The sequence below is a fragment of the Rutilus rutilus genome (genome assembly GCF_951802725.1).
Source record: "Rutilus rutilus genome assembly, chromosome: 13".
NCBI classification, from domain to species: Eukaryota; Metazoa; Chordata; class Actinopteri; order Cypriniformes; family Leuciscidae; genus Rutilus; species Rutilus rutilus.
The window spans coordinates 30,208,011-30,264,718 of NC_140218.1; the positions used below are offsets into that span (position 1 = coordinate 30,208,011).

Below are 56,708 nucleotides of genomic sequence, written 5' to 3' on the forward strand. Positions count from 1 at the left end.
TATTGTAATACAACTGGTCTTAATAGATTCCTTGGGTCAAGCCGAGAACATAGATACCAAGGTTTCCTTATTTGGCCTAGCTTCCTGTCCGCCATCTTGATTTTCAGACAAAACCTACTTTTTCGAACTCCTCCTAGACCGTTTGTCCGATTTTCACCAAAATCGAATCGTATCATCTCCAGACTGTGCTGACTAAAAGTTATGGATTTCGTGTCTATAGACGAAACCGTTTTCGTATAGCGTAGCAGCAAATATGAGGCATGATGCTAAAAGCACTATTCAGGCTTTATCTCTGCAATGCCTTGACATATTGACACCAAACTTTGTATGTGTCATTGTCACTTCACTCTGACCACATCACATCAGTTTTGTAACTGCGCCACCTATTGGTGAAAGTGATAATCCATTAAATCATATTTTGAATGACTGTTTATATGATTTTTCAGCCATTTCGCCTAAAATCCTCTTTGAATGTCTTTAATTGCTCATTGTTGCAGTTGGTCTGACACCTTCAGCCATGTTGGCATATCCTGTCATCTGCTTGCGCTTGGCCCCGATAATTGCTGCTTGCAGCTATATTTATTATTATTATTATTATTATCATTATAATTTCCATAAGTGTTTGTTGTCTCATGTTTTCAGTAATGACATGCTAGAAGAAATATGTTTAATTAAATGCTGAATAATAAAGCTCAAATGATGCAGGCTTGACTTGGTGAAAAAAAAAATATATATATATATATACATTATTAATAATTATTATTATTATCACTCTAAAAAATGCTGGGTTGTTTCAACCCAATTTTGGGTCATATATGGACAAACCCAAACGTTCGGTTAAAAATTTACTTTAAAAAATGTAACCCAACGGCTGGGTTTGTCTTACTATAAATAATAACAATACTACTAATAATAATAATACTTTACAAACAAGTGGGGAAAATAATAATTACGATTATCATTATTATTATTAATGACAAAATAGTATTAATAATAATGTTCTTGTAATAATAATGATTTACAATCAATTGGACAATGATGATTGTCAGCTCTGTGAGCTAAATATACAAGCATCTCTCTCTCTCTCTCTCTCTCTCTCTCTCTCTCTCTCTACCACCTTGAAAACAGTCAGAACGTCTGACAAGGCCTACATCATTTAAAACACAAAATAAATACATCTCTCTTCAAAACACTCTACAAACAGCATAAGGCCTGTTAACCTTCACACTTCGCCTTCCAACTGTGTTAAACCTTCCATCGAGGCTTGATCATGAATATAAAACTACTTGATCATGGATACAAAACTAAAAATCAACTGTAGATCTGAACACAGCTCAGTCTCAGTCTCAGGCTGTTGGCACGAGTAGAGATGTGGAATGGTGTGACCGGTCGGAGACTAAGCAGTGCCACATGTTATCACAGGACACCTCAAGAGAGTTGCGTCGATATGGACATTAGCTGTCTCTCACTTCTCTTCACCATAACAATGGCAGCGGCCTTTTAGGGAGCGCTTTCAAGACCGTTCTCCACTTATCTCTGAGGGTAAAAATAAACACAGTGAGCGAGACGTATGACCCCAACAAAGACCTCCGGCTCCAATCATATAAGAATCAAGAGGAGAGCCACAGCTTGCCTCTCGGACATTAAGACCACCATTCTTTCTACATCTCAGCTGGATATCAGGTAAGAGGATTATATCTTGCATATTATGTACAGAAAAGAATAACAGTATGATGTACAAAATTTGTGTTTAAATAAGAATAAGATTTTTTTTTTGATGCTTTAGAAAAACAATGTGTTTTCTGGTTCACTTCTGAATTTATGTTATTAACATTCATTAAGAAATAATAAAGCATTAATAATTACAATATATATTTTTTAATACAGAGTAAAAATGTCTGACAACGAAGAAGTGGAAGAGTACGAGTAAGTGTACCAATTTATCACTCAATTATCATCCATCCATCAGTGACAAATATGTCTCTTAAAATATTTATTTTAGTGATATCAGTGTCCGAATAAGAATACTGTGCATTAACTGTCTACTACAGTCACAAATGCAATAGGGTATTTTAACACCATCTACTTGTGACTCATCTGATAAGTATACTTAATCTGAGAATTCATGCAGCTGTTGGGAAAGTACTTGAGCTATGAGAACAATGGAAATAACAACACTATTTTGTCTTGTTCTCTAGGGAGCAGGAGGGTAAGTCTTGTGTTTCATAAAATAACTTTCATACACTGTAAACATACTGTTTTTGCTTACGGAAAGGTCAGACATATCAGCCTTGCAGCTACGGAGTTTTGGAAAAGTGAAGTAACCACCTACTGTAGGCTATATATGGTGGTTTATGTAAAATAAACAACATAACATAAATAACCTTGTTATAATTATGTAAAATGGTAGACAATAGTAAAACCTTCTAACCATACCAGCTGATCCGGTTTTGCATGCGTTACCCTGCCATTTTAAAACAAAAATCATAAATATTCTGACAAAGTTCGGACATGTAAGCGAGGTGACAAGATATGGAGAACCGTCATGTTAGATTCATGACTGTGAAATCTGAGATTTTCTTGTCAGTTGGAGAAGTTTTTCTCAACAAAACACAGCCAAAAGTGACAATGATATGGAAAAAGTGGAGCGGAAATATCTGAATGATCCTGCATACCATCACTAATCCATGATTGTCTTTCAGTGCCACTTGTGGACAGATCTCTTAGCTTCCATCTTAGTGATAGTTTTTTTGTTTGTTTGCTTATAACCTGCATTGCATGGCTTAGAGGTGCAAGAAGAGGAGCAGGAGGAGGTGCAAGAGGAGACGCAGCATGAGGAAGGTAGTGAACGCTTATCTGCCAAAGCCCATTCACTAACACTAAAAAAGTACTATAGTAACATGGTAATACCATATACCTGCCTTAAACACCTCGTTTATAGTCCTGCCATTATAGCCGTGTCACCATGTAACGTATTTGCATAATGCTGGCTAATTTGATTTGCCCTCAAACAAATGTAGTTGTGAGGCCAGGAAGTTTACGTAGTTTCTGTTTGTGCAAATAGGCCGCCTTGTTGGCCGAGGCTTCGCCCGCCAATGTCTGGTCGGGCCAAGACAAAATTACACAAAACTCTTGTAATCTGCTGGAAGCAGTGGTGTAGGGAGTAAGGTGCGTTGCAGATACTTTTGGCTCGATCGACCCGAGTACTTTTCCTGAACTCGTTCTTCTCCCTTTTCCCATCACATATGTACGGAAGCTTGTTTCCGCAACAGAATTAAAAATAAAAACGTTATTGCGACTTTCTTTCCTCACAATTGCGAGTTTACATCTTTTCTCGCAATTGCGAGTTATAAAGTCAGAATTACGTGATATAAAGTCGTAATTGTGTGTTATAAAGTCGCAATAGTGTTATGAAGTCAGAATTGTGAGATATAAACTCGCAATTCTGAGAAAAATCTTTTTTTCCTTAGAATTGGACTTTTTAACTCGCAATTGCGAATTTATATCTCACAATTCTCAGAATTGCGAGATATAAAGTCGCAATTGCAAGAAATAAAGTCAGAATTGTAAGAGAGTTGTAAGAAAGTTGTAAGAAAGTTTATTTCTCGCAATTCTGACTTTATGACACGCAATTGCAAAGAAAACACTGAGAATTTTTCAACCTGATCTCACGGGAAAACGTACAAATTCTACGAGGTGGCTAATTCGTACGAATTCATACGACCTCACTCGTTTGATCGCCCCACAATTTTTGCAAAATCGTACATATTTTACGAATTGCCCAATTCGTATGAATTCATACGAATGACCTACCCCTGACCCCGCCCCTAAACCTACCCATCACGTGGGTTTAGACAAATCGTACAAATTCGTACGAGTGAGGTCGTACGAATTCGTACGAATTAGCCAACTTTTTATCATTCGTACGAATTCGTACGAATTGGTCGTGAGATAGTGTTGGATTTTTACATAGTGTAAATAGAATCTATTGCTATTTGCACTTAATGTAAATAGCCGCTGCTGGAAGTTTATTGCTGTCAAAAATAAAATGGAATGACGGAACGGCAGTTTCTTTCAGTGTTTTTCCCCTCCGTTTGGCCTAAAACACTGTGTTTGTAGCCATCCAGTTGGAAATGTTGACTACAAATACAGAGTTTTTTTCAGATTGACCGTCAGTGTGTTCTCTCCATATTGGCCACTGCGTACAACATGCTTGATCCTTCACTGGAAACCGATAAATGTTTACGCTTTAACAATAAAAATCAACACCGTTATAACTAAAAGTTTGCTAGGTATTTCCTACTAAAGCAAGGCGGTATTTGACTCTGGTTGAGCAAATCCATGGTGGCCTTGGATGGCAACATGCCCTGTGCATTATGAGTGTTGAAATGTTCCTACCTAATGTATCTGGCAAAAGGGAAGAATCTAATCAGATAGCACTGATTTGAAAATGCATTTCTACTGCATAGGCATCCAAGTTTTTTTGAAAGCCTTTTTTGCCAGCAGTGAATATTAATAGAATTTTTTTTTTTTTTTTTTTTAGAATAGGTTTAAACCATCCCTTACAATGCGAAATGACATTTTTATTCCGATTGACGTGGTTACTTGTGACTTTTTAATTCCAACTGTGCTATAGTTCGATTACAATTGGTTTATTAGGGTCCAGGTAAACGCAGCCAGAGACTCTCGCATAAATGTAAACTGAACAATGTAACCTACAGAAAGAGTCACTACCGCTAATTTCAGAGTCTTACAGTCTGTCTGGAAAAAGACAAGTGAATTGATACAAACAGAGATCCGCGATCAGTGAAGAGTTTTAACGGCTCGGTCAATCAGATTTGAGGACCAGAACTAACTGTTGTGTAAATCAAAGTATGGTATTATCATCTGTACTACAATACTTTTTAGGTGTCGTCTGACTTCAATCACGCAGGCACATTTATATGATAGACAACAGTTGCGTGGCTGGTAGAGATTGCTGTGAGCGTGAAACCATCTGAGAGATTTGAGGTATGCTTTAATCTAACTGGCCTGCCACTTCCCATCATGCCCATGCCCTCAGGAACTAACTCTCTCAATCTTCCACAAAAGAGTTCACCGCAAGACTTTTTGCTTGTTTTTTTACACTCTCAAATGACTAATCTCAAAAGAATCTTTATGCAGATTGACACTTTGGCACAAATTAATAGTTGACAGTAATGCGAGCTAAATAGACCCGTCCTGCAACTTTCTCCACATTCAGAGGCTCAAGAAGAGGATGTGGAAGCAGGAGAGGTAGAGACCCAGGAACACGGTGAGTCCTGTGATGAACCCCTCAGTTTGACCTCAAACCCCTCCATCAAACAATCAGACAATTAGTGAATATTGGAAACTTTGCTATAGTGTAAAAAGGTAGATAGGTAGTAAATGTTTTAATGCCATGTCAGCAGCTGAGGCTGATTTATTGCAATAGCTGTGTTCTACATGTCCTACAAGTTAAACAAGAGTTGCATAAATACAGTCAATAATATGTTTTACATGCTGTACAAGATGTTTCACATGTACATATGATACAAATTCTAAAGCTTTTTCTGGTAAGATTTTATTAAGTCCTTAAGAGAAGTTACAAAATAAAACCGTAATACAAACATGATTGAAATAATTGGCATAAAAAAGTCCAAGTTGCTAAACATCTTTCCCAATAGTTATACAGTATTATTCCAATAACTTATGATAGGGAGACAAATCTAAGCTCTGTTGAGAAGAGATGTGGTCAATAAACAAATAATATAAACAATGGGAGGAGATTATGAAGATAATGTTATGTTGGAAGTTATTTAAATGTTGAGTAGCCAATTTTTTTATAAATATTTTTTTCTGTTATACTTTTTGAAACTCTCTTCATATTCTGATAGCAATCAATAATAGAAGTGGTCTAAATATTGAAACATGTACATGTATCTTCTGTAGAAGTCTCAGGACCAAAAAAAAAAAAACGTTGTCCAATCATTGCATTCGGACCAATTTCCTACCTGGCTTTCAACGTATGTATTTCCATACCATACTCCATTAGACAGACGCCAGTCACTGAGCGCTGCAAACAAACAGCAGTCGCCTTTTACAGTTCCTCCTGAACCAAAAAAATTAGCTTATGCTGCGTTCACGCCATGTCGTAACCGTTATAACGAGATGGCAACCCGTGATGTTCACATCCTCAGACTTGGATTTATGTGTTTCCATTTCAACTCTATCAACGCTATCTGCAGCAGTCAGGTGGTACAACTAGAGCTCTGCAATGTTGTTTGCATTCATCATTATTGTAATATTATGTGCTTTGAGACATGAGGTAGTTTAACACCGTCTCTCGTGATGCTTTGCAGAATCTGCTGTGTGTTCATGTGTTTTGAAGGAGGCGTGGCTTTAGAGTCGCTCTGAAGGGAGGGTGGGATCTCATGCTTTCAAAGCTAACCTTTAAGGACATTTAACGTCATCAGGAATTGCTCTATACATTATGGCATATTCTCTTGGATGAACTGGAAAAGAAATACGCTTAGAATTAAGAATTGAAAAAAAAAAAATCCACTTATCCAAAATTGTTCTCACCAAAATAATATTTTTGTTTAAATACCCAATATTTGTATTATTCCAAATAAAATAGTTTTGAGGTGAGAAGTTATGATTATGCATGATGGTCATAGTAAAGGTTGGCTTGGCTAAAGTCAGGAACAAATCTAATAATCATAAACCAAAAAAAAAAGAAAAAAAAAGAAGCAGAGTTATAAATATTTTGTATAAAGTTAAACAATGCATATTTATAATACAAATAAAATCCAACTTTCTGCAAATCTTCCATGTAACACTAAGGGTTAAACCAGAAGCAGATGAAAAAAGAATATAAGCAACATCAATCTTTTGGAATTTGCACTTTGCTTTCATATTTAATTGTACCATCTGCCAAATGACTTATCAAAACATGTCACATAGCCACAGAAATGCCTTCTAGATTGCATAGGCAGAAAGAGAAAGTTTGGGCAGAGTTTTGATATATTGTCATATCTATATTAAATCTGTGGGCAGAACCATGTTGAAGTTTCATCCAAGCGTTGCTGTTTTTGTAAAAGGGTTATTGTTTGCACTGATAAAGACCTAAACCAATAAATAGAATCAAATAGCAACAAAAAAAAAGACAAAAAAAAAGACAAAAAAAAAAAACCGTTGGTGTAGTAATTGGTTAACAGGCTCATCTGTTGTCTAATTCAGAAAACACTTTCTTAGGAAATTAAGTGAGAAAATGAAATTTCTAAATATCTCATTTTGTTCAACAGAATAAAATTGTATAGATAAATCATATGTATTTTAGTTTTAAAAGTTTAAATCAACTTTAAAATCAATTTTAAGGTAAGTCGATAAACTGTAAGGCTACTCCCCCCCCCCAATAGATTAAAAAAACATAGCCTGGCCATGGCCTGGTCTCTCATTGAGACGTGGTCTGGGAACCACATGTTCATTTTCTCGTATTTGAGGCGTGGTTTACGAATGCCCAGAGCCGTTTATTGGGCGCTACGAATGTCTATCGAATGCGCCTGTACGTAGCTCATAGCCAATCGTTTCAATTATACCAGATGACGTATGTAGAGCGACAGAAATTCGACGAGGAAGAAGACGAAATAAACTTGCGTTCTAAACTACTTAGAACACTATCTAAGGCCGCGTCTGATGCCATGTTGGATCCATAGATATAAACAAACTGCTTCGGTGTGTCGCATAGACGTCGTCATCGTCTTGCTGCTCCCTCCCCGTTCTGTGATTGGTTCCCTTTTTGAGGGGAAAATCTGGTCCATGGTGTCCAGGCTGCCTAGATAAAATCACGCTGCGCTCAAGGCAGCATGGGGAAACCCAGGCTAAAAAAAACATGCATTATCGTTCAGAATATAATTTTCACTTTTATATAGTTGTTAACCTTTTAAATGACTAATATCTTATGAACTGATCCATCAAATGATATTTAACTGAACTCATAACACACCCAACAAATCTCAAAATATTTTGCTCCATGTAGTTGAAGTGAAGCATGGTAATTTCCCCGTCGTTCTTCTGTCATCAGTTTCTCCTTCTGTCCCTCTGTTCTCTATGTCACTGTCAGTGATGCTGAATACCTTTCCATCTTTCTTTCAGATGGGGAAGATGCGACAGAAGATGGAGGAGGTATTGCATTGGTTAAAGTCAGGAAACCTGAGATTTACCGCTCTCCACTAATTGTTTGCGACGTGTTGAAACCTGTATTACGGCACACACACCCTTCTGAATGTATCTTCAAACTAAGCATTAGATCATCCCAAATCCTTTTATGATAACATTCATTAGAGAGAGAGAGAAAAAAAAGACAGCTGTTTTGGTTGTAACCTAGTTTGCAGATTTAATGACAGCATCTATAAACTGTAAAGTAAAAAGAAGTAAAAAGTATTTTAAAGATCCCTCATATCACTTTGAATGACTTCTGATTGATTGATTGTATGTTTCATTTTTCAGAAGAGTCCAAACCCAAATTCCTAAAGTAAGTTGATTTGTTACATTTCTAAAGATCAAGATCAAAAGTACACGATTTCATGTCATGCAGAATTTTGAAAGCCCATCGTTATATTTTTCAGACCTTTCATGTTGCCGAACCTCGTGCCCCCAAAGATTCCAGATGGAGAAAGAGTTGATTTTGATGTAAGTAAAATCCCCAGGAGGTTTACTGAGACTAAACTACTTTGGTTATGATGGCACCATACCCTCACTTCAGTTCTGCTATCCAAAGTTTTTTATCATCATTAGGGGTTCAAGCGCGCAGTGCTGAAACCCTATTGTAATTAAGTTTCTCAAGGATCAGCATTCCCCCCTAAAAGTGATCAGGCAGACCAAACTGTAAGTCGTAGAGACTTGAAACGTTGATGGCTGGTAGTACACCGCCTACAACGTCACCAAGGCCCGCCCTGATTGGCCTGACGGGGGCGCTACAGCGGTCAAAAGTACAAAATAGCTCATAATTCCTAAACCATTAGGCGTAGGCTCAAGTGTTAGTCAAATCCTTGAATCAAGGCGGACAAATTGTCATTTGGAGTAATGTTCAGGTATTTTGTTTTTTTTGAAAAACCTACTTTTGCGAACTTGTGCTAGGTTTTTGGTTCACGGTCCCTAAGGGCGGCCACAACGTTCGAAGTGGGAGGAGACACTTTTACTAAAATGGTTATAACTCAAGAATGGAATGAGATATTTTCACCAAACTCAGCGCACCTATTTAAGAGCTCATTCTGTGGTCGCGTTGAAAAGGACGTGGCGGAAAAACAACAACATGAAAACGGCTATAACTACTTCACCACTAGTCCGATTGACTTGAAAATTGGCATGCCGTGTCTTTGTTCGAGCTGCCATGATTGTCTATGCGTTCATTGATGTATCTCAAAAAACATGTCCGCCATCGGCCAATGAATTACTGTTCTGTTAAAAAGCTTTAAAAAACCACATATTTCTTTAGTAAATTGCCTGTAATGGCTGTAAATTGTCTTTTTCTTCTATGATTTAAGTGGTTTCATGCTTGCTAAATAAAACTGAATATCTTTTATGTGCTTTAAGGCCTTAAATTGCTTGAACCGCGATAATTGCTGCTGGCGGCTATATTTATTATTATTACTTTGCAAGTGAATTGGATTCGTTTTTTTTTTTTTTTTTTTTTATGTCAAATCACACACACATATATATATATATATATATATTAAAAAGTGCTGAAATATCTTGCTAAACAAAAACATTCATTCGTAGACACCAGCCAATCTGAACCTGCACATATTGTCAGGCAACCTGTCACAGATACAATCTCAAAGGTTAATTTTTCCCCCCACAGGATATCCATCGTAAGCGTATGGAGAAGGACCTGAATGAGCTCCAGACGTTGATTGAAGCTCACTTTGTAAGCCGTAAGAAGGAGGAGGAGGAACTCATCAGCCTAACAGACAGGATTGTGAGTGAACAATGCTGTCCCATCACATGGCCTCTGTTCATTATTATGTAAAGCTTCTATTCACAAATGAATTACTTACAAAATACAAAAACAGAGAAAGGACAGGAATGCGCCCATTGAGACAAATGTGACCCAGACTGAAAACATTCCAGTAGGTCCATTAATAATCAGTTCAAGCCTGAATGTGACTCAACAGACAAGTGTCGAATCAATCAGATCTGTCATTCAATCAGCTGCTCTGTCATTTTGAAGAATAACCGCCACCATTAGCTCTTGTTGAGTGATCGCTCCCTGCAGATAAAGCTGTCAAAGTTGTAACATGACTGATCCCGCAGGAGAAACGGCGTTCCGAGCGAGCAGAGCAGCATAGGATCCGCAGCGAACGCGAGAAGGAACGACAGAAGCGTGTGGAGGTCAGTAGAAACCAAACGCACTGGGACGTTGAGCAATCAAGCAAACTAGTATTAGCTTTGCAAATCCTTTCCTGTTTTCAAATGTTCAGGAAGAAAGAGCTCGCAAGGAGGAAGAGGAAGCCAAAAAGAGAGCAGATGACGATGCCAAGAAGAAGAAGACGCTCACCAATCTGCACTTCGGTGGTTACATGCAGAAGGTCAGAGTTGAGACAGTATGAATCTCGCTCAGAAAAAGGCCTTTTTTTGTCTCCCAACATGTTAAGTAACAGACATGTTGTCAACATTTATATATGTATAAAAAAATGTTTGCAGATAGAGAGACGGAGTGGGAAGAAACAGACTGAGAGAGAGAAGAAGAAGAAGATTCTTGGCGATCGGCGCAAACCTTTGGACATCGATAATGCCAACGACTCCATTCTCAGGTTTGAAAAGTCATTCTACAAGTAGGAGCAGATGTAGTGCTACAACAGGTCAGGCATTTCAATTTGTCCACAGTTAAAAGGATACTCCACCCAGAAATGAAAATTTGTCATAATTTACAAAAACGCAAACAGTTTTGCTTCCCAATGACTTCCATTGAATAGACAGAAAAGAAAGTCATGCAGTTTTTGAACGACATGAGATCATGAGAGAATTAAAAAATTTGGGTGAACTTAAGCACACAAAGCAGAAAAACAACATCAATATGATAAAAAAGCACATTTATTATTAATAATAAATAGTGTTGTCAAACGTACCAGTAGTATACAGTCAGTACTAAAAAAAAGTTGACGACACCAGCATTTCTGCAGTACCGGATATATTGTTTGAGCGCTCCTTGAGCATCAAAGGTTTCTATTTACAGCATGTTTACAAGTGTTGGGCGTTGTAGCCAATCACAATCATATCTGTTGAGCATGTGAACGCAATGGCCTATCAGAGATGCCAATCAGTAAGTTAGTCAGAATCCGTGGTTTCACTTTATTTTGATGGTTCCTTTAATACATTCTGTTGACCATAAGTAACGCTGCACCTACATGTCTACTAACTCTCATTAGTGTATTAGTAGAGTTTTAGTAGACTGGTAGGGTTAGGGTTAGAATAAGTTGACATGTAGTTGCAAAGTTAGTTATATTCAGAAGAATTTCTGTTGAAGGAGCATCACAATAAAGAGTTAGCAGATATTCACAGTGCACAATACTCTAATGAGAGTTAGTTGACATGTAGTTGCTAAGTTACTTATAGTCAACAGAATGTTCAAAAGGGACCATTGAATTGGAAACTGCAATGACTGACAGTAATAATCAACAGAATTCAACAGTGTTTTTTTTCTCTGGTACTGAAATTGGCACAGAGAAGCACAACATTTTACTGCCATTGGTAGCAAGTCTGACTACTGAAATTTTGTTACTGTGACAACCATAATAATAATCTCAATAAACAAATTCCCCCACCTAGTAATGTAGTTCAATAGCACAACTCTGTCTCATCCAGTCAGATTTTTTTACTACTCCTTAACTTTTAGATTACTATTCTATACAAATAGCAATCAAGCAGATTTAACTATAAGAGAACGACACTTTCTCTCTATTTCTCATCAGGGAGAAAGCAAACGAACTGTGGAGCTGGATGCGTCAACTAGAAGCAGAGAAGTTTGAGTTACAGTACCAGTTTACCAGACAGAAATATGAGGTAAGGCTTTATCACCTGGAGTTTTACTAGACCCACAGTCTCAACGTGAAATCAGAAACAACCCTATTTACTTTCTTTAAACTTTTTTCTAGTCTCTATGTGTACGAGTCATCAGTGCATGTTATTCAAAGGATAACTCATTCATCACGATCTCATTATCCTGTTCAGTGAGATATTTGGTGTTTTTCATTGTGCATCTCTCTACAGGTCAATGTCCTGAGGAACAGAGTCAGTGACCACCAGAAAACGTGAGTTTATCTATGATTGTCCAACCTGATCTCATGAAAAAACGACTATTGTACGAGGTAGCGATTTCAGGGATTAAAGTTCTCCGTCGCTACGACGGATTTCCGTTAATTGCAGAAAGTCTATGACGGATTTCCGTCATTGCGGGTTCCAGTCTGTCCTTAAAGTCTTAAATTCACTTTTCATAATTTTAAGGCCGTAAATAGGAAATATAATTTCAGTGACACGTACACTTATAATGCAGGTAGGGCTGGGCGATATCGATATAAAAAATATATCGATATATTTTTTAAATGCGATATGGAATTAGACCATATCACATCGATATAGTTCAAATTTGCGCTGTGATCCTTGCTCCCCGCGCCTCCGCTCCTCCTTTTCCACACTGCGTGCGTGTTTAGAGCATGTTATGTTATGAGAGGCGAATCATGACTACTTCAGAAAACCCAGCACAATAGGAACTACCAGGCAGGCAGTGACATAAGTGTACGCTGAAATAAAGTTTTTCACCTCAGAAAAACGGACTTTCTTGTCCTGTCAGCCGTTATCCTGTTCTCGTAGCGCACACTCAATTGCACGCGCAAATTCAGCGGCGCGCGCTGTATTGCTTCACTGATCAAGTGCAAAAGAAACTACGAGCATGCAACGCCGTTACGTTGTAAATTACACGAAATAAAAGTAATGCAGGTATGATTCTCATTCTATTCACCAGTTTCCATGTTTCATTAACAGTTATTGTTAATATTGTGTATTCACCATGGTAACTGTCGTTTCCATATAACCCCAAAATGCCACTATTTTTCTTTGTGTTATTTTTTATATTTATAAATGACTGTAGTGGCTCATACCAACATTGTATTAACAAAAACTAGTTTGGGACTGCTATTTAATAGCTTTAGCCTAGGCCTAATGTTTACAGTGCTATGCATAAGTTTAGACACCCATAGTAAAGTTGTCTAAAAAGAGGAATAAAAAATCATCTTTTGGAAACTGAACTTAATGCCTTAATTTGAAAAATTAGGAAAAATCCAACCTTAAAGGACACCAATTTTCTTTGTGAATAAATAATGTATCGTAAATAAATAAATGTTCTTCCTTAAAATACAGGGTGCATAAGTTTGGACACCCCTATGTTAAATTCCCATAGAGGCAGGCAGATTTTTATTTTTAAAGGCCAGTTACTTCATGGATCCAGGATACTATGCATCCTGATAAAGTTCCCTTGGCCTTTGGAATTAAAATAGCCCCACATCATCACATAGCCTTCACCATACCTAGAGATTGGCATGGTTTTATTTCAGTTAGCCTAATAGCTAGTTTGATTTGCATTGAGAGATGATCTTATGGAAAGTATCTCTAGGTATGGTGAATGCTATGTGATGATGTGGGGCTATTTTAATTCCAAAAGCCAAGGGAACTTTATCAGGATTCATAGTATCCTAAAAAATAAATAAAATAAATACTTAAAAATAAAAATCTGCCTGCCTCTATGGGAATTTAACATAGGGCTGTCCAAACTTATGCACCCTGTATTTTAAGGAAGAACATTTATTTATTTACGATACATTATTCATTCACAAAGAAAATTGGTGGCCTTAAAGGTTGGATTTTTCCTAATTTTTTAAATTAAGGCATTAAAGGTATAGCGGAGGATCTTTTTACTTCCGGGTGGATACCCTATACTATTGGTCCTCCTAATTGTCAATCATTCTGGTGAATCAATCAAACTTTTCAAAAAGTGGAGAGGGCGGGACTTATCTAAAATTCGGAAAGATCCTCCGCTATACCTTTAAGTTCAATTTCCAAAAGATGATTTTTTATTCCTCTTTTTAGTCAACTTTAGCATGGGTGTCTAAACTTATGCATAGCACTGTATTTATTAGTACTAGTCTTTACTATTAGTCATATTCTTACAATTTATGTTAAGTAAAGGGGAAAAGTAACTTACTTGTGTGTTAACAAATTTTGTGTAAACGTGTTATAATTTGCATATATATATATATATATATATAATATGCAAATTATTAATTATATTAGTATGTTCCATGCCTGGTTTTCATAGATTAAAATATAGCTTTTAAAATACGCCTACTGGCAATATTAAAGCGGTTTAAAACGTCTCCCCTTAAAACGCTACTGGTCTCGACTATTTAAAAAGTTAAAGGAATATGACTTGGCCTAAAAAAAAAATTTCAGTCAGAAGAATTTTTTTCACTTTAATCCCTGCGATTTTGAATGAATGCATTCGATGCGATTTGTATGAAAGGAAGCGTGAGGGTCCACCCCTAAACCTACAGTCATTATGTATGTTCATATGCACTAACTTCCATCAGTCTGAATGAATCCAGTCCGATTTCAGACTCTGACAATTCTGTTTATGTGATATTATATTGTACTTTTGCAGGGCGCACTTTCCTGTCAATAACAAAATAAACACACATCAAAAGTGACAGCGGTGAGAAAACAGCAGTTAGAGGATTAGTTCACCTCAAAATGATAATTTACTCACCTTAATGTCATCCAAGATGTCCATGTCTTTCTTTCTTCAGTGGAAAAGAAAATAAGTTTTTTGAGGAAAACATCTCAGGATTTTTCTCCACACAATGGACTTCAATGGCAAACAGAATGTTGAAGTTCAAATCAATGCCGTTTCAAAGGGCTCTGAAGTGCTTCCAAGGGCTCTGCACGATCCCAGCTGAGGAACAGGGTCTTATCTGGCGAAACGATTGGTCATTAAAATTTTTTTTTTTTAAATGTATATACTTTTTAACCACAATTGTTTGTCTTGTGCTGGTCTGCGACGCGTCACGTATTACGTCATCACGTTGGAAAGGTCATGAAAAAAAGAAGAAGAAAATAATAATAATAAATGAAAACAAAGATGTCGGACGATTTTGAAGTTGGAAGGGAAAATGAGATGGAATTTTTCACCCTTCCCTACCTTTTTGAACCGGAGTACACAGACAAATAACTAAGAAAGATGACGTGACTTGTTTCCAACGTGATGACGCAATGCGTGGCGCGTCGCAGACCAGCACAAGACGAACAATTGTGGTTAAAAAGTATATCAATAACTCAGGTACAGCAGCCAAACAAAATCTAAAGTAAATGATTTAAGGGTCAAGAGCCCAACTAAAACAAACACTGATCACCATAATGGTGACTTAAAATTATGTTTTTCTCCTTTAGAGATTCTGCTTGTTAACATCAGGTGTCTTCAATGTTGGCAATCATTTTTTTTTTTTTTTTACTCATTTTAAATGGTTAACTCATAAGGAATTAATTTGATGAATTATTACTCAATTCTAATTTGTTAAATTTAATTACTAATATTGTTTGTAATCTATTGCCACAATTTTATTGATTAGATATAGCGTATTCATTTTTACAGTGTGCTTTTAAAAGAGAATTACACTTTAATTTGTACTATAAAGCAGCTCTCCACTCTGTTCATGTTTTATCTAGACGGACTAAACAGAAGAAATTAACTAGAAAAGATTTCCAAGTGAAAGCCAAACCTACTTATTACATAATCACCACGGGCCAATGGTAGTACGAAGTTGTTTACTAGCTGAAAAGTTTCCGGAAAAGTTTGCTTTGGCAAGCTGTTTCCAAGTCCCGAATTGAACTCCAAACGAACTTCGTTTTGGCCTGGTTTTGTTCTAAATGATGTCACACCAGTTAATTCTTACCCCAGTATATTGGGGCCTCAATGGTTATTTTTTCTTCTTTTTTTTTCTTTCTTATAACCATAAAATAAGCTTCCCAAACTAAACCTGAGAACTGGAGAAAGCCACTGTGATAATGTCACCGGAGTAACCGCGAGTATAATTATCATTTTTGTCTTGTTGACATTTCTAAACAGAAAGCTGACATACAGTAGTACTGTGCAAAAGTCTTAGGCACATTATTATTTTCACCCCAAAATAAGTTTTTAAGCTAGTTATTTATATCTTTTGCTGTAGTGTGTCAGTAGGAAATATTGTTTTAAATGTCCAAACATTCATTTTGCCATTAATTGTAATAATCCAGTGAGATTTTTGTATGCACAAGGAGTCAATCTACTCATCATCAAATCATAAACTTAGCACTCAGAAGGTTGGCAAGTTTGTGATAGTTGCCCACCCAACTGGTTCTGGCATTACTTTGGTTAACACATACCTGTGCCATTCTCTCAGGGTTTGGTATAGCTTCTTTTTTTGAACCCTGCTGGAGGACTTTCTCATGCAAATCAAACTGTGACTCATCCACTCCTGCCTCAGGCATGGGGCACAGACACAGAGTGTTCGTGAATGCATTGTCAGACAGAGTGACAGACCTGTCAGCTGGCAGAGCTGCTTCTGAGGCAGAAAATGATCGTGGGAGACCGAACTAAAGCGCTCGAGGGCATGAAGGCTTTGAGTTGCAATCTACTGCACTGCAAACTCAGCATTTACTGTACCTGTGCATGTCCAGCACTAACCTCTCACACACGATTAGTCAGCAGAGGGAGAAGCTCTGCTCCAAAACCTAGTGATCTGCCTATATTGACAGTAGTTTAAGACATTGTTGCACTCTTATATCTTAAACAAGATCATTCTTTGTGTAGTTTAAAGGGTTAGTTCACCCAGAAATGAAAATTATCCCATGATTTACTCACCCTCAAGCCATCCTAAGTGTAAATGACTTTCTTCTTTCAGACAAACACAATCAGTTATATTAAAAAATAGGCTGGCTCTTCCCAGCTTTACAATGGGAATGAATAGTAACTTCCAGTAAGTGCCGCACGCAGGTCTAGTTCCGGCGGAAGAATGACCTCTGACCCAACGCAAGTCAAGTCAAGTCACATTTATTTATATAGCGCTTTTTACAATACAGATTGTTTCAAAGCAGCTTTACAGAGATAACAGGAAAATAATGCAAAAAAGTTTGTTTCCAGAAGAAAGAAGCGTCACAGTCCAGTGACGTTTCATTTTTGTTTTAAAAAAGAATATAATTAAATATATATAGCCGCTCTGGAGTAAACCGTGATGTCATCGTCCAGCTCAGTTCAGTTCTTATATAATAGTGTCAATGCAGGCAGATCAATATTATTGTTGAATATTCAATTAAACGTTAAATTTAATGTCCCCAACTAAGCAAGCCAAGCCAATGGCAACAAAGGTGGAAAAGGCGACAGTGGCAAGGAACCAAATCTCCATCAGGTGGCAGAATGGAGAAAAAAACCTTGGGAGAACCCAGGCTCAGTCGGGGGGCCAGTTCTCCTCTAGCCAATGAACGAACAGTGTATGATTATGATTCAGGCAGCATTATAGGTCAGAAGTCAGATTGGATTGGAACAATCAGAATATTATCCAGTTCAATCTGGTTAAAGATCAGAGTCATCACACCAGGATGGAGACGGGTTTGTCGTATCGATGAAGCCTTCAATGAGAGTCTAGTTGACACAATCTCTGCTGACACTTCAGGGATGCGTTGTGGTCGTGTCCAGGCGCATGTCCTCCATCTGGTCTGGATACGGCCCGTATCCGGCTGACTACATCATGCGTTGTGGTCGTGTCCAGGCGCACGTCCTCCATCTGGTCTGGATACGGCCTGGATCCAGCTGATTACAGTAAACCTCAGAATAAGCAGAAAGACTAACATTAGCGTAGACGCCATTCTTCTTATGATGTAACGAGTACATCGGGTGTAATAGGAAGTGTTCCCGGTTCCGGCTGACTTAATTTATGCAGCCTAATAATCATTTAACTGATTTGAATAATAGGAATGTATACTTTTCTATGTGTATGCCAGGTTAAAGAGATGTGTCTTTAGTCTGGATTTAAACTGACAGATTGTGTCTGCTTCCCGGACAATGTTAGGAAGACTGTTCCAGAGTTTAGATGCTAAATAGGAGAAGAATCTACCGCCTGCAGTCGATTTTGATATTCTAGGTATTATCAACTGGCCAGAGTTTTGAGATCGCAATAGACGTGAAGGACTATAATGCGTTAAGAGTTCGCTCAAGTATTGGGGAGCTAAACCATTTAGTGCTTTGTAAGTAATCAGCAATATTTAAAAATGTATATGATGTTTAATAGGGAGTCAATGCAGTGTTGACAGAGCGGGGCAAATATGGTCATACTTCCTGGTTCTAGTAAGAACTCAAGCTGCTTAATTTTGGACCAGCTGTAGTTTGTTTATTATGCATGCAGGGCAACCACCCATAAGAGCATTACAATAATCTAGCCTTGAGGTCATGAACGCATGAACTAACTGTTCCGCATTTTTCATTGAAAGCATATGTTGTAATTTATATATATTTTTAAGATAGAAGAATGCGGTTTTACAGATGCTAGAAACGTGGCTTTCAATTGAAAGCTTGGACTAGTGGAGCATGTAGGAGTAGTGTAAGCTCAGGTGAGAGTCGACCTCTCGCGGTTCAAACTAATAGAGCTGGGCAACAAACTCAAGCTCCTCCCACATTTCTCTGTAAAAATTCTCGTTTTAGACTTCTAATTCGTGGCCGGTGTTTTGTTCATCAATACGTCATGCGTCGGGTCAGAGGTCACTCTTCCGCCGGAACTATACTCACATACGGCCGTTACCGGAAGCAGTGAATATAGTTTATAAAACTATAAATATCGACAATCAACACAATAATTAATGATCTTACCTGACTAAATAAGTAACTTGAGCATCTACTCAGGATTTTCTCCATCATCAAATATTTCTTGGATGCCGTACCGATGATTACGCACATTTTTCTGCGTTCTAGCTTCAGATCTTTTCTGTTTTTCAGCAGTACAGGTACTAATTCTCCCGTTGTTTCCGCTGATAAAGCATGATAAATGTCCACTCATTTTCACGCCACTTTGCGCCCATAGTGACAGGCCAGCCAATGATTCTCTCAGACTCATGACATACTGTACATAATTATATACATACTATTACTTACTTCTAAATATTGACTTCAGTTAACAAAACATGGTTCATGGCGGTGATGTAAACTAAAGGCTGTTGTTTTCTTGGCTATTTTTTGTTCTATAGGACAAAGAGAACTAAGAGAGGCCTCAGGAAGTGAACGCTGTGCTGAAAGACACACTCGGATCCTCACAAACACACAGACATCATGAAGAGGACGTCCAGGAGAGCTGTGTATACGACTTCACTGATTCATTTGCTTTTAATTAGTCCACTGAATAAACACTGTAGATTTTGTCTGTGTACAACTGAACACACAGAAGAAGAAACAATAAATAATAATAAAAACACTCAGAAAATGAAGCTCCAATGGTATTTGTGTTGTGTACTCTATTGTCCAAAAGTAAATAAAAAATAAAGACATTTGTAATCTTGCAAAAGATTTCTATTTCAAATAAATGCTGTTCTTTTGGACTGTCTATTCATTAAAGGAACACTCCACCGTTTTTTTGAAATAGGGCTTATTCACCTTCTTTCCTACATTTAGATAGGTGGGCAAATGCATTTTTGTCTCAGTGCATGCATTGTTTTAGTTTGACAGGGTCGGCTCTAGCTTAGCTTAGCATAATGAATGGAATCCTTTGTTGCCAGCTAGCATGTCCTGAGTAAAAGTGATATAAAAAATAAAAATAAACAACCTAATTACTTCTTGTGGCCTGCGTATTCACAACAAGTACAAATAGTGATGCAGATTAACACTAGGCGATTTCCTAGGCAGATATTGACTTATATATTAAGGACTATATTAGGGGGAAGCACAGGCGAAGCACAGGCGAAGCACTGCTACTTGGGCGTGATATCTCTGCACCCAAGTAGCAGTGCTTCGCCTGTGCTTCCCCCTAATATAGTCCCAAGTCAATATCTGCATAGGAAATCGCCTAGTGTTAATCTGCATCACTATTTGTACTTGTTGTGAATACGCAGGCCACAAGAAATAATTAGGTGTTTTTTTATTTTATTTTATATATTACTTTTACTCATGACATGCTAGCTGGCAACAAAGGTTTCCATTCATTATGCTAAGCTAAGCTAGGGCCGACCCTGTCAAACTAAAACAATGCATGCACTGAGACAAAAATGCATTTGCCCACCTATCTAAATGTAGGAAAGAAGGTGAATAAGCCCTATTTCAAAAAACGGTGGAGTGTTCCTTTAAATAATTTTCCATATTTCCAATTAAAACAGTTTCCATAAAAAAATATTAAGCAGAACTGTTTTCAAAAGGAATAAGAAATGTTTCTTGAGCAGCAAAACAGCATATTATAGATTCATAATAGAAAGATCATGTGAAGACTGGAGTAATGATGCTGAAAAATTACATTTCAAAATATATCCGGACGACAACAACAAAATACAGTTTTTTTAATCAAATAAATGCAGCCACAAAACATAACGTATTCAGACACCTTCAACATTTCTCATATTATCACAGTTTATTCCCTATAGTGTAGAAAATGGTAATACAATATGAAAAGAACTCAGAGTTATCAAATCAGTTGATATTTCACTGGTTTTGTCCATCCTTCTGTTAGACTGTGTCATAAATGAATTATGTTGAATATCTGTCAGCTGTTAACTTTAAGTACACAATGCTTATTTTTTCTTCAGTCTGTGGTGTAAAAAGGTCGCATTAGCAATTAAAGAAAAAAACCCTTATGCAAACCATGGTCAGGTCAAAGCGTCTGAATCATTTTTGGCCCAAAATGTTAATAAATTTTACTGGTAGTCCACTGTATGAAGAATTTTGGGGTATAATACATCACAGTTTACTTTATTTTGCTATCCTCACTTATAGTGTGCTGCACCCACTAATAAAAAAAACATAATTTTTGGTCTGACTGTAAATTACTCGGAGGCAGAGCAAGACATTCATGCATATGCACAATAAACATTTCCACACCCAGCTCTTTTCTTTCATTGACCCCTCAGGCCTTTCTGTGGTTTGAAAGGCAAAGAGGTCAAGAGATTCTCCTCCCAAATGATATGCAAATATTACCATTCGGCACAGGAGCACGTGCTCTATGAAGTATGAACACTTTCTGCTATTCACATCATCATCATGTGCTAGTGCTTTAACATTGATAAGTGCCCATCTGAAACAAAACTCAATAAACATACAAAACAATGATTCTACTAAACAAGCATGAGCAGAACAGGCTAAACGCAGCGCCCTTGCTGACCCTTGCTGAAGCCAGCGTTCAATCTCTCCAATATTGCAACAGGAACTTTATAATTACTCTGGGAAATGTGTGCGTGTCATAAAACATCTCCTGGCTCACAGCCCGTAGTTTCTAGTGTAGGGTGGAGACGAGTAAACATACTAAATATGACTAATAAATACAATAGCTTTCTTCAGAAGTCTGCTTTCTGATGGCGAAATGACATTCCATAATCTGTCTCTATAATAAAGACATGTTTGAGGTTTAACGGCTGTTGGACATACTCTACACGGTAAAAAAAAAAATACAGTTAAAAAGGAAACATACCTTAACATAAAATGTTTATTTTTGGATTGCACTTTTATTTCGGAAATACAGGTTTTATGCAAGATTAAAATGTACATTTTTGCTCATGCAGATGCCAAATGTCATTTTACACAGCCATATTAAATTTTTTATTACAAAAATATTATTTTTTTGACAACATGATCAAATTATCTAGACAGTTTCCCATAAGCCAAACTAATGTCAAATAAAAATAATATTCACAAAATACACTATCACACACATTAAGCAAACAGCAATCAAAACAGCAAGTTTGGCTTTAAAAAGGTATGGAATCTAAATATATCTGGAAATATTTAAATATTTTAAATAAAGTCAGAATTGCGAGATGTAAACTTGCAACTGTGAGATAAAATGTCACAATTATCTTTTAAAATGTTTTATTCTGTGGCGGAAACAAGCTTTCATAGGTTAGGACACAGTGTAAAACGTTAATTTTATTTATTAAAACAACATCGGACTTCATTTCAACCATATTTCAACGTTGAAGGTTGGTCACGTTCCGTTGGGAAGTGAAAGTGGTTTTTATGTTGTTTAAACATGCTAATTTTCATACTATGGAAGCTTGTTTCTGCCATGAAAAGGTAAGGACTTTTAATCTCAGAATTCTTAATTTTTTCCCATAATTGTGTTATATAAAGTCGCAATTCTCAGTTCTAAAATCAGAATTGTGATATAAACTTTTTTTTTTTTTTTTTACTAAGAATTGGACTCGAAATAATATTTCGAGTATATATATCTTACAATTCTGACTATTTCTTGCAATTGCGAGAAAAGAAAAAAAGTCAGAATTGTGAGATAAAAAGTCGCAATTATCTTTAAAAAAAATTTATTGTGTTGCGGAAACAAGCTTCATATAATTCCTAACCCTACTTCAACTATTCAGGCATCATTGCAAAAAAATGCAAAAGATTCAACCAGTGTGTACTGTATATTGCATTAAAATATTGCTTCCTTTACCAATATGCCCAGCATTTTTGTACATACAGCACAGGAGGAGAAGGAAAGCAGCATAAGAAGAAGAGTAGAATCATTACTCTGCAGGACCAGTAGTGTAAGTCTGTCAAGCCTAAGTGTAAGAACTGTTTCCCACGGTAAAAGTGCACATCTGCGTGTTAGGCGCTAAACAGGCCCGCATTAGCAGTGCAGAGAGCGACAAGATGAAACGCCATCCACTCATTTGATCATGGAATGGGATTAATTACACAATTTGGGGATGCCTAGCTCAAAAAATTCTAGAAAAACATCATACAAAAATAAAAAGTCCATATAACTCGCAAGCTACATTCCAGATTCACGAATGAATGAATCTGAGCAGTTTTGTGAACTGCTTCATTGAAAAGACCTGAAAATGATTTTCAGAGAAAAACTTAAAGAGATAGTTCACTCATTTACTCACCACTTTCTTTTTTTTTTTTTTTTTTTTTTTTTTGGTTTTGGTTCCTATTGACTTCCATTTTATGAACAAAAAAAAATTACAATGGAAATCAATGGGAACCAAAACTGTTTGGTTTCCAACATACTTCAAAATATCTTCATAAGTCATAAATGTTTGGTTCAGTAAACGATGAGAGAATTTTCATTTTTGCGTGAACTATCCCTTTCATTTTCAGTGTGTTCCTCACACAAAGCACCTGGAATACAGCGCACGAGTCATAAAGGCACTTTTATGATCACTTTTTTACAATTTTGGCACTTGACAGCCCTCTAGTTCCACAGAAGAATATCATCTGGGTTGGGAGAGACATGGCGTGGCATCTTTCCCTTTAAATCTATACCCATAAAGCCTTGCAATACATTTCGGCTGGAAACTTCTCCCAAATCCAGCTACTCTCTCTGTGGCTTCCAGGAGACCTCAACTGCAAAACCCAAATTGAAAAAAATCAAATTAAAGAAAGAGTATAAAAAGGTGTCAGAATCAAAGCACTAAAATAAAATACAACTCACCTGCACATCTCTCATTTTCCTTTCATGCTTGTTGCCGCCTTGTACGCCGTAGCAGTGACGGCATTTATGAACGTGTCCTTGTCCATCCCTTCCTGCAAAAGAACGAAAGGTCAAAACTATAAATGGAGCGTCGTCGTCCTTTCAAAATGACGCTCGAGTCCATCACAATTAACAGTGTGAAAGCTCTCAGAAGCAAACGCGTGTCGTGGTTCTGCAGTGAATCACTGCTTCGTGATCACGTGTTCACACATGCCTGTCTGAGCTCGTCATGGCAGTTATGCTGAAGTCAGCCATCGTGGAACTGAACTTGTCACTATGGGCTGGCTGATGGATATTTGCAACAACCACAACTACATGAAGACTTTACAATAGTGCTGTCAGTGGGTCAAAAACGATTCATTAACGGCATGCTGATCGATCAATCAATCAGTCAATCAATCAATCAATCAAATGTATTTCTATTTGCTAAGAAAATCCCTCCAATTGAGATTCTTCAAAAGACCATCTTAAAGAAAAGTCTTTGTTAAAGCGTTAAACGCAATGAACCAATTTAACCATCCACCAGCTGGAGTGGCCATGATCTCCACCAGACTCCCTTGCTTTCCCATCATGAACTCCAATTCCCATAACCCATTGCCTGGACTCATTATTGTTTGATAACTTCTTATAAGCTCTTCCTATATAAGCCCTGTGTTTTCACTCACTCTTTGCAAAGTCTGCCTTGCACTGCATTTATGAGTGCGCTCTCCCTGGTTTCCGTGTGTTATGGTTTTGATTTTCTGCCTTGTTTCTAGTGGTGTTCAGATCGAGGCTTCGTGGAACACTGAAACAGTTGAAGCAAATGTGCCGTATCGTGTCCGACACCCGTCTCCACGGTGACCCCTAGTGGTCAGAACAGTGGAAATGCAACAAAACCCCGGGCCAAACATGCATTAAAAACACCTTTAACAAATCTAGTGCAAATTTTTTGTTGAAAGTAAAATCTTTCAAATGCAATTATCTAATCATCTAATAAGATTATCAAGCGTCTATATGTTCTTTAATCAATTGTCAGGGTTTGAATGGCTCAGCTAAACAGGCCAGTAATAGACTATTAACTACCATTATTCATTTTAATTATACTAATGTCTAATTAAAACGTCTACAAATGTATAAAACTGGTCAGATATCAGGTAAAACCAGTGACTCCTCATGATTCATGGGTTGAACCATTCACCCAGCGGTGAACCACTGAAATTTCGAAGTGTTTTAAAACGTTTCGAAACAGTTATGATGAAATGAATCCTCTTTACTGAAATCACGTGACTCTGGCAGTTTGATACAAGCTCCGAACCATTAATTCGGAACCAAAGATTCATAAAGCTTCATGAAGCAATTGCCATCACTACTTATTTCCTGGCTTTCCCTGTTTGGTTGTGTCTTGGACTCTGTTGTTCGTTGGATTATAAATCCTGTGGTTTGACCCTTTGCCAGTCATTTGAATTACGTTTGTGGATTACTGTCAGAGCAGTTCGTAACAGAGGTGAATCACAACACTACAAAATTTGATTTGAAGCAAAACAATATTTGAAAATCGGACACAAATACAAAAGGTACAAGGCTGTGTGACGGCTTTAGTGAGGAAAAGAAATACAATCCCATGATGCATTGCGAACAGCATAATCAATTTAAAAACAATGGAGATATATAAAACTACTCATTTACAAATGTTGATTATATAAAACTTAAATGTTTGTATATATATATGTGCATTTTTTGCAATAAACTTAAAATATTTAAGTATTTTAAGAGCGTAGAGAGACCGACTCGATTTGCGGTGCTTCATGGGAGTGGGCGGAGCTAAAGAGCTCTTTTGCCATGTTTTGCTTGTTTAAACCCTCTAATTGGTCATGGGTAATGTAGTTTTTCACCACATGTTCAGCTGTTAAACAATTTTTTTTAATTAGTTTAAATAATGTGGGCTGACGCTCAACAGACGCAAACAACATCGATTAACAACCTTGTAGCTCATGGTAAGGCTGTCTTTGAAAGTTTATAAGTTACCATTAAAATCTCTATGGAGAAGCTCTTACTTTCGGAACCCGACCGTTGCATAACTGGAAGGATCTTTTGAAGGCAGCCTTTGTTTTGCATCCTTCATTCGGCCCATTTTATAGGATGCATCAAATGTCTCCATTGTGTCCTCCAATTACCCACAATGCTTTGCACACATTCTTATTCACGAAAAACAATTAACTGAGCCTGTCCAATTATGTTAGTTTTTATTTTTAGTAAATGTGTACATGCATAAATGTCCATGATGTAAACCACTTGAAGAGCACAGATGGTTTTTAATTACCTGTATTGCAATGATAGAAATCAGTTAATATAAAGATTTTTAATCTAAAGTATTTTCCCACAATTAATCATAATAGTATTTTGCCCTACCTATGCCCTTCAAATCCAACAGGCAGAGAATGAACTCGTCTCCCTGGATTCCTCTCTTACCCCCATCAATCTCTTCAAGGGTTGGGTGGAGTACAAGTCAGGGCCTGGAAGAGTGTGTGTGTGTGTGTGTGTGTGTTTGTTTGTGTTTGCGCAGACAGAGATATGGAGCAAAACCTGGGGATTTTTTTTCTTACCTCAAAGCAGAAAAAAAAAAAAAAAAAAAAAAGCGCGCACCACATGTGTACACACCCTTCCACACCCTCTTTCCTTTTAATCAGATATTGCTTTCATTTTCTTTTCCATCACTCTTTATTCGAAATTTTCATTAACCAAGTATCTGGTTTTGTGCTCACATTGACATTGAAGAACATGTTTGAGTCATTTCACTCCACAATCAGAAGACATGAGAAATTACATTTTGAATAACTACAAACTCATACTCCTATATTTATTTAGAGGCCAGTGGAAGAGGAAGTGATGTTTTCGGGTTTCCCCTTCATTGGTGTCAATGAATTTAAACCTGCCTCTGCTAATAATAAAATGTCTACTGTAAATATTCTAATAATTCTGTGCAATTACTTCAAAACATTACTATGTAATTTCTACATAGTAAATATTCAAAATATTCATAAATATATATCTTACTTATTTTGATTGCTTTACAAATAAAACACATGCAATAATGCATTAATACTTTATAATTTATATAATTTACTGCATATACACTTTATGATTCATATGTTGTTGTTTTTTTGTTGTTGATTGTTGAAATGAGCACGATTAAATATCCAATAATTTAATTATATACCAATAAAAAAAATATATAAAAAAAAAATTAATTAGGCAAAGAATAAATAAAACAATTAAAACACAATAATTAAATAAAATAATATGTATAATATATATGCATATGCGCTTTTTATTATAATGTCTTATAATTATTATAAGAAATTAACATGTATAGCATATTGCATATACATTATTTTACCTCCTCTGAGCAGTTTGAGGTGGGACGGTCTTACCTTTTTCAGCACTTTCTGGAAGTCCTTTTCTGCCCACAAAATCCAGAGAAGAACTCCAGCATCTTTTCTGGCTGTGTCGAAATCTCTGCAGGCAAGAGAGAAACTCAGAAGGCTATCCGCTAATACACATCAAATTCTTATAGAGTACCTGTCATCCATGGGTGAATGTCATAGAGTCATTTATCATTTCTGTCCTCCTAAAACTCCAACCAGTAGCTTGCTAATGTTTGCTAATGCCATCCCTTCACTGTCAAACATGCGTTTTCCTTTAGACACACTTACAAAGTTGTACTCAGCATGCTCAGGGAGTCGATGAGTTTTTTGTTCAATATCTTCTTCCCAATGTCAGGCTCTGCCAGCATGAGTGTGTGCATCACGCGGCACGCTGTGGCGATGGAGCTGTCCGATTCAACCATTTTCAGGTTCACAGTCGAGACCACAGTGCTGACTTTGGGAAGAACTTCCTTGGCTGTGGTTGAAAACAACAACATGAACGTTAGCAGTGTTAATGCTGCAAGTGCAGTACAGTGTACTGCGCAAAATAATACTGCAGTCTGTACGTTACTTAAAGGGGTGGTTGAATGTGATTTCACTTTTTTAACTTTAGCTAGTGTGTAATGTTGCTGTTTGAGCATAAACAACATCTGCAAAGTTACAACGCTCAAAGTTCAATGCAAAGGGAGATATTTGCTTTTAAAGAAATCAATTTCTAAGGACTAAACGGCCGGTAGGGACTACAAGACATTTCTCCCAACATTTACATAAACCCCTCCGCTGGGAACACAATAAATAAAGGGGGCGAGGCCATTTTATGTTGCTTTGGAGAAGAGTAGTTGTGGTAGTAGAGTGTCGTTGCCGCCATGCCGTCGAAACGCTGTTATTTTCACCCAGATTGCAGGTCCACTTTGTTCAGTCTTCCTAAGGACGGTGGAGTTTTTTGTGAATTTTTTCATAATTATAATCCAAATGTCGCTATCTGTGCTGCACATTTTCCGGAGGAAAGCTTCCTCAATCTACGCGAGTTCAATGCAGGATCCGCACAACGGCTTGTCCTGAAAGATGGAGCAGTTCCAACTTTAAAAACAGAAGCTGTTGTTTACGAGCCACAACCTGTAAGTATGATTTTTTTGCTGATGTGCTTTCCTGTAATAGTTCGTATTGTTAACTGTACGTTGTAGCAAGGAAGTAAACGAAGGACAACGCTGTTTGGCTCCACAAACCAGGTTGTTAAATGCAAATTCATACTTATCCGACAAACACATACAAACTTCTGTTTAATATCACCAGCGCAGCGAACTTGGAATGTTTGTGGTTTTTGTCATTTATGTGATCAGTGTGAATTATTCTTTGATTATAGCTTTTATGTATTGTTTATCTACAGGCATGCTAAACATGGTTTTGTGTTTGATTTGGCTACCGTTGTAAAGCCAATGTTTAGTGTTTGTATTGGGTTAATAGTTCTGGCGACAGATATTTGGCTACAATCGTTCTAAAAATACAAAAGTAACAGTGCCATATAGTCAGTAGCAATCACAATAGATCTGCAGTCTTAAAAAAACATTCTGAAACGGCCGTTCTTGAACAGGTTCTGCTCGATCCTCTCCACTAACATTCTCCGAGTCTGATTCGGGCTCAAATTGGTATGGCAATATTGATGCCATTGTTTATAATACACCGAAGCACAAACTACCGGTAAGGGTAAGGGGCGTGACGTTTCCGAACAACATGCACTTGGCGGTTAGCGAATCACAACACACTGGGCCAGCTAACCAATCTGAGCCCATTGCGTATTTTTGAGGGTGGGGCTTCATAGAACCCGGAAATCATCCGACCGCTTTTACAAGGAGGGATAGAGCAGTGTAGAATAATGGTTAAAGATGTGAAAAATAATGCAAATTTTTTAAAACGAAGCAGGAACACATGTTACAGTGCACCCCGCAAACACAATCAAGCCTTCGAAAAAAGGTGTTTTACCACCCCTTTAAGGGGTCATAGACTGGATTATTTTATTATTTTATAATGTTTCCTGGGGTGCCCTTACAATGTTAGTATGATTTTAACATCAAAAATTTTCATAATTTATAAATATATGCCATTTTTCCAAGTCTAATTTTAGCCTCTGCTTTGAACGCTCTGTTTGAAGGGGCGTGTCTGCTGTAAGACTTCAGTGTAAACACCCACTGCTGTGATTGGCTGTGAAACTTCAGTGTAAACACCCACTGCTGTGATTGGCTGTGAGACTTCAGTGTAAACACCCACTGCTGTGATTGGCTGTGAGACTTCAGTGTAAACGCCCACTGCTGTGATTGGCTGTGAAACTTCAGTGTAAACGCCCACTGCTGGTATTGGCTGTGAAACTTCAGTGTAAACGCCCACTGCTGTGATTGGCTGTGAGACTTCAGTGTAAACGCCCACTGCTGTGATTGGCTGTGAGACTTCAGTGTAAACACCCACTGCTGTGATTGGCTGACATGTTTGCATATGAAATAGCTAGTATTACATGTGGAACTCTCTCTAAAACTTTTACTACGTATTTACTATAACAGCTATCGAGATTAAGGAATCGTGAAAAGTATTGATCATAATGATCTATTCCCATCACATGAAAGGTTGCAGTGATGAGCATTGAGCAGATGACGGACAGTCTGTTGATCGCGTAAGAAATTACACATCTGGCTTTCACCAAATAACAATGCAAACACGATGTAAATACAGTAAGAGCTTCGTTGTACTGTACATTGTAACAGCGTCATGATTTTGTGATGACTGATTTCAACGAGTTTTGGCAAGTGTCCAGATAAACTCGCGCTGTTTGATTGACAGCTTGGGCAATTGGAAAGGGAGCGTTCTTTGATCGCTTTCTTTATATAATTTAATCACAGTTTAAATAAGATTATTTTCATCCAACTAAGAGAAACGACGTGAAGTTGATCGTTTAGTCACTGGCTTGATTTACTGATACATAAACAGTATTGAACGATATTTTGAGAGATAATCTGTCTGAACTTGAATAATTACATCAGAAATCACTGATCACAGATCAGGCATTAGAATAAACATGACTACTTACATGTTTGTGGAGTTGCTGGCAGATCCATATCATAAAAGTCTGTTTGCAAAGCCTCGCCAAAATTTACCAATTAATCCACAGTGAAATACACCGAATACAAACAAATAATGCTCAGCTGAGACGTTCACATTGTTGGGGGAAAAAAACATTAGGATCGTTTGGAAGGTAATGGTATCCTGTATCGATCTTTTCTCGTTCTGATGTCACTGTTCACGAACGCTCCAGTGGGCGGGGCCAAAGCTGAAGTGTGATTTCACAAGTCTCCACTTTTTAGATCCTGTCGTTTGCTGGCCTTGCTTTCAATAAAAGCAGTTTTTGGAATAACAAGTAAGTTTTGAGTTTTGAAACTTACAGGGTATTTTTATAGTATAACAAACTCTTAACTGTCAAAGGATCAAGGAATATTTGAATTCTCATTCTATGACCCCTTTAGTGACGTGCAAGTTTGATGCTTTGTCTTTTTTTCCATTAGAGGAAGAAGTATATATATATAGTATATATTTTATGTATAATAAATGCATGCTGCATAAAAGCAATATCACACAACATATATTTTAGATACAAGATACCACATGTAGTGATCATATCAGATGGCTTAATTAGTTTAGTAAATACTGTCATTATGTTTAAGTCATTATGTTCAGAAAATGCATTGGGTAAGATATTTTGTTATTTTTACTGCCCCTGGGGTATCAGTTGACATTCTGCTGCTGTCAGTTTAGTGTCACAATTCACACACTCAGACCTGCTGTTGAGTGACTGAGCAAAAATTTAAGGAGTCCTACAAGTGCGTTAAGCGAGCTTCAGGGTGGGGTTGCACCAGCCATTCTTAAGTTCCTACTTAAATTGGAATGTCAAGTCCACAACAGAAGCTTAGTAACAACAAGTTGGTCTGTAACTAAGGGTGTGTTCACAGTTGACATGTTTGGCTCGATTAAAACAAACTCTGGTGCGACTACCCAAAAACAGGACATGATGTCACAAGACGCAACCCTAAAAAGGACATAATGCTCCTGTTTTTTCTCGTCATAGTCGTGATGTTGCTCATCACAGTTCGGTACAGGCATCAGAACCGCGTCTCCTCGCAGCAGATCTTCGTTTGTGTGTGTGACAGAGGTATTCCTGACACTGTTTTCACTCCTTTACACATTTATAAGCTCTTCACGAGTTCTCAGCTGGTCAAAATACCATCATAGGTAGGTTACGCACACACAACGAGCGCATTTATTCCAGAACACAGCATTGTTTCGGATGTTCGACAAGTTCCGTCGTGAAATAAAAGCCAACCAATCAGGTTGAGAACGTATCCCTATGTCTTTAGGTTCGGTATCTTTATGTTCGGTGTTAAAATGCCAATGTGAATGCTAAGCGGACCAGGACACATTTTTTGGGGGGGTCTGGACCAAATGAACTGAGCGAACTGAACTACAAGTGTGAACACACCCTAACTGTACTTTATTCGCTTGCAGCATTTGTTTAAGGCAGAACGTATAGGTCATAAACTCTCTGTAAAGTAATGTGTAGTCGCATAATATGACATTTAATGATCCGATGGCAGCCTTTAACAGTCAAAGCGGTTTTACGTCATGAATGTGAGTAAAATGTAAGCGAGTGTAAATGTCAAAATGATCATTTATGTCTAAAGGATTGAAGTCTGTCGGGTAAAACAAGAGCTTATTGATGCAGATCATTCAGTCTGCTGTTTACTTCCTACCATTACTTCTAGTCGGAGGCTTCCGGAAATATTTAGTTTATACGTAGAGTTACGCTTCAACTAAGTTTAATGGTGCAACACAAAACTATTTAGTAGTGCGTAAGTTGTGAAAGTGTGAAAAAAGACTCTTACCCATAGTTCCCCGTAGAGATGCCACCCGGGACATGTTGCCCACTAAGGATATGGCGGCCTTCTGTAGGCCCAAGTTTTTAGAAATCAGCAGAGGGGAAATGACAGGCAGGCCTTGCAGCTTCTCTATGATGGTTTGACTCACCAGAGTGGACACCTGTGGCAGAGATCCAATCAAAATATAATTTTAACTGCTTTTCCTCAAGCAGAGCATTTGAGGGGTTTTAAAATCAAATCTAAGGCTTTTTAAGACCCTTTTTATGACCTGCACAAATAAAATTAACACCATATGGGCAGGGTAGGGTAAATGTCTATGGTAGCATATTATGGTAACATATAACGTAAGCACCTCTGATGCTCTTCTGTCATTTTTTTACCGAAAAAAGTTACGTTTCATCGGAATGGTATGAAACCTGGTAAAGATTTTGGGACCTGCTATGTGAAGACAAGAAAAAAAAAGTCACACTTGTACTCCTTGTGGTCAAAAATGACCGCTTTGGAAACGAATGGGAATTTACAACAGTTTAAGGGGCTGTTTACAAGACACCATTTTCAAATAAAAACAAAACTGTCTATGCGTTTTGGCCGCTCGTGCACGACAACGGCATTCTAGGTGCCTGGTAACTTTTGAAAACGTGTTTCAAAGTGCAAGGTTTTGAAAACGGTCTCCGTGTAAACAACAAAAACACGAATCTCTGAAGACGATGATGTCATGCACATGCTTACTACGTTTTCAGTCTCTAGTGTTTCATCTCCATCTAATGGTAGAATACAGTGTTTTAGTAATTTGCATGGATCCGTGTGAATAGGGATCGTTTTGACAATGGTGCCGTCGTCTGTGCGCGGAAACTCAAAGGAAAACTTAAGCATATTGCTGTCGTGTAAACGTACCCTTAGTTGGAGATTTCATTTTCAGGTCTATATTAAAAGAGTGAATATATGGATTATAAGTAACTACTGCATAAATATAATTTAGTACCATAAAATCCCCTAAAAATACAAAATATTAAATAAAATAAAAATATTATTGAACTAAAAAAAAAAATAATAATAATAATAGTACATTCATTTCATTAAAATAAAAAAAATGGTTTTTGACAGTCATGTGAAGAGCACTAGAGGGTTAAACCATAAAATTACTTTGAAACTAACATTTTAAACAAATTTACAGCTCAAATAATACAGGTTGACAAAAACAAAAAGTTTCATAAAATGATAAACCTCACATTTCAGTCTTCAAACCATTTAGTAAGAAAAGGTATGAATGTCACTAGTTTGCATGAATGATATAAACACAAAGTAAACATTGTCATAATTCATCAACAGTAGTTCATAAGGAATCGCTAGGCAAATGTGCAGTATTTATAGATTGCGAACTGCTCTGAAACCATGAGCCATAAGAACCTGCAACAGTGCTGCGTTTTTACTTTGAAATGTGCAGTGCTCATATTTTCTTTATTAAAGGTGCAGTCTGTAAGAATGACAGCTAGTGGTCGAAATAGGTACTGCAGTCCAAATTCAAAATATCAGAGATCGTTGTTTCCCCCGCCCCCTCCTCCTCAGATTCGACGCTCACATGGGTAGCCAGTTTGAGGACACGCAACAGGAACGAGTGCAATTGACAATGATCGCCGAGGAGACTGCAAGTTGATGAGTTGATTTATCTGCGTTTTAATATGCTCTCGTTCATAGAGATTTTTAGATGGATACCGAGGCATTTTAGGTTGTGTGGAATCTGCAATCTCTGACCCAGTTTGTTTGCTGGCTGCAATACGCTGTGTTTCCTGCCAACTGGCATCCCGGGGGTGTCGAAATACTATTGGGTGAAGTGGCAGTGGGCGGAGTCACACAGACCAAAACAAAAACAGACATTCCGACACGAAACGCACATTTCAAAGTAATATAACTGGCTGCAGAAGTGTTTTTCAGAGAAACGAGTATGTCAACTTAGCATGTTTCCTAAATATCTGCAAACATATTAAAGTTACACCTTTAAATCATAGCCTTTTGAAGTTTAATAATCACATTAAGCCATATTGCGATTACTGTTTTTTGTCCCCAAACTTCTTAAAATTACATTTCTTATACCATTTCAGATATTTAAGACTTTTTATGGCCTTAGCTTTAATACAACTGATATTAATCCGCTGGGACCGTGTCAAGTTCAATGTCAACTGTATTCCGTGTATCAGCACGTACAGGGCTCTTTGAAGCTGTGAGGTTCTGCAGAGCTCCACAGCACGCCTCCAGAGTGGCTTCTTTGTGACTGAAGCCCATCAGAGACAGGTACAGCTGCAGAGACTTCTGGTGGTACAACCAATTCACTCCTTCAGGCTCATCCACCTCCATGGCTGAGAAGCTGAGCGCCTGATCACAAAAAGGAGTGTGAATGTATTAAACACACCTTTTAAATGCTTAACAACTTGGTTCAGGCTAGTTAGTGTTGTTTGGGTCACTTCTACACACACACACAAAAAATAACTCTTTGGCTAAACATGATTCAATCATGGACAGTGGTTCCAAACGATGGAACCATGTTATCTCAACTCAAATACTTCATGGTGGATGAACTTAAGCGAGTTGAGTAAACCCAATCAAAATTAGACACGTCCAAATAACTTAATTCAATCGGTTCCAAATAACTTGATTCAGTCGTGTCCAAATAACTTGAATCAATCGTGTCCAAATAACGTGATTCAATTGTGTCCAAATAACTTAATTCAATCATGTGGAACCACTGTCCATGATTGAATCATGTTCAAGAGTTTTTTTTTTTTTTTTTTTTTAGTATACCAGCATATCTATGGCAATGACCAGAAGGTATTGCTGGTTGGAGGACTAGTTCACCCAAAACATATATTTTAGTCTGTTTCTTCTATGACTTTACAAAGCTTGAAAGTTCCAAAAGCCTAATATTTCTCCTTTTGTTTTACACAGAAAGTCATACGCGCTTGGGATGTAGCATTTAAAACATACTGCATGTTAGTTGTTTCATCAGGAACAGCTTGTACCTTTTGAATCTTGGTTCTCTTGGGGCTGAAGATGCTCTTTTTGTTTTTGTTCTCATATGGGCTCTCTACAGGGCTAGATAACTCTGTGAAGTGTTCAGGAGCCTCTTTCTCCAGCTGGAAGCTCAGGTTATGGAGTATACAGACACAGTTTTCCACTGACTGCTCCCCGCATCACATAAACAGAGAACCAGGACACACAAGTAAATTTTAGCTTGTTGCACTACATTTTTGGCAATATTCTGGAGTATTCTGGTTGAAGTTAAAATTCTATGAATATGCTTGACCCTATAAAGCCTGCTGTATCATATTTGATGTGCAAAAAAAAAGGCCTATAGATTTTCAACATGATAAAAACTTGATTGTACTTTATTACATTCCTTCTGTCATCTGATTGATAGTTTTCTTAGCAAGTAAAAGGCATTTTAGTATAATTCAGTATAAAAACACATACATTTAGTGTAAAAACATCCCCCTTCAGATCATGGTTCACATGTCTTTTTGCTGTTTTATAAAAACAGCAAATATAAGTTTTATAAAGTAAATATAAGAATAACTTTTAAATTGTTAGTAATATTTCAAGACAATAACTGGACTGAAACACCTCAAGTTTACATCTTTTTTTAGAAAAAAACGTGTTAAAATGTATCAAATATGATCCATCAGGCTTTTGAGGAAGGTTTATTTGTTCATCTCTCAATCATCGTTGCATTGTATTTCATTAAATGTTTTGCCCATCAATAAAAACTACAGAGCTTTGATCATAAAATAGCATTTTTTTGCTCAGTTTGGGCCTCTGAATAAAACTGATGTGGATTTTTTTTGTCCTCGAATATGAGCTCAATATTCTCCTATATCATACGATATGAACCATAAAATCTGGATGCATCAAACATTATAAACAGTTAATAAATGTACATTTATTAATTTTAGAGGTTAAATAAATGTTAAAGAACCTTGTGCTTCCAACTTTGGGACATCGTTTTTGGTGTCCACATATTTTTTCATCTAGAGTAAGAGCTTGCAGATCATGCAGAAAAAAAATGAAAGCATGATAACCTTATCATCTGGCTCTCCTCTATCCATCTGAGTCTGAATATACGTCACGAGAGAGTCGATAAGTCCCGTGCAGTTCCTCATAGATATCCTCTCATTATCGCTGGCGCAGCTGAGGTTTCTGTGAGAGCACAACCAAAACTTAGCATTAAAACAAACATTACTTTTCCAAATTATCCTTAGAAAACAAACAACACACTAGGTTATATGTGTGCCAGTCTGTGATGTCACAGTTATCAGTCCAACCCAAGTAAACAAACATCTCGTGATATGCCTCTGATAAGAAGCAAGATAGGTAATACAACGTTGGTATGAAAACATGCATGGCACAACACGACAGCTCTGAGAAATCTGCTGTAGATTAGCACAGATACATTTTAAGGCATCACACAGATGAAATCAACTCCAGGGGGTTTAGCGTTTCTAAGCCGCTGCCCATGTGAGGAATTATTGTGAGTTAAAGTTAGCAGACTATGATTGTGCTGGAGGAGTGCTTCTATTATGGTTTTATGGATATTACCTTTCATGTCGTGTGTAATATAGCTGTTTGTGAATGTAAAAGGTCTGGGAAGTTTCAAAGATCAAAGTGCAAGATAAATGGAGTGATTGTCTCTCAAATGAAAGAGTCGATCCTGAAATGAGTCATTAGTGATTACAGTCTTACTTCCTGCCCAAATCTACATATGTTTGTAACTAATGTGCATAATGGCAGTCTATGGTCTTTATTGGCTGCCTGTGAACAATGTCTACTTTGACCCTCAAACACTGTAGCTGTAGCTGAGACTGGAAGAGTTTGGTTCATGTTGTTGACATGTCGAGAAGACGCTGTTTTCTGCACTGCGGAAGCAAATCCACTTTACATGCACTTCCAAAGGACTCGCGCTTGAATGAAAAAGGTTAAACCGATGCAATTGTTACTGTTTGTATCACTGTTTATCAAGTGCTGAGGAAGATCCGGAGCTTAAATTCAGATATGGTAATTGGCATTTTGTTTCCGACACGTGCTGTAAGCGGTAGACCAATCACAACAGACTGGGACATCTGACCAATCAGAGCAGAGTAGACCAATCACAACAGACTGGGACATCTGACCAATCAGAGCAGAGTAGACCAATCACAACAGACTGGCCCATTTGACCAATCAGAGCAGAGTAGACCAATCAAAACAGACTGGGTCATCTGACCAATCAGAGCAGAGTAGACCAATCACAACAGACTGGGCCATTTGACCAATCAGAGCAGAGTAGACCAATCAAAACAGACTGGGTCATCTGACCAATCAGAGCAGAGTAGACCAATCACAACAGACTGAGCCATCTGACCAATCAGAGCAGACCAGACTAATCACAACAGGGGCACGTTCAAGTTCAAAACGGTGCACAACGTTTTGCTACGGTTTCCGGGTTGAACGTCATGTTTCCTGGAAATGGCGTGCACCGGTGTGCAACGGGGTTTGAGATACGTTTTCTCTTGTTTGGTGGGTGTGTCAGAACTGCAGTCCAATCAGCAGCGACATGTATATAAAGCACACGGTATTAAAGTGAACTCGTACAATGGGTTCAAGGAAAGTAATTTACAAATGTGTTCGATGCAGCTCGGTATACGCAACAACTGAGGATATTAGAAGACATGTTTGTCGTAAGTTTTATTGTAAAAATATAGAATATCAACATAATGATGTAGTTGTTTATATTTGTAGCTTCATTGCAAGTGTATGACATTTGGTATAGAAATAAACAATGGTAATTAAGTGCTTTTCCTAAAAATGAGAAAGAAAATACAGGGTATTAAAACAGTATGAACTACAAATAAAGTCAGTATGTGAGGCTAAATAGATGTGTTTTAGTCTGAATTAGGTAAGATGTGTGCTTCCATTTCAGTTTCAGCAATCCCTTCACTCGATTGGGATGTTCTCTTTTGTTCTGGGCGGCAAGTACAGTAACTGTAACATCGGGCATATTTTGTAGTATTAAACACATATTTATACCGACTTCATCAGGCTCAGTAAATTCTTCACAAAGAACACAAAGAATGGCCTTCTCAGCTGCCATAGTTGCAACTCTTGCGTCATCAGAACAGTGTGTTCAACGCATCACCGTTTCTGTTTAAAAAACATTGTGCAAAGTTTTGTCAGGGCTGAACGCAGCCCAGATTGGGTCATCTGACCAATCAGAGCAGACCAAACCAATCACAACAGACTGAGCCATTTGACCAATCAGAGCAGAGTAGACCAATCACAACAGACTGGGTCATCTGACCAATCAGAGCAGACCAAACCAATCACAACAGACTGGCCCATCTGACCAATCAGAGCAGACCAGACCAATCACAACAGACTGAGCCATCTGACCAATCAGAGCAGAGTAGACCAATCACAACAGACTGAGCCATCTGACCAATCAGAGCAGAGTAGACCAATCACAACAGACTGAGCCATCTGACCAATCAGAGCAGAGTAAACCAATCACAACAGACTGAGCCATCTGACCAATCAGAGCAGAGTAAACCAATCACAACAGACTGGCCCATTTGACCAATCAGAGCAGAGTAGGCTTGTGGAAAGGAGGGGTTTTAGAGAGTCTGAATCCTTTATCAAACCGTTTTAGACACTGAGAAAAGAGGTCATGCCGGCATGTATGAGAAAAAGTATTTTTTTTAACTTGAAAGCATGTAAACATATTGTAGGAGACACCAAAACAAAAATAGCAACCTTTATAATAGCTTAATAGAGGCACTTTAAAGCACTTAAAATATTCTATTCATCATCTGTTCGGATATCACATGCCCTTGGACTCAACAGTCAGTTTCTCTAGAGGACTCAGACAGTGCAACTCTCACCTGAAACAGCCGGTGGTGTTGTAGAAGACCTCGTCGTCAATGTGTCTGTTGCTGTCAGTCCAATTGTTGTATGGCACCACAATGCTTTCTGTAAGCAGAGGCAGGGCGTTCTTGATCAGCTCTGGCTTCAGCGCATCAGCCGAGGACAGATTCCACAACAAACCTGAACAGATCCGACACCAAAGGTCACGCTGTATCCTTCACAATGTTCTTTTTAAATAGCTCTTGATAAACACATTAATATCAAAACACAAAACCAAACCGCGTCACTTTCTTTCATGTTAACAATAAAAGGACACCATTAACATACAATGTGATGAGGTGTTCTTTCTGCCCGTATTTTGAAACAAATTTTTGACTCAGTTGGAACATGTTTGGTGTTTTTTTCTGAATAAATGCTTGAGCACAGGGACTATCCCTGATAGCCTAAAACAAGCTACTGTTACACCTCTTCTCAAGAAACCTTCACTTGATGATAGGTCGAAAATGATTAAAATCCCTATCTCGAGCATTGGAGAAAACCGTTCTCATTCCACTCCAGTCATTTCTCAGCTCAAATCAAATTCTTGAAACTTTCCAGTCTGGTTTTAAGCCTCTGCACAGCACTGAGTCTGCTTTATTAAGGGTTTCGAATGATATACTGTTAGCGACTGACTCTGGTGACTCTGTGATCCTAATACTGTTAGACCTAACCTCGGCTTTTGATACAGTTGATCATAAAACTCTCTTATCCCTAAACTAGAGCAGAGTAGACCCTAAACCTGTCCCGACTAGAATGTTTTGTGGGCATCGGAACTGCCCTGAGTTGGTTTAAATAATATCTAACGAATAGAAGTTTCTCTGTTAAACTGGGTAATTTTTCTTCCTCGCCAGCCCAACTCTCCTGTGGAGTGCCGCAGGGTTCAATTCTCGCACCCATTCTTTTTTCACTGCATTTCCTTCCTCTGGGCTCCATTTTCAGAAAGCATGGTGTATCATTTCACTGCTATGCAGATGATACCCAAATTTATTTGCCTCTGAAACGCAACAAACATGCTGCTCTGAAATCTCTTTTTGCATGCCTAGATGAAGTGAAATTGTGGTTTTCTCAAAATATCTCATTTCTGAATGAATCCAAAACCGAGATTATAGTCTTTGGCCCCCATGAAAACTTTAAGAGCAGTAACATTGACCTGGATTACCTTTCTCCTTCTACTTCATCATGCATTAAGAACTTAGGTGTTTTCTGGGATCAGAACTTTAAATGTGATAAACAAATAAATGCGGTGATTAGTTCTTGTTTTTTTCCAGCTACATCTTCTCTCCAAGATCAAATCCTCCCTTTCTGAGAAAACCTTAGAGATTGCTATCCATGCACTCATTACATCGCGGTTGGATTATTGCAACTCTCTCTACTATGGCATCTCCAAATACTCTATTGCTCGTCTCCAATTAGTACAGAATGCTGCTGCAAAGTTCCTCAAAAGAAAATGTAAATTTGATCATGTTTCTCCTATCTTAAAATCGCTGCATTGGCTACCTGTGCATTTTAGAATTGAGTTTAAAATTCTTCTCCTCGTTTTTAAATCCTTAAATAATCTGGCACCGAGCTATTTGTCCGAGCTACTCTGTCCACACAATCCCACACGAAACCTGAGGTCGGGTGATAAGAGTCAGCCTTGTTTGCTGTTTTTAAATGTGCTATAAAATAAATACAAACTTGAAACTTGATGAGGTCATACAACAACAAATGACACACGACACATTTAAAATGTTGAACCACAGGAAGGAGTCGAGTGAGAGTGCCACGTCTTACCAGTGAGTTGTTTCTGGGTTTCTGCTACGTTGGTGTTTCTGAGCAACGTCAGAATGGCTTCTAGTCCTTCGCATTTTTCCACCTCAATCTTGTTCTTTTTGTCTTTAAAAACTATGTTGCGCAGTGCAGAGGCGGCTGTCTGTTGCAAGTGTAAATTGTCGCTTTTCAGCAACTGAATCAGAGCAGGAATCCCTGCCAACCGCCAAACCTTTTAGGGATACCAAACAACACTTATTAGTAAATTATTTAAATATCATTATTCTTAAGTACATTTAAGACGGACAGATGGATGCATAGACAGATATACACTGATCAGCCACAGCATTAAAACCGCCTGCCAAACATCATGTAGATCTCCCTCTTGCTGCCAAAACAGCTCTGAAATGTCGAGGCATGGACTCTACAAGAAGGTGTCCTGTGGTATTTGGCACCAATACATTAGCAGCCGATTTTTTTAAGCCCTGCAAGTTGCGAGGTGGAATCACCGTGGATCGGATTTGTAGGTCCACCACATCCTAAAGATGCTCAGTCAGATTGAGATCTGGGGAGTTTGGATTCAAAGGCAACACCTTGAACTCTTTGTCATGTTCCTCAAACCATTACTGAACAAGTTTTGCAGTGTGTCAGGGTGCATTATCCTGCTGAAAGAGGCCATTTTCATAAGGGAACACCATTGCCATAAGGGATGTACTTGGTCTGAAACAAACTTTAGGTAGGTGGAACGTGTCAAAGTAACATCCACACGAACCAGGAACCAGGGTTTCCCAGCAGAACATTTCCTAGAGCACAACAGTGCCTCCGACGCCCTGCATTCTTCCCATACTGCATCCTGTTGTCATCTTTTCCACCAAGTAAACGATGCAATAGCACCTGGCCATCCACCTGATCTAAAAGGAAATTCTTCTGTTGCTCCATGGTCCAGTTTTGACACTCACTTGCCCATTGTAGGGTCTATCGGCAGTGGACAGGGGTCATCATCTACCTTAAAATAGCTTGAATTTAACTCTACACCCTAGCCTCATTTAGTATATGCGGTTCTATGAATATGCAAATTAGCCCCACCTCCACTCACTCACAGCAGCTCAGAGATCCACTCGTTGACGATCACACGTTGATCTGATTGGTTACAAGGTAGTTTGTGACGTCAGAAACACCAGCGATTTCAATCCGTGTTTTTGAGATCACTTTTAAGGAGAAAATACTCAGCAATGGTGTTGACTTATGAATTTGCACATGGTTTGTCTTAAAGCATATTAAAAACACCACATAGACATATAAACTACATTAAAAGCTTGATTTTTACCACAGGGGGACTTTAACATGACTACATCATTTTATAGGTAAATGGCCCTGGGATTAAAAGTTGCAGTTTCAATTGGGACATTTTTGTCCCTAAGGTCCTGAGAGTAACTATTTTGTGTACTTCGTGTAACATAGATTTATTAAAGAAAATGGGGGTGAAATAGTAAAATTCCAATAAAAATACACACCTGTGCCAAAATGTATACATGCATTAACACAGGAAAAATGATCAAAAAACAAAACAAAACTGAAAAAGATAAAAATGTCCATAAGGATGCACAAGGGTTACATTTTTCATCAATATGAGCTATAGTAGCTGTGTGTGATCAGACCAGACGGGCTAGCCTTCACTCCCCACATGCATCAATGAGCCTTGGGCACCCATGACCCTGACACCAGTTTACTGGTTGTGATTCCTTGCACCACTTTTGATAAGTACTAACCAGTGGTAACCAGGAACACCACACAAGACTTGCCGTTTTGGAGATGCTTTGAACCAGTTGTCTAGCCATCATTATTTGGCCCTTGTCAAAGTCACACAGATCTTTTCGCTTGCACTATTTTCCTGCTTCGAACACATGAAATTCAAAAACTGACTGTTCACCTGCTCCTAAAATGCTGTGGCCGATCAAAATAGACAGACAGACAGATAAATAGATCTTAGCATTTTATCAGAATAATCAACACATTAACTGACAAATTAACCAATCATTTAATTCTGACTAATTGTGACTAAAATCTTGGCACATGCAACAGTTTCCTGACCTCTTCTTTGGCTCCTTCTTCTGTGAAGGTTTTGTGTTGTATGAATGAAGCTCCACGCAGCTGAGAGGTCTCATCCGAGAGTGTCAGATACCCCACTGCTTCCTCCAGAGTGATATCAGGCAATTCTCCACTGGCACCATTCGCTCTGAACCATGGTTTTGAAATATGTAAGAGACACAAAAATGAAGTTAGCTCCTCTTTTTATGTTGTATTTTTTTATGTTGTATATTCTGATTTTCCTCTTTCTCTCTAGAAGAAAAAGAAAGAAAGATTATTATAAGTTATTTTTTAGGCGCACACTAGCAGACAGAGGATGCGAGATAATATTTCAGACTATAGTTTACCTTATAATGCGCCTTATAATGCATTGTATGGTCTCATGAATAATTGTAACTACAATTATAATACATTATAATTCACCTTAAAGGCATACATAAAGGCTTTAATTAAACAGTTACCAAAATATCTTATATGAAATGTTTCTATCAAGCATCTAATGTGCTTTGGCACAGTACTTTTAGTACATACTGTAGTACTTGGGACGCAGATGTTTTTGCTGAAATAAATTTCTTGCACACTCACCCTGTCTGTGATTGGCTGGAGGAAGGCTTGATGTTAATGATCTGTGATCCGCTGGCGCTGATCTGCTGGTTATTCTCCAGCCTCGTGGATCGGAGCTTCATGGATTGGAGCTTCTGGGTATTTCTGCCACTGGTCTGCATCCCATTGGATTGAGACTCCACATTCCAGCTCTTCTGAGACTCCCTGTTGGTCTGTCTTCTCACCGTGTTGCGCACAGACAAGCTGCGACTAGTCTGGGAAAATAAAAAGCAATGATGAATAAAGTGCTAATAGATAAAAAAAGAAAATAAAATAAAAAACAGTAATACGATTAAATTATATTTATTATCAATATTTATGTTTATACAAGTTGAGCTCAATCAGAAAATAATTATGACTCATCCCTTAGTTTCTGCAACCAAACGCTTTAACTAGAAATGTTAAGCTTGTTTTTTTTTGGTCACACTTTATATTAGGTTAACTACTATGTACTTACATAAAAAAAAAATATATATATATAAAATTACAATGCACTTATTATGTTCTATTGCAAAACACTTGTGCTGCTATTGATGTATCACAGACTTATCACACACACACACAAAGCAAGGACATAATATGATGTATCAGCGGCCGATTTCTTATGTGTTTAAAGCTCTTATAGCTACAGGAACATAACGCATGCTATAACTGGCCTTTCTACACATGGGCAATCTATGGCCAGAAGGAAGAGATTAAATTTGCATATAGGCTAACTGTCAGTCTCTGTTGACAGCACTTGTAAACACCTAGAAGTTGATCCAATGTAATCTGGAGATACTCCACCCTTTCAACCATCTCTTCATTAATGATAATACTGGAAGAAGGGTTCTGGATTTTGGAGGAGCTAAAAAAACAAACAAAAAAAACCAGTTCCTTAGTCTTTGAAATATTAAGGTGGAGAAAGATATCATCACGCCACATACTAAAATTTGCTATGGAATGTTGATAGTCCAAAAAAAATATATACATTGTCCTTATTAAGCAGTGCAAGAAGGTCTGTAGTCTGTACCATCTGCATATTAAAAGTAACAAGTAGTGGTAAATGAACTCTGACAGTCATCTGTGTAGAGAATATAAAGAAATGGGCTGAGTACGCACCCCTGGGGGGCGCCAGTATTGAGAAAACTGGTTGGCGATAATGCATTGTCCACCTTTACCACTTGCGCTCTATTAGAAAGAATGTTATAAATCCAATATATTGGTGATGATGGAACTTGCAGACACTGTAGTTTCCTTATTATTACCTGATGACGCTGAATTGAATTAATAGCGGAGTCAATAACATGAATTCCATCCGGCCCAAGAGCCTTATTCGGTTTGCACTTAAAGAGCTGGAAATAGACATCCTGCCTAGTTAGAAGGGACTTGTAATCCAAATCTTGAAAAGGCAAAGAATCCAAAAGGCTGTCACACTCTGCTGTAAAATCAGAGGTATCAAAATGGGAATACAAATTATTACGATTAATGGCAAAGGTGGTATGATCCGATACACAAGTAGTCTGTTTAAAGGCTTGTCCAGTAAGAGTCCTGACTCGCAGAAAGACTTACTTGGTATTCGCAAAGTCATGCTCCAATTTGTTCTTATAAATCTTTTTAGCCTTAAAGATTTCATTTTTGATGTCCTGATTTATAATTGAATATGAATTGTTAGATGACCTGCTCTTGGTTATTGAAGCTCTGAGACTGGCAAGAGTAACTACAGTTTAGGTAATATAAAATCAATGATTTACTGGACATTTGACCATACACACGTTTCTTATCCCTAGCGTATTGTGTTTCATTGACAGCTGCACACTAACATCCCTCAGGTAAAGAGAAACTCAGCTAAATCATTAACTTTAACCCTCCAATTTACAATCTGTTGATTTACAGTATCAATAGCCTGGAATTGTGAAATAGTTCCATTTCAAAATTAAACAAGACAGAACAAAACATACTCTATGAAACATCTATAATAATAAAAATAAATGTGAAATAAAAGAAATAAAATTGCTCTTCAATTACATGATGATTACATTATTTCTATTTTATTTTTTACAATCGCTAGGACACATTTCTCAATACTTTTCAAAACTCTTCACACAGTTCTCCTAACCAACTTTCAACATGGCACAACAGTTAATGATGCATCCAAAATGCACTAAAGCTACAAAAACAAAACAAAAAAATGTCTCAAATCAAGTCTTTCTTCCTGAACACTAGCAACGTTTTGTCAACCAACAAACACACACTGTCACTCATAAAACAACAACCTAAAACACACTAACAGCAGGAGCATTACACAATATGGTCTTTAGTAAAATGTCTTCACAAATGAAGAATGCCACTCTCTACTGCTTATAATTCATTGCAGTATATGTTACATTATCCATGTTTACATTACTGTACAAAATAATTCCTGCAGTTTATTTTTTTATAATTGCTAACAAGCGTTTACCAATACTTAAAGTGCTTTTTTCTAAACTCTTAATGTAGCAACACATCTACATCACACATTTTCTGGCCAAAACCACTTTTTGTGTTAAATAAATACAAACACAAACATTTCAAAATGCTAAAACCTTTTTCTACGTATACTATCTCTATCAAAACAGCAAACCCGACTCAATTCAATCATTCTGTCAAAGCACTATACCCGACATGAACACATAATCAATCATAGCTCACTGACTGTCAAAATACAAAAAGTTGATGGCATTATGAAAACTGCATTACTTGTCATGTTTGTACCTGCTGACAATATGAAATCCATTGTTTTTATAATTCAGTTTCCTTTTACTTTAAGTTTTGGCTGAGTGTTGAATGTGTACATTCTTGGCAACGTACCATCTAAAAGTGAATGAGTCAATATTCAATGTACAGTAGAAAAACAAATAGAAAAGTAAGAGAATCAGCTTCATCTAATAGTTCGTAGAATTGTAGATTCAGAATGTATTTCAATATGGTATTGCTGTAGCAACTTGTCATGTTCAGTTTTGTATTATGTTAGGTTTTGAGCTCAAGTTTAACAGTTTTGAAAAGAGTATGTAAAGATGTAAATTGGCCTGTTGGTACACTGAGGTTTGGTGGTGTTTGTGTCTAAGTGAGAAATGTATTCATGTCATGTAAAAGATGTAATCATTGAATTTCGTGCCAAAGCAATGATAAATGATCCACAGTTTAGCTCACATAGACTGCTGTTGTGCTCACGGTGTGAAGAGTTTTAAAAAAGTGACCTAAGTATTGAGAAATGTGTCCAAGAGTTTGTAAAAACAAACAAAATAAAACTGTAAAATAAGAATATTCTAGTACATGTACTGTACACGTTTTTAATATGAATGAAAGTTTATAAGAAGTTATGACACATTTATCGTGAATGCACAAATCCATTTCACAACAAACTTTTGAGGCTGTAGCCGCGTTTCCATTACCCTTCAAATTGAGCAAATTGAAATTGCGCATTGAAAATACGCCCAATGGAAACCAGTCAATGTAGAAAAAAACCTCCCATATATCACAAAAAAGTTTTTACGCTTGCTTGAGGTGTTTTTTCAGGCAATACAAAAAAGGAATATTTCGCAAAACTGCAAAGCAAACAGATTTTTTTTGCATTTACAGGTCACATAGTGTACGTCAAAGTCGGTATGTTTGGACAGAAGACGAGACGAGTTCTTCATTCAACTCATAAAAGACAAAAGTATCACGGGAATACTGGATTCTAAACCACAAAGAAATGCCACAATCAAGATCTTGAAGCAGATATGAGGGAGAAGCATCTCATACATCACAAGTATAAGGGGCTTTCCTTGCCATTAATGCTTGGATATCACCACGTCTTCCATTAAAAATAATGTCTAGTGCGGTTTACAGTACGCAAACCTCCCAACATCCGTTGGTGTAATTGATGGGATGACTTATCGCGAGAGGAAAAAATGCCGTTTTAGTTGCATAACATCGGTTAATGGAAACGCCGTCATTTCGCAATAGTTTTTAATCGACATTTAGAAAATATCGCAAAAGTTTTGTGCAAATTTGTAATGCAAACACGGCTTTTGATGGCTTTAAAAAAAAAAGACAAAACCTTTTTATGCTTTCATATTTCAATACAAATTTATTCAATATGTGGGCATCTTAGTGTACGTTTAAGAACGTACTAAAAACTTTGCGTTTTTCGCGTGCAGACTACAACGTTGTCAAAACGATCCGAGTTCACAAAGATCCATGAAAACGCGGTATTATTCATGCCAGGCCAGTAGATGGCGATGTCACTTTGTAAAGAAACACTAAGCACCTATAGACTGAACAATACACATGGAGAGTTGCTAGACCACACTGGCTGCGAAATAAATTTTGCTGCCGCTAGGGTGCGTCTAGATTTCTAGGCTAATACACATGTGCATGACGTCACCTTTTTCACAAGATCAACTATTTGTAGTTTACACATACACTCACCTAAAGGATTATTAGGAACACCTGTTCAATTTCTCATTAATGCAATTATCTAATCAACCAATCACATGGCAGTTGCTTCAATGCACTTAGGGGTGTGGTCCTGGTCAAGACAATCTCCTGAACTCCAAACTGAATGTCAGAATGGAAAAGAAAGGTGATTTAAGCAATTTTGAGCGTGGCATGGTTGTCGGTGCCAGACGGGCCGGTCTGAGTATTTCACAATCTGCTCAGTTACTGGGATTTTCACGCACAACCATTTCTAGGGTTTACAAAGAATGGTGTGAAAAGGGAAAAACATCCAGTATGCGGCAGTCCTGTGGGCGAAAATGCCTTGTTGATGCTAGAGGTCAGAGGAGAATGGGCCGACTGATTCAAGCTGATAGAAGAGCAACTTTGACTGAAATAACCACTCGTTACAACCGAGGTATGCAGCAAAGCATTTGTGAAGCCACAACACGCACAACCTTGAGGCGGATGGGCTACAACAGCAGAAGACCCCACCGGGTACCTCTCATCTCCACTACAAATAGGAAAAAGAGGCTACAATTTGCACGAGCTCACCAAAATTGGACAGTTGAAGACTGGAAAAATGTTGCCTGGTCTGATGAGTCTCGATTTCTGTTGAGACATTCAGATGGTAGAGTCAGAATTTGGAGTAAACAGAATGAGAACACGGATCCATCATGCCTTGTTACCACTGTGCAGGCTGGTAGTGGTGGTGTAATGGTGTGGGGGATGTTTTCTTGGCACACTTTAGGCCCCTTAGTGCCAATTGGGCATCGTTTAAATGCCACGGCCTACCTGAGCATTGTTTCTGACCATGTCCATACCTTTATGACCACCATGTACCCATCCTCTGATGGCTACTTCCAGCAGGATAATGCACCATGTCACAAAGCTCGAATCATTTCAAATTGGTTTCTTGAACATGACAATGAGTTCACTGTACTAAAATGGCCCCCACAGTCACCAGATCTCAACCCAATAGAGCATCTTTGGGATGTGGTGGAACGGGAGCTTCGTGCCCTGGATGTGCATCCCACAAATCTCCATCAACTGCAAGATGCTATCCTATCAATATGGGCCAACATTTCTAAAGAATGCTTTCAGCACCTTGTTGAATCAATGCCACGTAGAATTAAGGCAGTTCTGAAGGCGAAAGGGGGTCAAACACAGTATTAGTATGGTGTTCCTAATAATCCTTTAGGTGAGTGTAGATGATAATGGTATCATTTTCAAAAACTTGCACTTTGAAACCCGTTTCTGGCCCCGAAAACACTGTTAAATGAACAGTGCAAATGAACAGCCAGAATATGTAAATAGCCCCATAAACTGAAAAATCAGACACCATTCCCACCACTCTTATCTGGGAAGAAACAATAGACGGTCTGATCAAAGTTAAACTACAAAATGCTATGAAGTCGTAATAAATGGCCCTGGTTCAGATTGCATCTTGTAGCTTGCAATAATAAACAAACTATCATCTCTTTTTTGAAGCTGCCGTTTCGTGCAGAACAATGGAGTGTAATAAAACATAGTAACCCTCCCTCCTCCCTCCTTACGGCTAATGCCAAGCACAGAGCGACAGAGCATATTATCATTCAGGCATCACACTAAAGTTTCAGCATTTACAAATCACTTTAAGAATACACACACAGGGAACAAAACTCTTCCACTGCCCTTATTGTTTTAATAACCTATTTCAAGTGAACAATGCAGGAGACTGCTGAGTTCAGAGTGTGCTAATCCACAAACTCTCTGCGTGAATTATCTACTGAAAATGACAGACAGTGCTAAAAGTGTGAATATCACAGATACAAGTTGATCATGCTTGTCATATTGCAGCCTAAAATGAAAAGAAAAAAAAAATATATATATATACAAATTATAGTATATGCATGAGTAAGTATTAAGTATTAAGTATATGCATGAGTAAAAATGAAAAAAAAATTGAACATATTTTCACGAACAAATTATCATTACTATAATGCAAAGGAAATCTCATTCTCATTACTGTAATACAGTATATCTGGATGTTTTACTAGTTTGTATGCAATTCTTCATCATAAATCATGTTTTTTTACTTTGTCATTATTGTAATATATTGGTCCAGACACAATTCATTTAGTTAATAATGTTTAAAATACAAATACTTTTGAATCTTTTTCCACAATACAATGATGCATGTGTGTGCGTGTGTGTACACAGTGTATATGTGTGTATGTGTATGTGTATATACAGTATATATGTGTGTTTATGTGTGAGTGTCTGTGTGTGTGCGCGTGTGTGTCTGTGCGTGTGTGTGGATGTGCCTGTGCATGTGTCTGTGCAAGTGTGCGTGTGTCTGTGCGCGTGCATTTGTGTGTGTGTCCTGGTAAACCCAACATTATGGGGACAAAAAGACCGGGACATGTATACAGTACTTGATTTTCGTGACAACAACGACTGCAAAAAGCTTGAAAATGTCATGCACACAAAGCTCTGTAAATATTTAATACTCAACAATATTATTGATCTGACTGTACTGACGCTGTTGAATGAGAACAGAACTGAGCTGGACGATGACATCAGTTTCTGCAGTCATTTCTCCTGAATCAACACTGAACAGACTTCAGTCGAAATGCATTCTTTTCCTGACAACACTTGTAAAGCTGCTTTGAAACAATCTGTATTGTATAAAGCGCTATAGAAATAAAAGTCTAGACTAATAAATTGTTTATTTGAATTTAAGCTAATTTAAAACTAATAATCTACAACGTTGTTTTATTAATTCACACTATATGCATCAAACACTGCCAACACCACTACTTCATCAAATATATATATATATATATATATATATATATATATATATATAAAGTCCATCTGACAAAAGGATTCTATTCTAATTTAGTAATATACTACTGAGTAAATTGGACAAGTTGCTGAGGTTACATGGAGGAGCAGAGCTGTCAGTTAGGAAAATATGCACAACCTCTATAAACCGTATCTGTGTCAATGAAACTTTAAATAGGCAACAATCATAAATCACTGCTGTCAAGCTGTACAGTTTATATACAGTAAATCATGCAGTTTTAGCGTGTGAAGTCTTTACCGCTCTCTGGCTTGTCATCATGCTGGATTCGGTGAATTGGAAGGACGGGCCGTCCAGTTTTCCAGGCGAGAACTGGAATTTGGGCTCACTGAACTCTGTCGCTGATGCCGGAGCTGCAGAAGGTGCAGACAAAATACAACACGGAAACTTTAGGAAATGCACACAGTTAAACATGTACAAAAACATACATTTCAAAAGTGTCACATTTACTATAATTTGAGAGAATAGTGTCTCTAAATAGATACGTTATTATGTGTACTAACCCTTTATTATAACTTTCACGGTTGCGCATTACGCACGCTTGTAATAGTGTGACATGCTAATCTCCATCTAAAACTATTTTAAACTAACTTTCTAAATCTTGCATTACTATACACTGTAAAAAATGATATGATCAACATGTTTTTACATTGCTTTAACTCATCACAATAAGTTCTACAATATGCAACTCATTTTTTTAAGTCAGTTTAATGTAATGCAATTTTATTTATTTTTTACAGTGTACATGTAGTTGTATGACTACATATTAATTGAGATACTACATGTTCAAAATTTTAAAAAGTTATTTTGTTATTTGAAGGGATAATTGTAGATATGTGAAAACGTAAAAGAAATGGTGACCACTATAAATGCACACTTTTCTCTTAAATATTATTGATGACATTTTACATTAAAATCCCATTAGTTAACATTAGTTAATGCATTAACTAACAATTTTTTAACATTAGTTATAAAACAAATTTTAGTTTTTTTTTAGTTCATGATAGCTCTGATAAATAATATCAACAGATTTTAACAACTTTTAATTTTAATGATGTATTAGTAAATGTTGAAATTAACAATGAATAAGTATATCATTGTTAGTTCACGTTAACTAATGCAGTTAACTAATGTTTGCAAATGGGACCTTACTGTAAAGTGTTATCATATTAAAAATCTTGTGCAAAAAGGGTTCATTTTATGGTGTGTCAGCAACCCTCATTCAAATATTAAATACTTTAAAATATAAAAAAATTATAAAAATAAATACATATTAAATAAAAAAAACTTTACATTCACATACATACACATACACACACACACACACACACACACACATACATACACATATACATATATATGAAGAAATGTTTGTTAATGACTTGTTAGTGAAAGTAATTATAATGTTACCAAAAATACAATAAAATAAGAGTCTGCAACGGGGTTGAACAAGACACATTGCTGTCTCTTATTAAAACAGCACAAGTCCTTGAGCTATTAAAAGCAAATTAATGCAAATCAGCAAACTTCTGCTCTAGACAGTGTGTCACGTCTAAACACTGGGTGGATTCCAATGTTATGTCTGTGCTTCAAAGCCTATAAGCTGCCTATTTAGACAGCATTGTGGACATCATGTGACGTTACAGTATATTCTTGGCAAACGGCTGCTGTGCTTTCAGCAAGTTTTACAGTGGCAGTTCTAAGATTTATAACAACTGCATGGTGTCTGTACACTGTGACACACAGACACATAATAATCATTGTGTCGGAAGTTACAGTAATCTCTCACAGATTAACTGTAACAGTGCAATGTCCACAACACAGACTACTATGCTGAGGCTTAAGTTCCCAGCATGCACTGTGGCATGCATAAATTATGCGGTTGCATGTTTTAATGTTGTGAAAAAGTGTTCAATTGTAAATAGAATGTTTTACTTTAAAGTTCATTGTAAATCATTGTTTAATACACTTGACTAACATAAAGCACATGTAAAGATCTTGATTGTAATTTTAACTGTACTGTGATATTTGATATTAAATTTGAAGGTATTTGAAATGCACTAAACGCCAACTTTAATTGTGTAATTACAATTATATTTAAATACAAGACATGACATACAAGTTTCAGTAGAAATGGAGTTAAAGGTGCATTGCGCGAGAGTCTGAGTTTTCGCAGAACTACGCCCCCTCTGGCGGCAAGCGAAACTGCAACCAGAGGTGTGCACGCTCACGGACCACACGCACACGCACGCTTGCACGAGCTCGAGCTGGTCATAACCCAAGGAGCATCAGCCGCACAAATCTTTTGTTTACAATCATAATGTCTTCAGAGGTAATAAAGTTTTAAATCTGCAAGTAATTTAAAATATGTGAAAGGAAAGGCAATTGAGTAAATAACACACGTGTGAGGGAAAAAATGGGGGTAGTAGAAAACTTCGTTTTTTATTCCCATCTATCTCCATGTTGAACTGTGTTATGTGTTTACTGTATCCACTTATGACTATTATTATGGAAACACGTTCATGAACAATATAAGTTATAACTTTGTAAAAGCTCAAAATTGTAATCATGATACCATACCATACACAGTCGGTCAACAAAGTACACCCAAATGTCTCAAGGTAATAAACAATCAAGTGGCACTATGACGTTACCATAAAAGCCAAACAGGCTAATCCGCCGAAGATTTGCGGGGGTTTAGCCTGTTTTATTGATCAGCTAAGTAGCATATTCCAATAGCAATACATCGTAATTAAGCAGTAATTTGCTCAAAATTTGTGTCTAAGTATCTAACTTATATATCAGCATTTTATATCACAATCATTCTGAACCTGATCACTGACAATGGTAAGTTAGTAAAACCTATTCCGATTGTACATTTATCTAGCTTACGCTAAAGCATTACACATTATGGATCGTCATTTATTGTCATTATTGGCCGTATCAGACATTAGAGAATGGGATATATCTTACCTTTTTATCAAGAAAAAAGCCAACTGAGGATCCCGTTTGAGCCCTAGAGCAGACCGGAGATCTCTCCATTTGTTGAAAGCCTTCCCTATGTTTACTCTCGTCTTACCCCGACGCCTGTCTGACTCCAATTTGGACCTTTTGGTTGCACTAGACAAAAGTTCTCTTTTTTTTTTTATCTTACGTGGAGTTTGCGTTGGTGTTTGAAATGAACTACAAGCCGGTCTCTTAGAATCCATTTTCTACGGAGAATGGCGGCGTCGGCGCATACACAATCACAAACCTGCCAGACATATGAGCGTGCCGTGAACGCGCATGACGTCACGCCCAGTCTCAGATTCCGACCCGAATCCCTCTTATTTATTTTACTGTACAGGATTATAGAGGCAATCGCAGTGATCAGAGAAGGGCTCAGTCAGCCCATCAGGCAATTGTTTAAGCATGTATGGGTTAGAAAACGGGTATTTTTAACATGAAAAGTTGCGCAATGCACCTTTAATGTACATTTTAGTGTAATTTAATTCGTTTAATTTGTCCATTTATCCGTTTTCTTTTTTTCTTTTTTTTTACTGCAATACATCCTGCAGCTACAGATATTTGCACTAGTCATAATTGTTTCATAATTGTTAATTTTATATTGCATATGTTTTTATATTGTTCATACTTATATTTATATATTTTTTATGCTCTGAGCTTTGCAACGAAATTTCGCTCAACTGTATATTGTGAAATGTGCAGTTGTATGACAATAAAGTCTGTCTAAGTCTAAGTTTACCATAATTTCTCAGTACATTCAGCAATAACTTTAACCATATTTCAATAGAAGTAATTATGATATGACGCATAAAGGTGAACTCAATTCTGACTAAATGCATTTGATATAAATCTAAACTAAAAGACATTTTCATTTAGGCTAATTGTAAATGACACGCAATAAGTGTCTGAAAACATTACATCGAGTTCTTACTATATAAGTATATTCTTTTAACGTACTTTATACGTTGTTTATATGCTTGCAGTCAAATACAACATGAATCAATCTTGATTTTAAAACACAAATAACTACACTACTATCCCACAATAGATGAAATGGTTATTTTTGCAGTAATTTGTTAAGACAGGATGACCTGGATGTGATTTCACAGTAAATATTCCTAACAGTACGACATACTGCAGCATTTTGGGCAGAATGTGCCTATGGGCATCAGACCCAGAAATACTGTATGGGTATTGGCTTCTATCTCAGAAGATTTTGAGACACACCCCTGTCAAAGAATTGTGTTTGTGATATTAATTACAAATGAATGCAGCTTTGCCTCAAAGACCTGCTTCAACTTGCTTATGAATTTTTTTATTTTTTTTTAATCCAGTAGGCTACATTTTTTTATATATATTTTATTTCTTCTTTTTTTTTTTTTTTTTTTTTTTTTGATCTACCTACTCCCAAAAGTTGAGATTATACATTTTGTCAAGTCAAACACACTGGACAAATCAATTGGTCAAACACAGTAAATTATTTTCTCAGTTCTTTAAAATTATAGTCAAATTATTTTCTTTTCTCGGTAATTTCCACAGTAATACGATACTGCCAAACAAACATGCAGGTTAGCTAGTGGAGATTAATAAAGCTGTAAGCTTTGTTTCATCTTGTCTTATTGGCTTTCTTTATGCATTTGTGCAAATAAACAGCACACTTACTTGTTGGCGACGGAATGGAGGAACTCTTGACCATCTTCGTCTTGCTTCTCTTGATGCTCTTCACCTGCTCCAGCACGCGCTGCTGTCCCGTGCGCTCTTTTTTGTCGGACGGCAGGACCAGCGAGGTGTCCTCGGTCGACAAGGAGACCATAGCCGAGCGAATCGGTTCGGCAGCCATCGCTGCTTCAGTGCTTCTGCTCGCACCTTCGGTTAAACCCGACAGGCTGTCTGACAGTCTTCCAACAACACGGACACCTGTACGGCTGCGTAGACTGACAGAGAAGAGTGCACTTCTGTGGAGAACAACCACACCTGGGCCACGCCCACTGGAGCTGTCGAGCCGCTGGCCAATCACAGGCCCACATTCACTTTTTAAACCTGTCAATCATCTGTAACCCTGTTAACAGCACAATTGTAGTTCACACGCATCACACATCTATCTATCTATCTATCTATCTATCTATCTATCTATCTATCTATCTATCAACCAAAAATTATTCAGACACCAGATATATATATATATATATATTTTTTTTTTTTACTAGTGGGAACAGGACACTATAGTTCATTTATGTAAGTGAGGATAGTGAAATAAAGTAAACTGTGACATATTATACCCGACCATGTGTTGCTTTAAAAGCATTTTTCTTTAATTGCTAATGCAACCTTTTTACACCACAGACTGAACAAAAATAAGCTTTGCTTGGTAATTGGTTGACCTAAATTGGTATTATCTAATTGTGTACTTAAAGTTAACAGCTGACAGATATTCAAATTCATTTGTGACATGCAGTCTAACAGAAGGATGTGAGTTCTTGTCATATTTTATTACCATTTTCTAAACTATAGCGAATAAACTGTGATAATGTGAGAAATGTTGAAGGTGTCTGAATACATTTTGGTTTGACTGTCTCTATCTATATTCTTAGGGGAGCACAAGCTTTTTGCAAGAGAATACAATCATTGCAATATCATTTGAAACATTTATCACATCTTTTTTTTTTTTTACAAAAAACCTCTAGTTCTGTTCTGTGCCAATGAAGCTTTGCTTAACATTTACATGCCTGTATTTCACAAGCAAATAAATAACTGAAAGTAGCTACACTAAACATCATGTTCAAAAAGTTTACATATGCCTGGTTTTAGAGTAATATCTAGAAGTTTCCTCCTCAATATCTGATAGCCCCTTTCACACAGCGCGATGATCCCGGGAAAATTGCCGGGAAATTGCCAGAACCCCTTCTGTGTGAACACAAACACGACCCGGGATTGATGCCGGTTCGCCAGCTAGTGAAATGCACGTAATGCACGAAGGTACACT

The 56,708-nt window shown here is 37.4% G+C and overlaps 2 protein-coding genes across 8 annotated transcripts; one reads left to right on the forward strand and one right to left on the reverse strand.

Annotated features, from left to right (window-relative positions):
* The first annotated feature begins 1,327 nt into the window (after window positions 1–1,327).
* tnnt2a (troponin T type 2a (cardiac)) lies at window positions 1,328–20,338 on the forward strand. Of its 6 annotated transcripts, none has more exons than XM_084427885.1 (14): window positions 1,328–1,683; window positions 1,888–1,932; window positions 2,788–2,841; window positions 5,243–5,293; window positions 8,155–8,184; window positions 8,509–8,533; window positions 8,628–8,691; window positions 9,863–9,979; window positions 10,315–10,392; window positions 10,482–10,589; window positions 10,705–10,814; window positions 11,973–12,063; window positions 12,271–12,311; window positions 19,321–20,338. In XM_084427885.1, exons 7-14 carry the CDS (start codon window positions 8,635–8,637, stop codon window positions 19,352–19,354), a joined length of 636 nt encoding a protein of 211 aa, XP_084284011.1. In that variant the 5' UTR covers window positions 1,328–1,683; window positions 1,888–1,932; window positions 2,788–2,841; window positions 5,243–5,293; window positions 8,155–8,184; window positions 8,509–8,533; window positions 8,628–8,634; the 3' UTR covers window positions 19,355–20,338. The 6 variants fall into 6 exon arrangements, with proteins under 6 accessions (XP_084284011.1, XP_084284016.1, XP_084284014.1 ...); XM_084427890.1 differs by having other exon boundaries at window positions 1,382–1,683; window positions 2,703–3,680; window positions 3,883–5,293; XM_084427888.1 differs by having other exon boundaries at window positions 1,382–1,683; window positions 2,703–2,841.
* A 2,118-nt stretch (window positions 20,339–22,456) lies between these two features.
* On the reverse strand, window positions 22,457–55,730 carry pkp1a (plakophilin 1a). Of its 2 annotated transcripts, none has more exons than XM_084427957.1 (14): window positions 55,388–55,730; window positions 50,960–51,072; window positions 43,414–43,646; window positions 42,832–42,976; window positions 40,765–40,972; window positions 38,970–39,132; window positions 36,135–36,252; window positions 35,079–35,237; window positions 34,267–34,434; window positions 32,071–32,224; window positions 27,437–27,623; window positions 27,155–27,239; window positions 23,706–23,797; window positions 22,457–23,617 (listed from the first exon to the last, which is right to left on the reverse strand). In XM_084427957.1, the coding sequence occupies exons 1-13, from the start codon at window positions 55,563–55,565 to the stop codon at window positions 23,717–23,719; spliced, it is 1,992 nt and encodes a 663-aa protein (XP_084284083.1). In that variant the 5' UTR covers window positions 55,566–55,730; the 3' UTR covers window positions 22,457–23,617; window positions 23,706–23,716. The 2 variants fall into 2 exon arrangements, with proteins under 2 accessions (XP_084284083.1, XP_084284084.1); XM_084427958.1 differs by having other exon boundaries at window positions 38,970–39,057; window positions 55,388–55,655.
* Between the last annotated feature and the right edge of the window lie 978 nt (window positions 55,731–56,708).

Excerpts from the sequence above, each read along its gene's own strand:
- tnnt2a (XM_084427885.1), top strand. The coding sequence starts at position 8,635 with ATGTTGCCGAACCTCGTGCCCCCAAAGATTCCAGATGGAGAAAGAGTT. Across the intron at positions 9,980-10,314 it reads TCAGCCTAACAGACAGGATT|GAGAAACGGCGTTCCGAGCG; the intron begins GTGAGTGAACAA and ends CTGATCCCGCAG. Across the intron at positions 12,312-19,320 it reads GTCAGTGACCACCAGAAAAC|GACAAAGAGAACTAAGAGAG; the intron begins GTGAGTTTATCT and ends TTTGTTCTATAG.
- pkp1a (XM_084427957.1), bottom strand. The coding sequence starts at position 55,565 with ATGGCTGCCGAACCGATTCGCTCGGCTATGGTCTCCTTGTCGACCGAG. Across the intron at positions 42,977-43,413 it reads TCCAGCCAATCACAGACAGG|AGCGAATGGTGCCAGTGGAG; the intron begins GTGAGTGTGCAA and ends ACCATGGTTCAG. Across the intron at positions 27,240-27,436 it reads AGCATGCTGAGTACAACTTT|AGATTTCGACACAGCCAGAA; the intron begins GTAAGTGTGTCT and ends TCTTGCCTGCAG.